The 72,089-nt window shown below is 43.9% G+C and overlaps 2 protein-coding genes across 2 annotated transcripts; both read right to left on the reverse strand.

The window, feature by feature from the left end:
* Positions 1–26,019: 26,019 nt before the first annotated feature.
* On the reverse strand, positions 26,020–31,102 carry RDH14 (retinol dehydrogenase 14). Its single transcript, XM_035110025.3, has 2 exons — positions 30,579–31,102; positions 26,020–28,283 (listed from the first exon to the last, which is right to left on the reverse strand). Exons 1-2 carry the CDS (start codon positions 30,975–30,977, stop codon positions 27,666–27,668), a joined length of 1,017 nt encoding a protein of 338 aa, XP_034965916.1. The 5' UTR covers positions 30,978–31,102; the 3' UTR covers positions 26,020–27,665.
* A 2,452-nt stretch (positions 31,103–33,554) lies between these two features.
* NT5C1B (5'-nucleotidase, cytosolic IB) lies at positions 33,555–41,675 on the reverse strand. The gene is made up of 6 exons (XM_035110024.3): positions 41,360–41,675; positions 40,665–40,832; positions 38,736–38,865; positions 37,376–37,498; positions 36,283–36,467; positions 33,555–34,729 (listed from the first exon to the last, which is right to left on the reverse strand). The coding sequence occupies exons 1-6, from the start codon at positions 41,513–41,515 to the stop codon at positions 34,367–34,369; spliced, it is 1,125 nt and encodes a 374-aa protein (XP_034965915.3). The 5' UTR covers positions 41,516–41,675; the 3' UTR covers positions 33,555–34,366.
* Between the last annotated feature and the right edge of the window lie 30,414 nt (positions 41,676–72,089).

The raw sequence follows: 72,089 nt of genomic DNA on the forward strand, positions 1-72,089 counted from the left end.
ACTGTGAATTGCAGTCGGTGGCTGCTTCTAAGCTGTTGCTATTTTGTGGTGGGATTCACTCAAATACTGGCAAATGGAGGTTGCACAATTGAAGTGATTTTGGTGGTCTTACACAGCAAGAAAAATCTGACTTTTGTGGTAAGGAAACAGCAGGGGATGTGTTTGTTTGTTTGTTTGTTTGTTCATTCATTCATTCATTTTAAAATCACTCATCCTCCAAAAAAAGAAGAAGAAAGTCAGAGTGATGTGCAACAATTTTAAAAAATGGCTCTAAAAGGTATTTTTAAAGCATCAAGTCAATTAAAATGGAAATACTTACATTTCTGGTGAGCAATAAACCTCTCATTTATTACACTGTGAAAATGCAAATGTGGGATAACCATTGCTTGACAAATAAGTAAAAAATGCTGAATAAACAGCCTAGGTCACACACCATCTCTGCAAACTTTGCTTAGGCTTATCAGGATGAGTGCTCAATAAACATTTTTTAAGCATTAGGAAGTGACCACTGTACCTACAACAAAAACAAATGACCAAATGAAACCTGGATCTCGTTATTTAAATTTTTATCCCTTGCAAACTTGCTCAGGGAAGTAAACAAGAAGTGATAGAACAATAAATCTGCCTTTAAAATATCTCATGTGCAGGATAGGAAAGATCTCAGATTAATAGGCTTGTCAGAAGAGGAAGGTATTCAGGAGATACCAAAAAGACAAGAGAGACAGCACCTGTCAACTCTTCAAGGGGAGGGAGTTCTCAAGGATTCGTCCCACAACACACCATATTGTATGGAACAGACGTCCTGATAAGATGTGATCTGCAGGAGGCCCTCATCTGCACAACACAGTGATCAGCTGTGGTCTAAACCACTGAGCCTCTTGGGCTTGCCGATCAGAAGGTCAGCGGTTCGAATCCCCACAACGGGGAGCGTTGCTCTGTCCCAGTTCCTGCCAACCTAGCAGTTCAAAAGCATACCATTCCAAGTAGATAAATAGGTACCGCTGTGGTGGGAAGGTAAATGGCATTTCCGTGTGCTCTGGTTTCCGTCACGGTGCTCTGTTGCGCCAGATGTGGTCTGGTCATGCTGGCCACATGACCCGGAAAGCTGTCTGTGGACAAACGCCGGCTCCCTCGGCCTGAAAGCGAGAACACCATAATCGCCTTTGACTGGACTTAAACGTCCAGGGGTCCTTTACCTTTACCTTTTACCTATAAGGGCTGAGTAATCTTTCAGGTATCTTGGTCCCAAGCTCTGAAGGGCTTCATACCCAAAAAAACAGCACCTTGTACTTAGCCCAGGATCTAACTGGCAGCCAATTGTTGTCAATGTTCCCAATGACCTTGAGACACACATATATTTGCATACACTTAGTTACATTTGTATATGTCCACAATGTTATTAATAGCCCAAAGCTTTCAGAAAGGACTGAAGAGCATTCACCACAATATTAGGGCAGGTGGATATGTACGCACAGCTTGGAGGTGTTTTGAATATTTTCCCTTCATCCATTCACCCAGTGCAGAACTGTAGCCTTTGAATGGAGGCAATAAAGCTGCCCCTTGATTGTGTGTTATGTGTGTGTGTTTATGGAATAGGCAAAGCAGTTTTATACTACTGTTAAAGTGAGAATGCATCTGCTTTTCATATTTCACTTAATTTTTTTAAGCTGCCTTTCAGAGGAAGTGGAACTTAACATGATTAAACTGTTGCAGGGGGAAGGACAGGGGGGAAGGAGTTAAATTCAGCCAATTTACGTTCATTATAAACAATTCTAAATTCCTAAGCTAGTATGGTATAGCTAACATATGTCACACACTACAGTAAGGCTGATGTACCCTTTAACATTTTAACAGTCCATCAGACATTAATGTGACTTAAACATCAAAAACAGGTTCATTTTGCCATTAATATCCTGAAACAAGAACATCTAATATACACATCCTGAGATTTAATCTGTAAACATAACCAAAAATGTCTGGGGCGGAGGGTTTTCTGTTTACATTTCAGTAGTGCTACTTCCATGAAGCATGAGGGGGACCGTCTTTCGGGCTAACTTAAAAGGCTCTCTTTGTGATAGGATACTGATGTCTTCTCCTATAGAAGCCTTCTGCTGACATCCCAGCCCCTTTGTAGAGGCGTCAGAGTTGCAGCTCATGATAAATGTGGCTCATAAAAAGGGCAAGCGCTTCTGGCCGACATCACATGCACACAAAGGCACACTTGCGGGGTCTGTGTCCTGGCCATTTCCTGGTTTGTGAACTGGATGTGAAGCAAGGTAAAATTCAACACAAAAAGGAAGAAGAAGAAGAAGAAGAAGAAGAAGAAGAAGAAGAAGAAGAAGAAGAAGAAGAAGAAGAAGAAGAAGAAGAAGAAGAAGAAGAAGAAGAAGAGAAGCCAATCCGCCAGGATATATTCTATCAGATCAGTAGGGGTGGGGTGGGGGGTGGGGGGGGGAAGAGACAAATAGAGGGAGAAGTACTGTAGGATCAATTTAGTTCTTTGTCTGTTCAAAAGCAAGGTGGCGCTGTGGTTAAACCACTGAGCCTAGGGCTTGCTGATCAGAAGGTCAGCGGTTCGAATCCCTGTGACGGGGTGAGCTCCCGTTGCTTGGTCCCAGCTCCTGCCAACCTAGCAGTTCGAAAGCATGTCAAAGTGCAAGTAGATAAATAGGAACCGCTACAGCGGGAAGGTAAACGGTGTTTCCATGTGCTGCTCTGGTTTGCCAGAAGTGGCTTAGTCATGCTGGCCACATGACCTGGAAGCTATACGCCGGCTCCCTCGGCCAATAATGCGAAATGAGCACGCAACCCCAGAGTCGGTCACGACTGGACCTAATGGTCAGGGGTCCCTTTACCTTTACCTTTACCTGTTCAAAAGTATGGCTACCCTCATGCATGGGTGTAGCCAGGATTTACGTTACAGGAGAGCAGGACACCCACTTGTTACCATCCTCCATCTCTCTCTGTCTAGCAGATTCGGAATGAAATGTCTCAACCACAGTTGTTTTAAATTACTTTCTTTTGACCCCGAGTGCTCAGAAAAACCTGCCAAAAACTCCGCCAGGATGTGCCCACAGTGACCTCAGCGAGCATTTCGATTTCAAATATTCTGATCGCTTCTAATTTTATTTAAGTATTCTTTTTCTTATTTACTTGGTTTGGGGAGGGGGCAGCTGTCCCCCTTCCCACCCCCTGGCTATGCCCAGTGCTATTTTTCTAGAAAAAGAGGTGCCGGAACTCACCATGAACTCCATTCTCATGGCACTCACATGAGAGGTGCTGGAACTGAATTCTGGTGGGTTCTGGCTGGAAAAAAAAAAGACCTGTGTGTATCCATGCCCTGGTGGAAAGCTCTTTGGGGAGAAACCACATTTCAATATTAGGCAGGGCCAGATCCACATGCCATCACACTCTGTTTCTCATGCCAAGCTGTTTCTCATGCCAACAGAAGCATATATTTTATACTTAGTAACTCCACTCAAGTTTCACCTTCCATTTTCTCCATAGACAGCGATATAAATGATTGATAATATTTCCGCTTGTGCTATCAGAATCATATATATCACACAAGCACGAAATCCACGATTCTGAGCAATACGGTTAAAAGAAACCAGTAGGATAGCAGGCGTGTGACAAGTTCCCCTGTAAATATATCAGGGCCTTGATGCTATAAAACAGAGGTGGGGGGGGGAGCCCACTCAACATAACCTTGTCATGATATCTTCACAGTTTTATTTAACTGTTCTCATGTCACAAACCAATTTGCCAGAAAGAGGTTAACCACAGTGCACAGAGACATCATTTCGGAGACAAGTTTTCCAGGCTCGCAAATCCACACTCCAAGCTGTGTCAGATCTAAGCCTCTTGAACCCAGCATTATTATTATTTTTTTAAAAAAAGCCCTCGTGGTTTAAATAAATTGGTGATTCCATCCGATGTCTTGGGATGTTTGGGGCTTTCAGATTCAGCATTGTCAAATTCTCTGTTTGGTGCCAAGAACGCAGGTTAAAGAAAGGTCAGGACTGATATATATAAGCTCACTAGGCTGCATTTAGATTAGCATCTTTCAGGAAACCTATAACGGCTGGGCTGCTACCAGCTCATTTTGGCTAATGATAATGCACTGCACACATGTATCTCTGCTTGCAAGCACACACACACACACACACACACACACACTTTCACACAAAGGAGCTGTTTTTAAGAATACATTTTCCAGTCATTCATAACATTTCTCAAAAGTGTCATATTTACATAGTTGCCTGCCAACAATGCTTCTTCGCTCCCTCCCTCTCTCTGTCTCTCTGTCTTCATTCATTCCAATTGCAACCCTATATCTACTTACATGGGAGTAAGGCCCATTGAAATCAATGGAACTTACTTCTGAGTTTACATGTATGTGAAGAACACAAGAGCCTTGCTGGATCAGGGCAAAGGCCTATCTTGTCCCTTATCTCTCTATAGATAGGTAGGTAGATAGATAGATAGATAGGGGTGTGTGTGTGTGTGAGAGAGAGAGAGAGAGAGAGAGAATTAAATTTTCAGAAACTTTAACAAATTACCTTCAACGTCAATACAGTGGTACCTCTACTTACGAATAACTCTACTTACAAATGTTTCTACTTACGAATGGAGCTCCATCTGCCATCTTGGATGCGGTTTAGATAGGATTTTTTCTACTTACGAATTTTTAGATAGGGTTGCTTCGACTTACGAATTTTTCTCCCAATGCATTCCTATGGGATTTGACTTACATTTTTTTTTCGACTTACAAATGTGCGTTCGGAACACATTAAATTCGTAAGTAGAGGTACTACTGTACTTATTTCCCTTAATGATTTGACTTCCCACCCTTACTTCCACGATGTTTTTGTTCCCACCCTTTTTCTACTGCATTACCTAGCATACAGTACTTTTATCTAATACATGCTTCTTCTGCAGCATTTATAATTATTTCCGTTCAGTGCTCCTAATTCAAATCCTGACCCACTTTTCTCTCTCTTCATATGTGACAATTGAACATGATGTTGCATTTTTGGTAGTCTCCTGGTGTTTTACCCCTCCTCTGCATGTGTTTCATTTTTCTTTCATATTAAATTTTATTTGCCGTACCAATTTTTATTGATTCCTGTATGTATTTACGCCAATAAACTTGTGTGTGTGTGTGTGTGTGTGTGTGTGTGTGTGTGTGTGTGTGTATACACACACATTACCCTAGCATATGGGGAGCTGCATTGCAGAATTCAGAGAAGTGAGAACTTTCAGAATGGCTGCGTTCTGGTTTGCTTATTGTTTCGGAAAGTGTGCAGATGGGGAAGTTCTTCCCTTAAATGAATCAGATTTCTCTCTATGAAGTCTTATGAAATATCTGCCCATGGTGCCTGATCTGTGACTGCCCATTCGCATACGCATGTTGTTGCAGTTCTCACAAGGGAGGTAACTTGTGTGAAGCAGTAGTCTTGAACTCTCCACAGATGTGCCAAATGTCTGACGGTGCTTCTCGCAGTTCCTCCGAGGTAAGGCACGCGGATCTAGCTCCAAGCCGAATGCTGCTGTTTGTGATAAACATCTGCTCCCTGTTCTTCCAGGAACCTCCAGACTCCTAAAAAAGAAGGAAAAGAAAAGATTCGCAGGGGAGGCGTCTTGTAAGAGCAAATCTTTTCATGCTTTGCGTCCTGCCCCAAAGAAGCAGATCATATATTGCCATTATTCTGTTAAGCCCGCTGCCTTTAAAAGTCAAGAAACTGATACAAGCCCGCGCGGTTGTCAAATCACACTCGGCTTCCTCCGCAGTTCCGCCTGTCCTCTGGGGCTACGGTGGAAAATTTGTTTGCACATGAATCTCAGTCGAACTTAGCGAGGCGATGTCAATCTCAAATTTGCCTTCCGGGAATAGCGCAGTTTGCAAGGTTGCTACTTTCTCTGTGACATTGCTTTTTAAAAAAATACAGGGTAGAAGTAGAATATTAAGACGATTGCTTCCAGATGCAAAGGTTGGAGAAGACAAGGAGAAATTGGCACTGGAAAGGTGGACAAACTGGTGGGATAGGACTTTGACATATTGAAGCAATCTAAGCAGAAGATGCAGCATTAGCCAAGGCTGTCAGATGTATGTGTGTTTATGCGTGTTTGTGTGTGTGCATATCTGCAAATACTGGAATGGCTGCAAGGGAGGGCTGCTTGTTTTACTTAAGTTATGTGGGTTGCAATCCTACAGCACTTACCAGGAACTAAGCCCCATTGATGCACAGGGCATTGTATTACACTGTTTAATAAAAAGGTAAAGGTTAAGGACCCCTGGCAGTTAAGTCCAGTCGCGGATGACTCTGGGGTTGTGGCGTTCATCTCGCTTTACAGGCCGAGGGAGCCGGTATTTGTCCACAGACAGTTTTTCCAGGTCATGTGGCCAGCATGACTGAGCTGCTTCTGGAGCAACAGAGCACCAAAAAAAGAGCAGTGCACAGAAACACCGTTTACCTTCCTGCCGGTGTGGTACCTATTTATCTACTTGCACTTTGAGGTGCTTTCGAACTGCTATGTTGGGAGGAGCTGGGACAGAGCAACGGGAGCTCACCCCGTTGTGGGGATTCAAACCGCCGACCTTCCGATCGGCAATCCCAAGGCTCAGTGGTTTAGACCACAGCACCACCCGCGCCCCCACACTTCAATAGCTACATATTATTGTTCCACTTTGCTTGCTTTTGGCTAGTTGTTTGTTCATTATGTTTATATCCTACCTTTCTTCCTTGAAACCCAAGGCTGCCCGGCAGGACATATGGAGTTCTCAGGATGTCCTGAGAAATATACAGAATTCAGCTGATATATGCACATTCTCCATGAGACCTAGGAAATGTGCATGATGGCCAGTTATTATGTACATTAACCACTCAAACTGATGTTACCCCTAGCATATGTACAGTATGCATGGTTGCAGGGATAGTGAGGGTGAAAAACACTGAAGTTAGAAGGAAATGCAAAAGAGTACATGTATGGTGATAATTACCATATTAACAAGAAACAGTAGCAGCAGTAATAATAATAATAATAATAATAATAATAATAATGATATGCTGCCCATCTGATTGCATTGCCCCAATCACTCTGGGCAGCTCCCAACAGAATATTAAAAGCACAATAAGACATCAAACATTAAAAACTTCCCTAAACAGGGCTGCCTTCAGATGTCTTCTAAAAGTCACATAGTTGTTTATTTCCTTGACATATGATGGGAGGGTGTTCCACAGGGCAGGCGCCACTACTGAGAAGGCCCTCTGCCTGGTTCCCTGTAACTTCACTTCTTGCAGTGAGGGAAATGCCAGAAAGTTTTTGGGGCTGATAACAAAGACATCATGAAATTGATAAATCAATTTACACATGTAATGTGATTTTTAAATCAATATGATTCGCTAATTCATTCCGCAAGTAATAGCGTTGGATCTCATGATTTGTTTTTGGGTTTTTTTTTGGTGTGTGTGTGTGTGTGTGTGTGTGTGTGTGTGTGTGTGTGTATACAGTTGTACCTCGGAAGTTGAACAAAATCCATTCTGGAAGTCCGTTCAACAAGGGGCTGCTTCTGATTGGCTGCAGGAAGCTCCTGCAGCCAATCGGAAGCTGTGGAACCCACGTCAGACGTTTGAGTTCCAAAGAACATTTGCAAACTGGAACACTCACTTCTGGGTTTGTGTTGTTCGGAAGCCAAGGCGTTCAACTCGCAAGGTGTTTGACTTCCAAGGTACGACTGTAAATACTCTCCAGAACCAAGAAACAGATGGAGGGATGCAGGAATACTTCATTTCTGCACTGCTTGTTTAAGCCTGGCAGGTTACATCTCTTTTGCCTTGAATTGCAGTCGATCACAGTATTGTTGGAGATTTAATTGGTTTAAGCTGAAGTAGGTCCTATAAAGTTTTTAGATTGCACCCAGGGCTGCCAAGGCAAAGAAGCACACAATGGCTGATCTCCCGTTTTTGAAAACATACAATTCAGCGGCCTCATCTGAAGGCAGGGATCAAATGCAAGCTGCAATCTCAGTTTCCTCCCGGGTTTACTCAACATTCAGTCTGATGAAAAGTTCTGGAGCACTCCAGAAGCTCACTTGCTATTCTGTGACTTTTTTGTTGGTCCTAATAAAGGTTCTTTCTCAATTGTGAGTTTGAAGATTGCGGAATGTCTCTTGACAGAGATGATTCTGGACACAGTTCTTAACATCTACGATGCAGGTCTTTTCCACCAGGGGGCACCTAAAGCCCACAGAAGTAGCTTCCACGTCCTGCATGCCTTAGAGAGGGAGGGTTTATATATACACAAAATGTATATATATTCCAGATGGTTGTGTCAGTGGAAAATGCTCAGGGCTCTCTTAGGTCGAATGCCACCATAACACATGCAGCATGCAAACTACCAGTGTACTGGCTAGGTTAAAGAAATAAAATATAAATGGAAAAAGTTCCCACGCCTGAGCCTATATACAGTACTTAAGTGTTTTATTATAGATGTGTTGCTTTGTTCAACAGTATTCCACACTGCGCTGACTGAATCACTTTATAGAAAACAAGATGTGGGTGGAGTGGGGAGGAAGAAACAACCCAAATTCTTGCTTATGTCCACATTTTTACCAAATGTAGGCTACATTTAGAATTACAGCATTGGGAGGGACCCCAAGGTCCAACACCCTGCAATGCACAAATCTCAACACATGGTATCCCATCCAATTTGAAACCATATCAGGCCCTGCTTAGCTTTTGCAAATGTGCTAGCAGTTTTATTGTTGTGCCACTGGGAGAGTTGCCCATGCACACCTAATTTGAAGCAAACTCCAGTCAACAGGGTGGGCTTTTCTTCCAGATAAGTTTGCATAGGAGCAGGCTGCATGGGATTTCAAAGGACTGCAGCTTAAAATATGCCACTGCATTTCTTTAAGGGGGCAAAACATAGTCCGTGCTTTTTAAACGGCCGGCCCTTAGACTTTTCGCTGATCTTATGTGTACTGCTTTTTGCATTTTTAGTGTTGCTACGATAACTGCTTTTGTTTCTGATGTTTTTGATCTGTTTTGGATTTGCTTTATGGTTCTTTTTTGTAGGTTTTTAATCTTGGCAATCTAGATTAATAAAATCGGGCATCCCCAAATTTCGGCCCTCCAGATGTTTTGGACTACAATTCCCATCTTCCCCGACCACTGGTCCTGTTAGCTAGGGATCATGGGAGTTGTAGGCCAAAACATCTGGAGGGCCGCAGTTTGGGGATGCCTGATAAAATGATGAGTTATTAAAAAGACTTCACTCCACACTGACTAGGCTGACTTTTGCAAGACAGGAATCTAAGATGGTAAAGGGGCTTATGGAGCCATCCGCCGGCCGTAGCCCATAGCATGTAAACACTAGAGAAAGAGGATGTGCTGAGATGATTGCTTCATCATTACTGCATTGAACCTGAGCTGACCACCACTACAACTAAACATGTCATCACACACGGTAAAGAGGCCCAGGAACACTGATAATCCTTTAAATTCATTGGCCCTGATGCAACGCAGGTGCAGCAGCCCATTGCTGCAGCTGCAAAACACAAACCCAACAAACAGCCAAAACTGTACATATATATCACCAGTAGGGATGCTCAGTGATTTTGTATGCTCCACATTTTTAAGCCAGCCAGCCTGAGTCACACTTCCTGGACATGCAAATAGATCGGGACACAATTATTGTTCCGTTTTTCACACTTCCCTGAATTTTGCAGCACAGTTCTTTGCTTTTAAAAAAAATGTACCAAAAAGCATATAAACTGCTTACTTGGGGTTAAAATGCACAAAACACACTTTTTAGGATGAAACACATACAAAAAAACCCCCTATAACAACAGTAAAATAGGCTGTAATTTATTTTAAACTGCTTTTAATGCTGTATTTTTAGATTGAGGCAACCTGGGCTGGAACCTTAAGGTGAGTAAGAAATCGGCGTCTTACAAAAAATGTGAATTTTCATGTATTTAAGGACAGTTCAGTGCAAAAACAGGACAGCATTGATTTATGAATAAACACACGAGAAAGTGGCATGGACCCTGAGCAACAGTGAGAGCGATAATAGACACTTTCAGACACCCAGAGGGTGCCCCACTATGAGGTTTACAATGTGTTTTCCTAAAACGCTTTTTTGATGTGTCTCGATCCAGCTAAGCTCAAAGATGTGATTTGCTACAGTCAAATAGTGCTTTTCTGCTCACTGCTCTGGAGTATTCTGGCCAAATCATTGCAATCATATGATCCATTTCAGTTCAGTAGTATTTGGTAAGTTGTACATGCATGTTTTCAGAATCACTTTTCTCCCCCACGCTAACTGCTCAGTTTATTAGCGATACTCCCCCCCTTAAAAAAAAAATTGCTTCAACTTTCCTATGTTCTCAGGACACATGTTTATAATCATTTTTTTAAAGTTATGAGCAACTCCAAAAGACTCTCATTATCTCCGAAATCAAACTCACCCAGGAGGGCAAGCTTCCAAGAGAATTTAGTCGGGATTAGAAAATGGAATTTGCTAAAGCTTCGGTGCTTTATCTGCCATCGTTTTCTGAGCGCTCTCCGAAATCCATGCCCGTTGTTCTTTTGTGTGCCTTGCTTGATTAGAAGGCGGAGATCGTGGGAGCGTGGTCAACCATACAACAACAGCAAGAGACAGGGAGAAAAAGTCGTCGCCCTGATGCCAAACTCTGTGAAGTTAATGGGGGAATAAAGGTTGCAATCACATCCTAGGATGTCAGGTAAGCAGAGGGCTTCTCACCTCTGTTTCGGAGCTGTAGCGCAGTGTTTCTCAACCAGTGTGCCTCCAGATGTTTTGGGACTACAACTCCCATCATCCCTAGCTAGCAAGACCAGTGGTCAGGAATGATGGGAGTTGTAGTCCCAAAACATCTGGAGGCACACTGGTTGAGAAACACTGCTGTAGCGGCAGGAGCACCGGTACCACTTAGGAGTATAAATGTCAGGGACCTAGGATAACTAAGCCCAGCCCAAGCCATTGTAGCATCTGAAATCTAATTAGCCATTAGGTGAATGAACAAAAATGGACATGAACTGGTCAAGTTTGCAAATGGCATCAATTTATTCAGGATGGTGAAAGCCCTAATGGGATCACTAAGAGCTCCAAAAGGTATCACAAAACTGGAGGAATGGTCGACAAAATGGCAAATGTATTTCAGTGCTAATGAAGTATAAAGTGATGTACCGTTGTGTGTGTGGGGGGGGAACCCTCCCTTCGCATATAAGTGATGAGGTTTGACTGATGGCGATTAACTAGGAAAATGATTGTGCCTAGGAAATCTGATTGTGCCTTCTCGAAAATGATAGTGTACTTACAGAAAATGGCAGTTGAGGTGGTAAGGGGGCTGTAGCATCTTTCTTATGATGAATGACTACATGTCATACTACATATGTGGGTGACTCCCTGGTCCTGAATGGGGTAACAGTGCCCCTGAAGGACCAGGTGCATAGCTTGGGAGTCATTTTGGACTCGCAGCTGTCCATGGAGGCGCAGGTCAATTCTGTGTCCAGGGCAGCTGTCTACCAGCTCCATCTGGTACGCAGGCTGAGACCCTACCTGCCCGCGGACTGTCTCGCCAGAGTGGTGCATACTCCGGCTATCTCCCACTTGGACTACTGAAATGTGCTCTACGTGGGGGTACCTTTGAAGGTGACTCAGAAACTACAACTAATCCAGAATGTGGCAGCTAAACTGGTGACTGGGAGTGGCCACCAAGACCATATAACACCAGTCCTAAAGGATCTTAGCTGGCTCCCAGTACGTTTCCAAGCACAATTCAAAGTGTTGGTGCTGACCTTTAAAGCCCTAAACGGCCTCGGTCCAGTATACCTGAAGGAATGTCTCCACCCCCATCATTCAGCCCAGACACTGAGGTCTAGCTCTAAGGCTCTTCATGCGGTTCACTCACTGCGGGAAGTGAAGTTACAGGGAACCAGGCAGAGGACCTTCTCAGCAGTGAAATACCCTCCCTTCAGATGTCAAGGAGATAAAGAACTACAATGGTACCTCTGGTTACAAACTTAATTCGTTCTGGAGGTCCATTCTTAATCTGAAACCGTTCTTAACCTGAGGTACCACGTTCGTTAATGGGGCCTCCTGCTGATTGGCTGGTGCCATTTGGGTTTCGCCTGCCGCGTAGCAATTCGTCACAACTTGTAAGGTTGTGGATAGGCTCTGGTTCAGTTGATAGGGGTGGCAGAAGGGTCTCGCCGTCCCTATGCGATGGGCATTCTGCAAAAGGAAACCACAGACTCATGATTGGTCTTCCCTGTGAGGGGTTATGCCTGGAGCCTGAGTCCAGGGGACATCTGGGTGGAGGCCTAGCAGGGCTCCTGCTTTCCACTGTCCCAGGTGTTCACCCGAGGCTGACCTATGGTTGGTGCCCAGGGTCAGCAATACCTGCAAGGGTGCAGGGAGCTAGTCGAACCAGATCCTATGCCATAGCTGCCAAGTTATCCCTTTTTTAAAGGTATTTACCCTTATGCTGAATAGGCTTCCTCGCGAGAAAAGGGAAAACTTGGCAGCTATGGCCTATGCAAACCACTCACTTGATTGTAATCAATAAAGTTGTGGCCTAAATTCTGCCAAAAACCAAACCTAAAATTTGAGCCGTGTCTGAATTTATTTCGGGGGGTGGTTAAAAGGTCTCCACACGCAATAGGTGCAATGGCCTATGCAATGGCCTAGTCTCTTGGCCTATGAAAAGCAAAGATTGCAGATGATCTATAGCCCTGAGCCTTCTTTGCTCATCTGCTCATTGGTTTTGCTGAAGGAAGATTTACAACCCCTTGCTATTTTTTCTAGGAAAAGAGGTGCCAGAACTCACCATGAACACCTTTCTTGTTCCCTTGTACTGGCAATGGCGCTCACCTGAGGAGTGCCAGAACTGAGTTCCAGTGATTTCCGGCTGGAAAAAAAAAAGCCCTGGTTTCCCCACTGACTCCTGCTGGGTTCCTCACCAATTTTGCAAGTACGGTTTTATGGGTACAATCCACCCCAACTCCGATTGATTCCAATGAGAATAGTTTAGCAGGTGCTTAAAAGGGTTGAAATGAATGGGACTTCAATTTGCTTCGCTTTGATTGGATTCGTGGGATTTGGAAAAACTGAGAAAGAAAGCAAATTATTTCATATTAAGAACGCAAACTTTCCGTACGATTTAAATAAATGCGTCACATTTTTAACACCTGCCCTGTAAAATGTAAGTGCTAGAAAAGGTATTCCAGGCCCAAGATATCGTATGAATATTTTATGCAGACTCCATGTGGATTTTCCAAATTATCCTTCCTTAGACTTTCACATATAGTGATATACGGCATAGGTATTATGTAGGACAAACCAAGCCTAGCCTGCCTTAGATAATGTGTCTGATGCTATTCCATAGGCACCTTCTTCCTCTATGTTTGCATTCATCACAGTCTTCTGTTGCTGTTTAGTATCCAGTGATCTTCATTGCATTCCTTAATGTCGAAATGTTGGTCTACCAGTTTATCCAATATGACAGTGATTAATATGAGGCAAAATGTCTCTCCATACTTTGCAGTGATTTTGGCACAGATTTTGTCTTCAAACGTTCCCCCTATCTTCTAAGGAAACAGGAATTAGCCTCTGCAGCTGTTTGGCATCTGATATTTTGATCTATTATTAAGTGATTTGCTTTGGGCCGCCAATCAGCTTGCTTTGATTTCTAAACATTGTCTACACTTCCCCCCCCCCTGCGATATATTTAAACTTTCCTCTTCAAACAGAACGGGACGCGGAGATATTGCGATCCAATTTTAATAAAACGAACTTTTAATGTATTATTTCAGTGCCTGATAAATTATAACATATTACGTGTGGGTTCTTCTAAGCTCACCTATTATAAGGTGTTTCATTTGCGCTCCAATTAGGGTGGAACAGTTCCATTTCACTCAGCAGGCTTATGCTCTGGATCCAAATTGCTCACAGGATATGGTGAATTATAAACAGTAGTAATTCTTAGTAATATATACACGTGAGTTTCCAAACTCTTATAGGTGTTTAACTAGCAGAGATTTGGATTTTAGTTTAAGAGGTAGAATATCGCTCTGGAATAAGGGTAGACTTGGCATGATCTCTGCTAACCTACTCCTAGACCACTGTACAGAGAAGGTCCCTTGTAGTTCAGTCCCTTGTGATCAGAAGGTCAGCGGTTCGAATCCCCGCAATGGTGTGAGCTTCCATTGTTCTGTCCCAGCTCCTGCCAACCTAGCAGTTCAAAAGCATGCCAGTGCAAGTAGATAAATAGGTAGGAAGTGGTGGGAAGGTAAACAGCGTTTCTGTGCGCTCTGGTTTCCATCACGGTGTCCCGTTGCACCAGAAGCAATTTAGTCCTCCTGGCCACATGACCCAGAAAGCTGTCTGTCCACAAACGTCAGTTCCCTTGGCCTGAAAGCAAGATGAGCGCTACAACCCCATAGTTGCCTTTGACTGGACTTAACCGTCCAGGGGTCCTTTACCTTACCTTTTTTGCCCACACCTCAAAGGCAAAGATGTCATTGCATGTTTATGGTCATCTCCAGTCCCTCAACAAGTTCACAATAGCACACTTGATGTGAGAAGAATGTGTTTTTTATGTATTTATGCAAAAGATGGGGACTCTATGGCCCTCTGAAAGTCGCTAGACCCTAGCTCCCATCATCCCTGACCACCAACCATGGTAGATGGAGCTCAACGGAGCTGGAACAACATCTGGAGGACCACAAGTGTTTCTTATGTTTTTCATTAGCCTCTTTAAAAAAGCAGAGATAATATCTCCCTTGCACAATGGCTCTTAAGGTGTAGATAAAAATATGCTTGTTCAGATAGGCTTAGCACTTAACTTTGGTTCTCTGCTGTTGTCCTCTTTGGGTTTCTCTATTGGCAACAATATCTGGATGCCTTCCTAGTTCAAAAAAATGAGGGCCTGTAATGGAAGACAAGTGATGCTATTCCCTTTCCATTTCTGCTACCAAGACTCATCATATGATTGCATGCAATATTAATATAATGAGTGCACAGCATGCTGCTTTACATAAAAACAACAGTAACCAAGTGGTGGATGGGAATAAGACTCATGGGGCGATGGAGGCATGGAGGGCCATTTGGATTCTCGAGTTGAAAGCCATGCTTTAGTCCCAAAGAAATCTTTGCTTACCCTGTTAGATCCTGTAGTTTGCAGAAAGCAGCTACTTTGAGATGGGGAGTGGATATGCTGTAATTGTTCTTTAATTGCTTGAACTGTCATCTTTCAATATGGATCACAATTAACATAAACTACTTTACTATCAGATTCATTCAGGTTTACAGAGTTGTTCCTGAAGGCAGGCTTAGGTTACGTAACAGATAAACTACATATGAGATGGTAGTGAGTCATGAGAAGACTGCATCCGAGCAGTTACCAGTTAACACTCCTTGCAGCAACTGACCAACCGAGAAAACTGCCGGCCACATAGAGGCAGTTAGTCCTCTTGGAATGTTGGACTTGACTGACAGCTTTATATCCCACAAGAAGGTGGATATATTAACTGCTATGCAGTGTGATCTTATGCATATCTATGCAAAAAGCAAATCACAATTGAGCTCAGTGGGAGTAAGACTATTAACTCCCAAGTAGACATGCATAGAATGCTTAAATATGTTTATTTGAATGAGTTGATGATAGCCGTAATCTCATGAAACTATTGGTTTCATTGTAAATGACTGGTATAGATATATTTATTTAAAAAGGTTTATGAAGGAACTAGTCTCTGTCTGTTTCTCCCCTACCCCCAGTTCTACAATGATATTGGTTATTGTTCAAGGATTGTGTGTTAAATAATGATCACATTTCTTCCTGCAATTCAGTTGGTAAAAATTACTAAAAATTGTTGTTGTTTTAGAAAGTCTGCAAGTCGAACCAGATGAACTGTACACTAACCAATCATTTAACTATTAACCGATCACGTTAATAGTTTGAAAATCGAAAAGGTACTTTCTGTTTATCTATTCCTTATGCAAATAAAAGGAGTTGAAATAATGTAAAACATATCAAGCTACGTTATCAGTTGCACCAACTTACATAGCTAGAAAAGTATTCTAAGCATTCCAAGTCTTTAATTGGAATGTTTTTATAACCGGGCTTTTAAAAATCTCCTTGCACTCTCAAGCAGATGTTTGTGACTTCAGATCATTCCCTTTCAAAAGAAATCACTGGTCTTATTATATTTGTAATATGTTCCTTTTGATCCCAGTATTGTGACATAACTCAGACGTCTTCCATTGTCCGCATGCTGTTTCTCCAACACCGATGACAGATGATGTCATTCTGACCTTGATCCTCAAGGCTGTGTTGGGGGCACTGGTCTATGTTATGCGGTGCTTGAAACTAGCATGGCTGTTTAGGAGTGGCAGGATTTGAGTGCCAAATTAGTCTGGAAAGCAAATCAGGTTTTTTTTTGGGGGGGGGGAGATAATCAGAGGGAAGCTTCAGCGGTAGTCATCATAGTAGCAGGAGAGATGAGAGCCTTGGAAACAAAGAGTTGGAGAGAAGGCAAAAGAGGAGCTGAAAGTGAGGACAGAACAGAAGGAGGTGAATAACCAAAGACTCCAAGATCAGACGACCATCTTGGATAAGAAGAACTGACATTCGTTTGAAGTCCTGCATGGGCCCATGAGTTTTATGAGTTGAATCGGAAATGTGTTAGCTGCACGTAGGCCCCATAAAAATCAGTATGATGATGGTGATGATTTTATTATTTATATGCTGCCCTTCTGGCTGGGTTTCCCCAGCCACTCTGGGTGGCTTACAGCATATATAAAAGCATAATAAAACAACAAAAAGAAAAAAAACTTCCTGATACAGATGTTGCTTTCAGGTGTCTTCTAAAAGTTGTGTAGTTTTTTTATCTCCTTGACAGCTGAAGGGAGGGAGTTCCACAAGGAGGGCGCCACTACCGAGAAGGCCCTCTACCTGGTTCCCTGTAACCTCACTTCTCGCAGTGAGGGAACCAGCAGAAGACCCTCAGTGGATGGGAGTGGAGACATTCCTTCAGGTACACTCAGGACACATCCCATTGATTTCAACAGGAATTAAGTACAGTAGTATTAAGTACATCTCCGTTGATGAACATTTTGGTTTTCGAACGCCGTAAACCCGGAAGTAAATGCTTCAGTTTTCGAACAAGCCTCAGAAGTCGAACATGCCATCCCTTATTATTATTATTATTATTATTATTATTATTATTATTATTATTATTATTATTATTTATACCCCACCCATCTGGTTGGGTTTCCCCAGCCACTCTGGGCGGCTCCCAACAGAATACTAAAAATACGCTAAAACACCAAACATTAAAAACTTCCCTAAACAGGGCTGCCTTCAGATGTCGTCTAAAAATCAGGTAGTTGTTTATTACCTTGACATCTGATGGGAGGGCGTTTTGCAGGGCGGGCGCCACTACCGAGAAGGCCCTCTGCCTGGTTCCCTGTAGCTTCACTTCTCACAGCGAGGGAACCGCCAGAAGGCCCTCGGAGCTGGACCTCAGTGTCTGGGCTGAATGATGGGGGTGGAGACGCTCCTTCAGACATACTGAAGGACATTAAGCAATCTTAAAACACGGAACATTCTGGCTGCACTGTGCTCCCAATTCACCGTATGTATTACTTGCCCACGTGATGATGAGGTCGCACCGTATCTCGGTGGTGGAGTGGGTGAATCAAAGCACAGACTGGGCAGGCAGGAGAAGGGATCAGAATCCTCCCTTCCGGGGCCAGCCCAACCATGAGGCAAGGTGAGGAAACTGCCTCAGGCGGAAGGATCCACAGGGGTCCAGATCCTGATGTAGATCTTCATTCCCCCCTTGTTCCTGATGTAGATCTTCACTCACAAGAGAAAGGGGAGCCATTTTGAATTTATGGAACTGGCTGAATTGACCGGGGGACTTCGTGATCAGAGAGAAGAGTCAGTGGAAGAAATTCAAAGTTTATTTAAGAAATAATTGCAATATTGGAAATGTTTAATATTTAGATTTGGAAGTACAGGGAGGTTGTAGAGGAGGATTTGTAGAGGTATTGTAGTATATTAAGATTTAGATATAAGTGTTCAATAAGAATTGAAATGTTGTTAAGGAATTAATAAGAGGTGAAATTTGTTAGTTAAGGTAAAAATAAGATGATTGAAGTATGATATAGAAATTACTAAGGATGATATACAATGAAACGCAACCATGAGGAAGTCAACAATGTCAGGAAACATGAATGATAAATATGGTTGTTTTTCCTTTTTGTATTTTGTATTTTATGTGATTTTTTTGTATTGTATTTTCGTGTTTTATATGGTTCCCCCCCCCCCAGTTTTATAAAACCAATAAATGTATTTGAAAAGAAAGAAAGAAAGGGGAGCCATTTTGTGGTTCGCCTCAGGCACCAAAATGCCTTGCTCCCTCATACCAGGACATTCATCCCTCTGATGTTGTTTTTTTTAAGAAAAGCTAAATAATAATAATAATAATAATAATAATAATAATAATAATAATAATAATTTATTTATTTATTTATACCCCGCCCATCTGGCTGGGTTTCCCCAGTCACTCTGGGCGGCTTACAACAGAAAAATGAAATAAAATAATCTATTAAACATTAAAAGCCTCCCTAAACAGGGCTGCCTTCAGATGTCTTCTAAAAATCTGGTAGCTGTTTTTTTCTTTGACATCTGATGGGAGGGCATTCCACAGGGCAGGCGCCACCACAGAGAAGGCCCTCTGCCTGGTTCCCTGCAACTTGGCTTCTCGCAACGAGGGAACCGCCAGAAGGCCCTCGGTACTGGACCTCAGTGTCCGGGCAGAACGATGGGGGTGGAGACGCTCCTTCAGGTATACTGGACCGAGGCCATTTAGGGCTTTAAAGGTCAGCACCAACCCTTTGAACTGTGCTCGGAAACGTACTGGGAGCCAATGTAGATCTTTCAAGACCGGTGTTATGTGGTCTCGGCGGCCGCTCCCAGTCACCAGTCTAGCTGCCGCATTCTGGATTAGTTGTAGTTTCCGGGTCACCTTCAAAGGTAGCCCCACGTAGAGCGCATTGCAGTAGTCCAAGCGGGAGATAACCAGAGCATGCACCACTCTGGCGAAACAGTCTGCAGGCAGGTAGGGTCTCAGCCTGCGTACCAGATGGAGCTGATAGACAGCTGCCCTGGACTTCCAATGGGACTGCTTCTCCTTTCTCACTGGGTGAAACAATATGAGCAAGCCCCCCCCCCATTTACTTACGTTGGCGTTTAAACCAGTCTTCTCCCACCCCAGACATTTTATACAGAATTGGCTGGATCCTCGCTGGGTGCTGTCATATACTTTGCCACATATGCCGGCATGCATTCCAAAGTTGTAGCTTTATTACTGATAGCGTTTCTATTTCTATTTTATTGGTTTATGTGCCAACAGATTCTGCCAGGACTTCCAAAACAGTGCGCTGTATCTGAATACTTGGAACAGCCTGGCTTCCTACGCAGTGAGCCTAGCCAGATGGTCGACTGCACTAATGGGGCACATTTGTAATACTTCAGGCACTGAATTAATAATAGTTAGTTTAGCCCAATGGGAATACAACCTAATAGAGTGTCTCCTTAACATATCTGGTCCCCATCACTTTGATTGCTCTGAGCCGATGAGGTTTTTTCCACAAAGCTTAAAGGTGCTCTCCAAGGATTTTTATTCTTTTTCTGGTTAACTTTGTGTTACATGAGAAGTGCTGGGAAAATAGGATTTCTGGAAATAAATATATAAAAGCGTGCGTTTTATGCTCCTTAAAAAAATAAAAAAAATAAAGGCCAAAGGAATCAAAAGTGTGAAGCCTGATTTTCATTGAATTTATTGGAGAACAGTGTGTTGCTTATTACAGGAACACGAAGCAGAAGGCTGAAAAGCAGAACCACTTGTCTCCCTGCCATTGCCAGTCATAAGAACATAAAAGGAGCAGGGATGCAGGTGGCGCTGTGGTCTACACCACTGAGCTTCTTGGGCTTGCGGATCGGAAGGTTGGCAGTTCGAATCCCGGTGATGGGGCGAGCTCCCGTTACTCTGTCCTGCCAACCTAGCAGTTTGAAAGCATGCCAGTGCAAGTAGATAAATAGGTACCACTGTGGTGGGAAGGTAAATGGCGTTTCTGTGTGCTCTGGTTTCCGTCACGGTGTCCTGTTGTGCCAGAAGCGGTTTAGTCATGCTGGCCACATGACCTGGAAAGCTGTCTGTGGAAAAACGCCGGCTCCCTTGGCCTGAAAAGCGAGATGAGTGCTGCAGCCCATAATCACCTTTGACTGGACTTAACCGTCCAGGGGTCCTTTACCTTTTACTGCACTCATAGTGACCAGCCAGATGGCTGTGAGAAACCCACGAGTAGGATCTGACCACAAAACTATGCTCCCCCTTGTGCTTCCTGGCAACTGGCATTCAGACCCTGTACAGGGTCATAGCATGGGGGATCACAGCATGGGGGGGCACAGGGGTGGTCGCCCCAGGTGCAAAATTGTTAGGGGATGCAAAATTTCAACACCTGGTGCTGAAATGAAGAATGCAATTATGGGTGAAAACGTGCCAAAGTAACACAACAAAACCTCCAACATTACTGGGCATGTTCAAAATGAGCTCTTCCCTCAAAAACAGGGTTTGGAGAGTTGTGGCACCTTTGAACTTGAAAAACAGATGTGTTGAATGTACAGGCCAGGTTTCATTCCAATAGCAAAATGTTCCAGAGACATTCCATTCCATTCCTTTTTCATTTATGTATCTCTCCTCAAATCTAGAACCATGCAATTCCTCTCCTTTAAATCTAGAACCTTGCTGTTCCTCTACGGCCAGATCTTTACAAAAAAACATTAGGCCGCTATTGGACCAGATCAAAGCTGGCTTTGACACCATGTACAACCTTGAGTCTATAGCCAGCAGAACAAGCTAAGTCAGAAAAAGATACAGAAGAACACAGAGCCCAAACCCATTTCCCCCCTTACAAAATGGCCTTTTGAAATGTGTGGGTGGGGGGGGGGACACACTAATTGTCATTGTCCATGTGTTAAACGGACACAAGCAAAATCCTGAGAAAGAAAACAGTTATGATCCTTCCTCAAAAATCAAATGACTGTGGCACAAATGAAAAACCAGGAGATCAGTAAATTGGAAGTTAACAAGAAACAATGTTGTAATCCGTGGATATAAAGCAGAGCTCTCTGTTAAGCCCATGCACAAACACACAACCATGCCCCACTGCAGTTTTAAAACAAACAACATGCTTTGCAGTCAGTTTGCTCACTCGTCCCAGGGAACTGGCAAGCTGTTTTAATCTGACGAAAGGTCCAAACGCACAATGGAAGCGTTGCCTTTCAAGTTAATCGGTTCAATAAAAGCCGGGGGCCCTGCTCTTGTGGATTCAAAATGAACCTGTGATGAAAACTGACGTGAAAGTAAAGTAAAGTAAAGTTTCTCAGATGCAACGAATCTCATTGGCACAAAGGGGCTGGACAATCGAGTTCTCCCTCACCGGCTACTCACTAAAAAACAATCTGCTCCGAAGTACATTCACTTGGAAGAACAGCCCAATGATGTCAGCGTGAAAGACATGTGTCACTTTCTCAACTGGTGGGAAGTTCCAGGGAATGTCAGGGTCCGTTCTCTTTGGAAGGAGAGAGCAGGACGTGATGTACCTGAGCTTGGCCTGTTGCCATTTGAAAAGTACAGCACCGAAAAGGAGACAGGAAGGTTTGCCAACCCTCCAGCCGTTAATTGGTGCTTAATCGTTGATTTCGCATCTCTTAGGCCTTGCTCAGATTCCAGGAAATACAAGCAGCCAAAACCTTTGCCGATCTTCCAGTTAGTAACCGTTGTTAACTGGAAGAAAAACGTGTTGCTACCTTGGGTCACTAAGGCAGAGGTCACCGAGCTTTTTGGGCCAATGGCCACATTTGGAATTTTGAGGAATGGCCGTGGGCACCAGTCACAAAATGGCCGCCATCAGTTGTGCGGCATAACCTTCAATGGCTGCCACATCCAAGAGAGAAAAGAAATGGGAACCAAAAATGACATGAGCATCCCACCCCCAACCCCCGCTGGACATTGTGAATTTTTGAGACGATCTTTACTGGAACCTTTCGCAGGCATCACAGGAAGTAGCGGTGAATGTGCTAGCATTAAGAACGCATAGGGTTCTTGTTGGCCTGTTGAATTATAGAAGTGGATGTTTGATCAGTTTTCTAGGTGAGCGATCTTAAGAGGTAGCACTGTGTGTCAAGAATGCGTTTTCTTTTAAGATTATGGACTGGGTGTGACCCGATGCCTGCATAAAAATGCCATACAAGCTGACAAAAGAGACTGCATAGTTTGCTTTCAGGATATGTTGAAAATGGACACTTGCCTCTTCCAAAGCTTGCACTCATTTCAGGTGTTACAGTTAGCCTGGAGTATCTACGCCAGGAATACGGAACCTGCAGCCCTCCAGATGAGGTTCAGCTCCCATCTGCCCCAGGGATGATGAGAGTTGCAATCCAACGTCTGGAGAACCAAAGGTTCCCCATCACTGACCTGTGCAAAAGTATCGCTAGCTATCAATAACAAGGGCTGATATCAAGCTGTCCTGGCTCTTTTATTAAGACTCCAAACGAGCTGGAATGTTAGTAGAACCCGCATGCTGCAAACTTGTGGCATTTTGTAATATATTATTTGTTCGCAGGTGTACAGCTGCGTAAAGGGATGAAGCAGCAAACACAGCAGACAGCATCACCCCCAAACCTGCTTGTGCAATCTAGAAACCCCTTGGTAATTGTCAGGGGGTTGTTGCGGCTACTCTCAAGTAAGGATGCTCCAGTCCGTGCTGTCTTTAAGAGTTTTATTGTGCATATTTTTTACAGTGCAGAGATAGCAGAAAACATCACCGCCTACTCCAATTCGGAACCCGGCAATGTCTTCCGTCTGCTTTTCAGCCAGCATAAAAGCCTGGGCACCCCAAAACGCCACCCCTTTACCCTACATGTGGGTGCATGCCTCAATTCGGGCACCGGAAGGAGAGGTCTCCCCTCTTGGAGCCTGGGCTCCGACGTCTCGCCGAGTCCCTCATCCGCTGACCCTCGACCAGAGCCAAGGCTCTGATGCGTCTCTGATCCCCTCCTGCACGCTCTGTTCTCCATAGCGTTGCCAGGGCTCAGACGCCTCACTGAGCCCTCTCCCCACTCCGCTCCATTCCTCATTCCCTCCTCCTGACTAGCTGCTCCTGCTGTTGCTGGGCGAAGTGTTGGTCAGGATGACGGGGGGGGGGGGAAGGCTCCCTGTAGGGAGTTCCCCTGACAGTAATCTTTCAGCAAACTGCAAAATTGAAAAAGGGCAACTTGTAGTACCACTTAGCACAGGGGTGCTAAGTGCAGCATGAGACTGAACTAATTAGACTCCTGCTTTTTCTCCCTGCCTCCCTGCACAGGTTTCAAGACTATTCCCAGCATAGCACCTAGTACTTACACACATACAAACCTTTATTAATTACTTGCAAATATTAAGAAGGCGATAATTCCAAAATGGAGCTATTTTCTGAATTTAGGGGGGGGGACGGACAAACACCTACTACCATGCTTACCTTTTGAAGAATGATCAGTAACAGGTTTTTTTTTTTGCTTTTCCTGGATGGTGTTTAGGATACTTGGAATCGAGTCAATACTCATTTAAGTTCTTAGATCTTAGGCCAGTCACAGCAGACATGAAGGTGCTGGTGGTTGCTGGGAGAGGAGATGGAAGGGGGCCATTTTCTGCTACAGAAAAACAACAGCTCCATTCTCAAAAATAATATTCTGTCTAGGTCTCCTGGACTGTTTTACCAGGTGAAGAATGCCTATAAGATTAGGCCGGGGAAGGGGGCCTTAGGTGAAAAGCAAAGAACAAGGTATTTTTTAAAAAATACATTTGCAGTTTAAACCTCCTCCCTTTCCAATCACCTTAAATGGAAAAAGTATCAAGGTTGTTCAACTGGGAAATCAACTCATTTCCCAACACCCCGGTTCTAAGCCTATTATACTTAGAAGCAAATCCCATTATTTCAACACTTATTCCCATGTATACATCATCATGAATGGAAAACGCACATATAAAAGAACCAAGTCTATCTGCCCCTAGAACTAAAACTTCTCCAAATCAGTTATTCAGAAGTCAATGGCATCCCGGCATAAATGACTTCAAAAAAGGTTTATTATAGGGGTTGGCAATCTTCCCTCCTGAAATGCAGACATAATTTCAGAGGGATATGGTTGGGGACTGCATGCCAACAGTGATGCCCCAAATATGCCATACCCTCCCATCCGAGACATGCAAGTTTCTGGTGCCAATGGGGGACCTATTTTTTGGAGCAGGCCATTGCAGGGCATTAATGCTCAGGTCAGCTTTTCCTATTATCGCTGGTGCTTTTTTCTGCCCTTTTTACAATACTGTATTGTGGTTTTAATTCATGGTACTGCACCCCAACCCCAGAATCAGTTGCAATGGAGAGTAGGCTAAAAATCTTAAATGCATAAAAAATAATGCATATGCACTCACTCATACCAGCCCGCTATAAGCCTCATGTAATACACCATTTCAACGGCAAGTTTTCCAGTTGTTCTTAGCTCTCAATTTCATATCTCTGGATTGTCTAGGCCCACCACACAATCACAGCCCTCCTTCTGTCATGGTACTAGGGCCAGCCTCAATGTTTGAATATGGTGGCATCTTGTCTATTATTATTATTTTGATGGAACCCCTCATATGGGATTTTGTATATAATTTTTCCCTTGGCTGATCCCATGTAGGACCAGCATGGATAGTTGGCCCCGGTGAATATTTGACGTTTTCTCCCCTTACGGCTTTGATCTATAGGCTACCAATAAAATGAGGCTGCATTTTAAGCTGTATTCTAACTTATATTTTAATCAACTGTTTGTTTGGTGTGGTTTTTTTAAAAAAAATGTTTTTACTGTATTTATATTCGGTTTTAGCCGCCCTGAGCCCTGTCTTGACCGGGGAGGGCGGGGTATAAATCATCATCATCATCATCATTATGCCACCCTCCAACCATGCTGCAGCAATAACTGCCCAAACTGGGGACTTATTTTGCAGAAGCAATTGTACGGTCTATTGGTGACGGCTTCTTTAAATGGCTTGAATAGTTCCCTGAAAAAAACGTTTTGGAGTGTGATTCATACATACACACACACACACACACACACACTCTTGAGCGTAACCAGTGACCTGTTACAACTGTCACTCAGAGTAAAAATACTCCTTCAAGAAGCATAACACTGGAAGGATTTAATGTGTATACCCAAGCACAGGTATAATTCTACGTATTTAGAATCCAGCATATAAGGATACTTGCAGCACAATACTAAACATCCTTCTTCAAAAACAAATCCCACCGAGTTCGGTGGCCCTTGTAGCAGAATCCTCTGCATACTCCTGAGTAGACAAGCCATAGGATTGCATTGCGAGGGTCCCTGAACTGTGGGGTTTATTTTTGAAGGATATTGTGCTGTTAGGAATACCAACATTGTGCTTAGTAGTAAATCCCATTGTGTTAAATGGGACTTACTCCAAGAAAGCATGGCTAGGATTGCAGCCTCCTCCCTTGTTAAGTGTGCTAAAGACAGTACAATCCTGCACACGCCTCCTCAAACAGAAGTCCCACTAAGCTCATTGAGGTTCGTTCTCATAATAGGTGGTCTAGGGTTTCAGACAGGGCAAATGTCTTTTCTTGCCAATTTAGCCTTTACGGACATTACAGACATGTTCAGAAGTAACATCCCATCACTTTGTACCTTTGTTGGAAAGAGGCTTGGAAAGCTCTTGTCAGTTTTCTAACTTTTGGCTTGTTTCTTAAATACGTCTCCTCTTTTATGCTGGCACTTGCTGCTCTCTCCCTCTTACCCGCCATCCTCACAAACATAGATTAAGCATTTAAAAGCTTCTAATTTAAATAAGGAAACACAACAATGATGCACACAGATAACTTTGCTATGTGTTTAAGATATATCTTTATTTATGTACAACAAAAGGAGGCACATTTAGGTAATTAAACTCAATCCTAAATACTGTGAAAAACGACTCTGCATGGCAGAGAATCTATATGAAAATTTATGGTGGGTGTTAATTCAAGACAAGTTTAGACCGATGGCGAGGGTGGGCGTTCTGTATCCGTGCACATGTATATAAAATTTGAGTCAGTGTTCTTGTATAGTAGTGCTAACTTAGATGGCAGTTTATTAGTCCAATGACTCAGGAAGACATAGGCTGCATCCCGGGACAGAGACCCAGAAACCACTCCAGCCAATTTACACTTCAATCCGAGATACGTTTCCTTCTAAGGAACAAGCTCAGAATCACTGTGTTTGGCCTGTAGTTTGTAAAAGCATTAAATTGTCAAGTGGGCTACAGCAGCTTAGATCACAATTCGCCATTAATGCGAGTACACTAGCATTAATCAATTACAGGTGGGAATCTGGTCGTTTATGGATTGTACTTTATGAACAATGATTTGTGTGTCACTGCCAACTCTTGTGATTTGCTCTGAGATTCTGGTTTGTGATTCTATGCGATGCCCCATTCATATTTTGTTAGTATAAATCACTCAAAATAACTCCAAGGACATAAAATCGATGTACGTGAATCCGTGCAAAACACTGTACACTATTATATTATAATGTTCCATGGATATAAGTGAAACTTTCTTAACACACACCTGCGCTAAGGAGAACAATCTCAGCTAAGAAGTGCAAGAATGCCACGTCATGGCTTCTGGAAGAACCATGTACCTATTTCAGGTGTGCAAATATAACAAACAGAAAGTCTGTTGTGGATCGGGACTTGGTAAGCATATTCAAAGCAGTAAGTTTCACCTGTGCCATACACTAAACTTAAAAGGTTTGACTAAATGTGATCTGTGAGGTGCTGCTAGCCAAAGAACCATACCTGAAGTAAGAGGTTCTAGCTGAGGTGGTGGAGGAGTGCAATAATGCAAGAACTGCTTTGCAAAGTCAGACAACATCAAAGATGCAATCCATTGTTACGCATACATCAATTTTGACTGAAATATGCTATCAGCTGTGTCTGGAATACTGTTCCTAGAGATGTCAATAGAGAACCAGTGTACGATGGTACTATTACATCATGCCAAGCTGTTTTCAGCTGGGTTTCCTCACCAAAGCAGAACAATACTTATCAACTTGAGCGATTCACAGGCAACTTCTCTCTGTCTTATATTCTTGGAATTCCTTTTTGGAGCACAAAAATGGAGCTGTCACATATTTCAAATACAGTACCATGCACAGCTAATTCAGATATAAAGCACTGAACTATCAGTAAACACCTACGAAAGCAGACATCTTTCCGTTTTGTTTGCAGAACAGCAAAAATCTCCCTTCAGCCTGAAATATACAAAAACCTCCTTCACCTCTAATTATTTTCTTTAAATATTAATTTATTCTGATATTTTCTCTTTAAAAACAAACAGAGTCTGCATCGATTGTGATAAATCCCAGCCAGAGACGCAAAATAACTTGGGCTCCATCTGTTGCAATGAGGCAAGAGAACAGAAGCAAGAAACTGTAAATTCTGAAAGACTATCTATTGACACTACTTTGACGCAGTGCTTCTCCTTGACCTTTATTTTAATAGCCCCACCATCACTTCACTGATATCCCATAGTTTCCTTGCAACCAAATCATCCATGGCATTGGGCAAGAGTTGTTCCTCCTTGCAGTTTCCAAAATATTTCCCAGATACACCTTCTACTTCGGGGGAGGAGGCCAGATAAATTGAGGTCTGGGCTCCTTCCAGAGGGGTTTTGAAGAAAGCCCAAGATACCAAATTGAAGAGGGGCTTGGCTAGCAAAGGGATATGTATATGTCTGCCTAGATTTGTTCTGACAATACCGGGATGCAGCACATTGACCGTGACCCCTGTGTTCTCTAAGCGACGGGCTAATTCCCTAGTGAACAGGATGTTGGCCAGTTTACTCCGGCTATAAGCAAAGCTTTTATTGTAATTTAGCTCACTGTTCAAGTCATCAAAGTTGATCTCGCCGTATTTGTAAAGCTTGGAGGAAACCACCACAATCCTGCTGGGCGCAGAGCTTTTCAGAAGTCCAAGGAGGAGGTTTGTGAGCAAGAAGTGCCCCAAGTGGTTGACGCCAAACTGCATCTCAAAGCCGTCCTCTGTCTTCATATAGGGACACTGGAATATCCCTGCGTTGTTGATCAGGACATCCAACCTAGACTCTTCCTTTATACAACAAGGGGGGGGGAGTAGTCAGACATACTAATGTAATAATATTAAAATTATTTTTTTAAAAAAATAAAGATGAAAAAGTCTGATCCCTTAAAAGTGACAGTGAACCTGAAACTCTTTACAGTTGACCACCTCCAATGCTAGCAATACCTTTATTGATTTGGCCACACACCATTTTGATTTTCTGCTCATTCCAACCTGAACCTATTGAGCGTTTCCCCCCCCCCTGTCAATGTTTTTCCTCTTAGGGTTATTTGTTGGGATGGGACATACCATAGTGGTGGGTAGGCCCACGCTCTTTTTCTCCCACTTTCTGCCACTCCTTTCTCTCTTCCCCCTCTCCCTGCCACTTCCTTTTTCTCTCCTTTTTGCCACATGAAAAGTAGGCCAAAGGCTGCTTGAAATTAGGCTGAGGGCAGCATGGTGAGTCTAAGGCTACTAGCTGCCCACCCCCAATGTAGGGTTGGACCATTACTGGGTTCAAATCTCCTCTGTCATTAAACTCTTCTGGGTGACTTTCTATGTTTCAATCATTCTCTCAGCTTAGCCTATGTCACAGGTTTGAGATACAAAAGAGGGCCATTTTGCCCCTCTCAGAAATCTTTGGGGAAAGTGAGGGGGGAAAGAAAAAATGCAATTAAAACACTTTTCACAAGCAGTATCGCATACAAGTTCCACAACTCATCTCACTTTTAATAGCAATTAAATGTTATTGGTGAACACTCCAGTTGGTGAAACAGAAGCCATTTACAGTGCAATGCTATTCATGTCCTAATGAATTCAGTGGGGATTACTCCCAGGTAAGCAGGAACAGGCCTGCAGTCTCGTTCACTAATAATATTTAGCTATACAGCAGCACTGTGCCAGGATTGTCAGGTCCATTGTTTCAAAATATCACACCTCCAAAAACACATGATGAGAGTGCAAGCCCTTAAACTGGCTCATTTGGTGTGACCAGACGCTCTTCTCATATTTAATTGATCACTTATTGATTACTGGATGAAAGGAGACTTCCAGTGACACTCCAAGGAATGCAAAACAAATACAGCTTATTGCTTTGTCTCTGCTAAATAGTCACTGTTTTACTCTCTTCTGATGCTATTAATAGTTGCATGGCAAGATTTGACATTGGAAGGTCAAATGCTCTTTTATGAATGATATTGCTGCATCTGTCCCCTTCAGATGTACTGGATTCCATTTTCCTATATATGTAGCATACTCTTCTCTCGCTTTTGTGATGATAATTCTTAGATTTATTACTGACATGTCATTCTTCTTGGAAAAAGGATACTTGTGTACTTCACAAAACAAGTTTGTATCTGATACAAGCGAGGCCAAAACCAGATCAACCTGCTCCTCTTCTCTCTCCACCCTGCAGTTGTCTGTCTTTAATTCAACAGGATCAGGTTGTAAACGCCCTCATGCTGGCTAGTCTGCATTTCAGATTCAGCAAAGATATATTCTCACTGCTAATGCTTATGGTGCAAAGAGAAAACCATTTTGTGCTGTGCCATTTGAGTAGATTGCTACATTAAATAGCAACAACTACAGGTGAAGGGAGCTACCAATAAAATCTTAGGGATACGTTTGACAGCTCAATTGGTAGAGCATGAGGCTCTTAATCTCAGGGTTGTGGATTTGAGCCCCAAGTTAGGCAAAAGATCCCTGCATTGCAGGGGGTTGGGCTAGATGACCCTTGCAGTCCCTCCCGACTCGACAATTGTTTTGACTCTGTAGTCCCATGGACTCCAAGACATGCACACTTAGAAGAAAGCCCCACTTATTTATTCTGAAATTCTATACCTCTGTCAGTCAGTTGGGATCAAAGATGAAGGGACTTTAGCTGCAGCCCAGCCAGATGGGTGGGAAATACCGTAGTAGTAGTAATAATAATAATAGATCTTTAGCTACAGCCCAGCCAGATGGGCCAGGTATGTATGTATAAATAAATGATAATAATAATAATAATAATAATAACAACAACAACAACAACAACAACAACAATAGCTCTTTAGCTGCAGCCCAGCCAGATGGGCCAGGTATTAATAATAATAATAATAATAATAATAATAATAATAATAATAGCTCTTTAGCTACAGCCCAGACAGACAGGCCGAGTATGTATAAATAAATGAAATTGATATTGATAATAATAATAATCATAGCTCTTTAGCTACAGCCCAGACAGATGGGCCGGGTATGTATGTATACATAAATAAATAAATGATATTATTATTAATAATAATAGCCCTTTAGCTGCAGCCCAGCCAGATGGGCTTGTCTCTTTACCTGCAGCACCTGCTGGCAGAAGCGGCGCACGGAGCCCAGCGAGGCCAAGTCCAGCTCGCGCACCACCAGCTCCCCTCGGCCTCCTCCTCTTTCCCGCGAGCTCAGGCCCATCTCGGCGCGCAGCTCCCGGGCCGCCTCCTCGGCGCGCGCCGGGTCCCGGCAGGCCATGATGACCCTCGCGCGGCGCCTCAGCAGCTCGGCCGCCGCCGCCCGGCCCAGGCCGCTGTTGGCGCCCGTGATGATCACCGTCTTGCCCTCCATCCGGCACAAGGCAAGGGCGGCGGCGGCGGCCGTAGCGCTGCCCTTCCCCGCCGCCGGCCAGAGGCGCCGGGCGAGGAGGAGCAGCCCTCCGCCCAGAGCAGCGGCCACAACCACCGCGGCGGCGGCACTGGCGGCCATCGCCCTCGAAGCCCCACCCCAGAGCGTGAGGGCGGAAGGGCCGATCGACGCGAAACCCTGGAGACGCGAGGCCCAATACACGCCGTTCGCGGGCTCCTCAGCGCCGTGTTGCTGTCGGCCCTTCGCGAGGCATCCTGGGAGGTGTAGTTCCCGGGCGTGAAGGCTGCTCTTAAAGGAACAGCCGTCGCAGCACGTGGTGCGCTAGGAAGTCAGCGCGGCGCGTTTCTCTCTCTCTTTTTGTAGAATTTATTTATTTGGTTATTCAGATTAATGTTTTACAATCTCATACCCAACACACAACCTAAAAACAAGATTCCAAAGAATCTCCTGGACTTCCTTCCTCCCTGTTGACACTGTTAAGTCATTTCCTCCTGCATCTTTTATAACAATCCAAATCTCTTACATCTCAATCATGTGTCCAAAATTCACCATCAACACCACAACAAGTGTTATTCCAATCCTACTAACGATTTTAGCTGTTTACAATGGTTTTAAAGATAAATTATAAATTTCCCCCATTCCTTATTAAAATTTTGGTCTTCCTGATTTCTGGTTCATTTCGGCCATTTCGGCATAATCCATCAATTTGATCTGCCCTTCTAACTTCTCTGGTAGGGACTTTATCTTCTTTACCACAGCTGCACGGATGTTATAGCCCAGTGATGGAAAGAAGTCCAAGACACATTTCTACACCACGTGGGGGAAGCCTCAGCTTAGATTCCCATAAGCCAAACAAACAACTAAAAAAAAGGTGTAGCTCTATGGGTGCAGCTGCTTACAGATGGCTAGATAACCAAATCTAGTTATTGCCATCCCTACCAAAAAGTGAGAAATTTAAACTAAGAAAATGTTCTTAAAAAATTATTATTATTATTTTAAAAACCCAAGTGTAAACCTCCATACTGATCTGTAAGATAGTGGGAGAAATGAGCATTTTAGCAAAGCTTTACATTACTGTTCATCAGCTGCTTTCTTTTAAACTGTAAAAAATCAGCAGACTACTGGTAAGTGTTTTTAAAATACCCATTTATTGCCACAGGAGAAAATTTATGCGCATGGCAAAATCAATGGCAGCACCCCACTTACGGAACTCTCTTCCAGGGGATCAGAAGTCTTGAAGAGCAAATTATGGATCTGTTTGTTTGTTCGGGCAATTTTGGTTTTGAAAGACATATTTTTGGAACCGTGCTGCTGATGGGCACTTCATTTATGTATAATATACAATAATTGTGTGGTTTTAACAATTTGGTTTTGCTTTGAGTTTTACACAGCACAACTGGACGCCTTCATCTGCCCCAGTTGCAACAAAACATGTCTCTCCTGTATTGGTCTCTACAGCCACAGCAGGTGCTATAACCTTCCAAAAGTTTTACTTCACCTCCAAAAGCACAGTCTTCCATTGTCTCCCAAGGCAGATGGATGCCAACAATATTGTTAGCTGCCCTGGGCTCCTCGTGGAAGAAGGGTGTGGTTACAAACCTAATGAATCCATTTTAAACCAAGTGATATGAAAGTAGGAATCTTGTGTTGTTGAGGGTCACAAGTCACATTCCTCCCTAGCTATTTTTATGCAATAGACCAGGAATAGGGTTTTCCAGATACAGTATTTATTCCCCTCTTACAGCACTGCAGTAAAAAAGTAGCATTAGCAACACTGCGCTGTGGTTAAACCACTGAGCCTAGGGCTTGCTGATCAGATGGTCGGCGGTTCGAATCCCTGTGACGGGGTGAGCTCCCGTTGCTTGGTCCCAGCTCCTGCCAACCTAGCAGTTCGAAAGCACATCAAAATGCAAGTAGATAAATAGGAACCGCTACAGCGGGAAGGTAAACGGCGTTTCCGTGTGCTGCTCTGGTTTGCCAGAAGCGGCTTTGTCATGCTGGCCACATGACCTGGAAGCTATACGCCGGCTCCCTCGGCCAATAATGCGAGATGAGCGCGCAACCCCAGAGTCGGTCACGACTGGACCTAATGGTCAGGGGTCCCTTTACCTTTACCTTTACAGTATTTTATATTTGTTATGCAAGCCACTTAGGTTTGTGTAAAGCAGAGAATAAATATTTTACATTAAAAACAAATACAGTGGACGCTCGGGTTGCAATCGTGATCTGTGCGGGAGCCACGTTCGCAACCCGCAGCGCCGCATCTGCGCATGCGCGGGTTGTGATTCGGCGCTTCTGCGCATGTGCAAAGCGCAATCTAATGATTCTACGCATGTGCGAGCACTGAAACTCAGAAGTAACCTGTTCCGGGACTTCCAGGCTCGGTGTGGTGTGCAACCCAAAAACGCGCAACCTGAAGGGTGGTTCTCTTGGAGCAATATGAAAAATTCTTTTGCCATATAGTCCCAGGTGAATGAAACTTGGCAATCTAATTCAGTGACAGTGCAGTGGTTATGCAAGATACATTTAGTGCTTAGAATTATTCGCCTAGAAATACTGTATCTATGCAGGGGTATAATGATTGCTGCATTCATTTCAATAGTGCAACTTAAATCAAGAATGTATAGTTTACTTCTATGGGACAACCGTTCATGAATACACCTTTAAAAGACTCTTGAATAAATAGAAAAATGCTGATTAAGTCTCTAAAACCTGCTTTTATTAAACCAGACAAGTAGTTTTAAAAAGAAGAGGGTACGTGTGTATCCCTATAAATCACAAGACATTTACTAATTGGTTTATACCACTTTCACAAAGCATAAACCATGTGACGCACAAGATAGAAGGCAGGGCCCGATCTACTGACTGCCATTAAGAGTTATATATACCGCCGCTTTGGTGTTTGTAGTAGCAGGTGTCTGTGCGCATGATAACGCAGCACAGCTCAAGTTCTAGATAATGCAGTGGGCCTGTATTCAGAATTACTAAATGAAGGGAGTGCTATTTGTATCCCATTCCAATCAATGGAAACTATTGCTTTCATTCGGATTGCATTCTACTGACTTCGATCCTGCAGTCTAGCTGGTGTGCACATGGGCCAACAGACTGTCGAATAAAGCAGTACAAAACTCCGTATTTTCATAGCTTGTGTGCAAAGTGTGCACTAGGCACTGGTTATTCATCAAGACACAGCAACGAATGCGTGGTCTTCTGCTACGTTCACGGTTCTGTAGAGCAGAGGGAATGATTTAAGTATTACAATGCTAATATTTCCCAATAGCCAAAGAGCCCAAATTAGAAAGGTCGATTAAAACTCAATCGGTTTAAGGAGTGTATATGCAAGTATTTCAACTTTCCCCAAAATATATATTTATAGTAAAAACATATATATCTCCTCTAAAAATAGATCAGGAAACTGGAGGTCACACTTAAATATAAACCTTGATAAACGTCCAAGAATGGAAATTTCAGACTCAACAGCACATTCAAGGCTAAGCTAAAAAAACAACTTAATTTTTGGCAGGGCTGTCTTTCAGCTTAGACTTGTGGTACTTCTGCCCAATGCCATATGGCACGTGTGCAGCAATTGTACCCAGCTGCCGTGCTCCCTCTATGTGAAACATCTGATCATCAAAGAAAATATGAGGTCTGATTTTGGCCAGGACTGGTCCCTTAGGTGCCCCTGCGAGGAAGAGGGCTTCATCAATCTGCACTCCCCAGCTGCGGAGAGTCTTCAGCACTCTGGCCCCAGAACTGGCGGCACTTCTGGCAGTCACCAGATACGTTCTGATTGGCGAATCCAGCCGTTCGTTCTTAGCGTAGAACTTCTTCTGGAGTCGTCCAAGGTCTTCCAGGAAACCTTTCAAAGGACCCTAAAGGCACAAAATATCAGAAACACATTTACCATATGGAGACTGGTGATTCAGAAGAGAACTATGAGGGCTGTAAAAAGCGTAAAGGACGAATAAAAGTTTTAGCTAGAGAAAAGGTGCACAGGACATTGCTTTAGGCGAAGTTTGATCACGGGACCATTTATTATTATTATTATTATTATTATTATTATTATTATTATTATTATTTGTATACCGCCCTATACCTGCAGGTCTCCGGGTGTACAACATAAAATCACAACATAAAAACACAAAATACATAATCAAAACAAAAACAAAAACAACCCAATAAGCCCCCCCCCAGCGTTTTAAAAGGGCATTGGATGTCAATCATCTAGTTCAGCATTGACTAAACCAGGCATCCCCAAACTTCGACCCTCCAGATGTTTTGGACTACAATTCCCATCTTCCCCGACCACTGGTCCTGTTAGTTAGGGATCATGGGAGTTGTAGGCCAAAACATCTGGAGGGCCGCAGTTTGGGGATGCCTGGACTTAACAAAGGTTTTTCCAAACTTGTGGACTAAAACTCACATCATCCCTAGCTATCAGGACCACCGGTCAGGGATGGTGGAAATTGTAGTCCAAAAACAGCTGGAGACTGAAGTTTGGGAAACCCTGGACCTGGGGGCAAGAAGCAGTAGGTTTAAACTACCAGCTGCAGTTTCCATTAAACATAAGAGAATGTTGGCTTCCTTCCTTGTCTTTCTCTTGGAGCCTAAACATTTGGATGGTTCTACCAGGGTACCCAACCATATCAGGACAGGACATTAAAGATTTATTGTTATTCTTTTAAAACAGAATCTGTTTCCAATCTAAGATTCTTCCACAGATCTTTCAATGCTTGTTAAGGCTTCCAATAACTTAGGGGGTAAAGTTTCAGGTAGGTAGCCGTGTTGGTCTGCTGTAGATTAAACAAAATTAATTCCCCCCCCTTCTAGTAGCACCTAAAGACCAACTAAGTTTGTTATTAGTATGAGCTTTCGTGTGCAGTGTGCATGCATATGAAAGCTCATACCAATAACAAACTTAGTTGGTCTCTTCTTAGTTGGAAGATTATTATTATTATTTTGTTTCAATTATGGGGTAAAATTACAGTGGAACCTCGGTTTATGAACACCTCGGTTTATGAATTTTCGGTTTATGAACGCCGCGGACCCATCTGGAACGGATTAATTCACTTTCCATTACTTTTAATGGGAAAGTTCGCTTCAGTTTATGAACACTTCAGTTTATGAACAGACTTCCGGAACCAATTACACCCATGTTTCAGTTTATGAACGCTTCAGTTTAAGTACTTCGCGGACCCGTCTGGAATGGATTAATCCACTTTCCATTACTTTCAATGGGAAAGTTCGCTTCAGTTTATGAACGGTTACTCCGCGGACCGTCTGGAACAGATTAATCCACTTTCCATTACTTTCAATGGGAAAGTTCACTTCAGTTTATGAACGCTTCAGTTTATGAACAGACTTCCGGAACCAATTGTGTTCATAAACCGAGGTACCACTGTATAGCAAACGTTGATCACCATACCTGGGCCAGAGGCTTATTCTCATTTAGTTGCTCGTGCTCAAAAAACCTATCCAGGCCATGTTCTTTCACAATTATTTCAGACTCGTCAGAAAACAGAACGGCGTCTCCATCAAAGGCTACTCGGAGTTGCTTGTCATCGTAAGGGACGTTTTTATTCCCAGTGAACAATGTGGCTGCAGCAATTCCTGTGGAAATATTCCGAAAGTCGTTAGGTCTGTATCTGTATCTCGTGTAAGTTGAAGGCCATTGTTATAATAGCATAATAAAGGATCACACCTTGGTGGTAAACATAGGGGTTCGTGTGCTTGATGTAGTAAACATTTTCTGGCTAAACCACTGCCTTTCTAGAGTAACTACGGCTGCAGTCCTAAACACACTAGGAAATAAGCCCCACTGAATGCAAAAATGCATCCGATTGTGCTGCAAGGCTGCAATCATCGTTTGCACAATTGCTTAGGGAACCAGGCAGAGGGCCTTCTCGGTAGTGGCACCTGCCCTGTGGAACGCCCTCCCACCAGATGTCAAAGAGAAAAACAACTACCAGACTTTTAGAGGACATCTGAAGGCAGCCCTGTTTAGGGAAGCTTTTAATCTTTAAGAAATTAGTGTATTCTAATATTTCTGTGGCTGGGGAAACCCAGCCAGATGGGTGGGGTATAAATAATAAATTATTATTATTATTATTATTATTATTAGCAAGTCCCAGGTTGGACACAAATTCAGACCGCATTCATTTTTATGTCAACTGAGTTTGCTCACTAGGAGGCCATACTTTCATCATTTATAATTAGGACTCATATGTAACTGAAAAACTTCCATTTTCTTAAAACCCCAATGGCATTGGCCCATGAAAGGGGCCGTCTTACTATTATATTTCTTCATTTCTACAGATGTCTGTAGAATACTTTGGATGAAAGCCCAGAAGCACATTCTTGTACTGATATACTTGAAATCTATACAAAGTGTAAGGCAACTGTGTTCTACCACACTGCATGTCCTGGGGCTCAAAATTCAGGCTGGTCCTGCTGGTCCAAAAAGTCTGGTGACCCTTGGGCTAGTATATGATTGAAGCAAGGAAAGTACTTGTCCAAACCTTCTTCTATGGCTTCTTGAACTTTTTCAGAGTCAGCAGAAAGGTACAGATTCGTAAGGTATGCTTTTAGGTACCCGATGGGAGACTTCCCTCCAGTCATACAGAACCTTTCAATTAGCAGGCCTGGAATGGATAAGATTTTTTAAAAGAATCATTTGATGCACAAGATACACAGGTTTTCTTGCAATACAATCACGTGGCGGCTGTGTTCTCCTTTGGGAGGCATGTAGGGAGCTGGTTTAAATGGGAGCGGTGAGAGGTGCTTCCAACCCGACGTTAATTTCTCGTGGTCTCTACATGAGAATCTGAAAGAGACCTGCCGCACCATCATGCAGGAGAGCAGCGTCACAGTTATGGAATCGGCCTCCTGGAAATTTGTTGCAACCTGCTACATACAGTTACTTACAAGTCTTTGATTTGGTCTCAGCCACGGAGGACCTCTGAATACATTTGGCTTCTCCCCAAACGATAAATTTGGGAACAGACGGCTACATCATTATGGTGGTCAGGCAGGGATTGCGGCACCCCCACTTGGCAACACCATGTCCCTTAGCCTGCTCTATTCCACCATCCCCCAAACTTTGGATTAGTGAAAGTCACACATAAGTGAAAATCAGATGCTGCGCACAAGACCCTCAGAAAGGCCAGTCAAAATCCAATTACCTACTCACCCCAGTGCAGGGATAGTCTCCAGCAATCATTGCCAATAAGACAGGGAAGGTGGGACTTGTATTATTCCACCAACATCTTGAAGGGCCACAGGTCCCCCAACGCAGCCCTAGCTAGTTCGTCCCAACTCTGCAGCCGCACCATTGTGGTTTTTATGCCGCTCAATTTCTCCTTGCCATTTTCAATTCCATCTATGTCCTCTGTGCTCCTCCCCTAACTTCACAGTCCTTCCTTCGCAGCTTTCAGTTGCATCGGTCCACATATCCAGCCCATTTTTCAAGGCCAGGGATGGGGACACAGTGACAACATGGGAAAGCACCAAATCATCTTGGCGAGGAGGAGGAGGAGATGTGGAGCGAGGGTGAAACCATGTTGCTTTTCAGCCAGGTTCCCAGATGTCCAACAACCTTAATCTGTGGGACATTCGGAGCCAGTTATGACAGCTTCTTATATCTGGCGAGTAAATCTTGCCAGCCATACCTCAAGTAATTCTTTCAGATATATCTTTAATCGAGGGCTACCCTAGCCTCTGTTGTGTTCCAGAAATCCCACAGGATTCTGCACAGAGGTGCAGGAAGAAGCCCAGCTGAGGAGGCACTCATTGGTGCACAACAGTGAGACACATGACAGCGTGTCGGGGAAGTAGCAGCAGCACAGACAGATAGGCAGGAACTCAGACCTCCAGACTCACCGTAATGGTTAATGCTGTTGATAAGTCTGACCCCGACCTGAGCATGGTTATTAGTCATAAGCACAATATCAAACAGCTCTTCATCGTCTGGATACAGCTCACGGAGTCGGGCGTTCACCAACTCAACTGCCTGTGGATGGGGAAACATAGAGGAGTTCATGCGTTGGCTCAATTTGAGCTGTTTTCATCAGATCTTCTGACCGGGACACGTGGGAAGCCGTCTAGAAAAAGAATGCACTTGCCAGCTGACCTTCCAGAGTGTGTTCTATTAATAAGCGGGCCTGCTAAATTTTGGTGCAAAAGGAACAAACCCAAACCCCACCTTCTAACAGTTACGGAAGAAAGTGCATTTTACAGTTTTCAATTTGGGCACCTACGATTATAGGTTGATTTTTAAGGTTAGTTAGCTATCCTATATACCCAAGGCTGTTCAGCTTGGCATCCGTTTTTCAGGGGTGGGTGGAGAGAAGAGAAAGGAAATCCTTTCCAATTACTGAGCAGAATGTAGTAGAAACTACTGCATGAAAAAATGAAAGCAATGAAGAAAATGGAAGTGTTTACACACTGGAGAGAATGCTATCAGTCTTGCTTTCAAGAGTTAGGAATAATGATGATGATAATAATTTATTACTTATACCCCGTGCATCTGGCTGGATTTTTCCAGCCACTCTGGGTGGCTTCCAACAGAATAATAAAAATAATAAAAAGCAATAAAACATGAAATCTTAAAAAGCTTCCCTATACAGGGCTGCCTTCAGATGTCTTCTAAAGGTTACATAGTTACCCATGTCCTTGACATCTGATGGGAGGGCATTCTACAGGGTGGGCGTCACTACTGAGAAGGTTCCCTGTAACCTCACTCCTTGCAGTGAGGGAACCACCAGAAGGCCCTCAGTGCTGGACCTCAGTGTCTGGGCTGAACAATGGGGGTGGAGAGGCTCCTTCAGGTATACTGGGCCAAGGTCGTTTAGGGCTTTAAAGGTCAGTACCAACACTTTGAATTGTGCTCGGAAACATACTGGGAGCCAATGTAGGTCTTTCAGGACTGGTGTTATATGGTCTTGGTGGCCACTCCCAGTCACCAATAGCTGCCGCATTCTGGATTAGATGTAGTTTCCAGGTCACCTTCAAAGGTAGCCCCACTTAGAGCACATTGCAGTAGTCCAAGCGAGAGATAACAAGAGCATGCACCACTCTGGCAAGACAGGTAGGGTCTCAGAATATAGGAAGTTGCCTGATAATGGTATGAGACCATTTGTCCCTCTAGTTGCATAGTGTCTACACGGGCCATGCAGCAGCTCTTAAGTGTTTCAGATGGGAGACATTTCCAGCTCTGCTGAGAGAGGCTGGAGACAGACATTGGGTACATGCAGAGCCGATGCTCTAGCAGAGCTCCAAATCTCCCATTAACAGCCCCATGTTGCTTTTTCCCATTGTGCGCTAAGCTATTTTAAAAACACAGATCTTTATCCCAGTCTCAACAGAATGAACTATTGTAAACTGGACCGTCTCTACTTTTTACTTGCTCTCCTTTAGGATTATGAGGCACAATGGGAATCAGTTATCTCCCTCAACTTTCACTCTCAGTACAGTATTTGGTGCGCTCATTTAGCACTCCCAGCCCCTCAGTAAAAAGTGGCCTGGAACTCCCAAACATCATTTTTTTGTGTGTGTTTTCAAGGAACCACCACCAGAGAAACCAGGAGGCCATCTTTTCTATTTGCTCTAACTCTGAAAGTCTCTTGGTGAAAGTCTGTGTGTTTATCTGGCAGCAGGATTATGTAACATGCAGCCGGATTATTGCTTTTGGGCAGAGGCAGGGAAAAGAGAGGGAAACCGGGTGGCGGGGAGGGAGAATTGCAGCTCTGGGATGCAGAGAATTATATATATATCTATGGAACTGGACTGCTTGAGAGGAAGCTGGTTTACCTTCACCAAGGCAAAAGCTGGGCCGGGCTTCAGGGTGACGTTCTCGTTCGCCTGCTGATACTCCACATACTTTTCCACGCCTTGCTCTTCATAGATTTTCCTCTCTTCCACCATATCGAAGAGAGCCCGGGAGGAAACAGCGATGGTGATGGCGTTTTGGGGTTTGGGCTGCAGGAGGCAAAATAATAATGATGATGATAACATTACTGAGGAGACAGCCTTATGGGGGAAGAGAGTGTATGTGCCATGGATGCAGCTAGGATTTATGTTAGGAGGGGGGGCAGGCTTTAAATGGGGAGTCAGAACCTCTGTTCGCCCATGGTGTGTGTGTGTGTGTGTGTGTGTGTGTGTGTGTATGTGAGAGATGGGGAGCACAGAAGGGTAGGAGCGCGTGGGGAGGGGGGCGCATGAGAAAGAGAGATGGGGGCAAGTCTGAATTGTTTTACAGAGAGGGGTGTGTAACCACTTGGGGCGAGGAGCAGCGGTACAAAGAAGAAAGGGACAGGCATTCAGGGCTTGAGGGAAGGAAGGACTCGCTTGCGCCATTGCGCAGCCTCCTAGGAAGCAAGTTGAAGCTGCTGCTAACTTTTGCACGCTTCCTTGGACCCTAGAGGTCGGGATCTCTTACTCCCGAGTAAAAAAACACAGCAACAAACCCCGTGGCCTTGCACTGCACTTTTTTTAAAAAAACTCACGGGCCGGGGTCTCTTAGTGGAGGCGAGGCTTTCGTAGGCAGCCTTGGCCGCTTCCCAGTCTTGCTCGGCGACGGCCACTTCCTCCTCGGAGAGAAGCTCCATTTTGCAGCCGGAGGAGCCGCGCTGCTCGTCCTCTTTGTCCGGGTTGCCGCTCATCCTCCGGCCTGGCGCCGATGGCTGGGGTTCGACGGCGCGTAGCCGGCCGAAAGGTCACCCGCAAGGGGAGGGAAGCTTCGCAGAGCGCCAGGCACCCCTCGGACGCCCCCGCAACTGCTCCGGCTAGAGGTGGAAAAAAGGGCATGCCCAGCCCTGCCTCGGGCCCCGTCGTTTCCCGTCTTCTCGGCACGCCCGTCCGCGCCTCTCTCCGCCACACCCTTTGCCCCCAGGCACAGGGCGGGGAAGACGGGAGGAGGAAGCCGGGCTGCGCCTCGGAGCGCCGGTGCCTTTTCGCCCAGGCGAGAGGAGGAAGCGCCGTCGAACCGGTCGGGCGGCGATCGTGCGCGCAAAGAGGCGCGCCTTTCCTGGATTGCAGTGGACGTTTAGGCGCGCTTAACTCCGCAGGGTTGTGTTAAGGGGGACTCGTACCGGTATCCCACGACTAGGATCCGGCTGGAGATCACACGTAAACGCACAATAATAATGATGGTGATATAATAATAATTTATTGCTTATATGCCACCCATCTGAGTGGCTTGTCCCAGCCACCCTGGGCTTCTCACAACAACAACAACAACACCAAAAATAGTAAAAACACATTGCAACATCACACTTCTAAAAACTTCCCTGAACACAGGGCTGCCTTCAGAAGTCTTTTAAAAATCACCTGCTGGGAGGGCGGGACAATATTAGAATCGTAGAATTGTTGAGTTGGAAGGGATCCCCAAGGGCCATATAGTCCAGTCCCATGAAATGCAGGAATTTCAGCTAAAGCATCCATGACAGATGGCCATCCAACATCTGCTTAAAAACCTCCAAGGAAGGCGAGCCCACCACTTCCTGAGGGAGACCATTCCACTGTCAAACGGCTCTTACCGTAAGAGAGTTTTTCCTGACTTTTAGTTGGAATCTCCTTTTTCACTTATATTCATTCATTTATTCATTCATCCCCTGCCTTTTTGCCTGGCAGGGTTCACTGCACCTATCCACATTCCATACTAACCATCCCCACAGCAAAACCTTGCAGAATGCAAGTCCTCCTACTATGCACATAATCATCTGTCATAATTATGGAATTTTTGCTAATGATCAATAAAGAGACTGGCTTATCTGATTTGTGAATTTGAAGAAACCTTTGACTGGACCTAAGAATTGATCCATACTTTTACATGTTTGCTGTGCACACGTCATGAAATGTGAAGTCGTGACAAATCTTTGTAGAAACTGCATTTGTCAGTAAGCCCTGAATGGCTGCAGCTCCTTTGCACAAGCCTACAGTATGTTTGCAATGGTATGTCATCATCATTTTGTTATTTATATGCTGCCATTAAAAACTTTCCTGAACAGGGCTGCCTTCAGGTGTTTCTAAAAGTCAAATAGTTGTTTATCTGAAGAAGTGTGCATGCACATGAAAGCTCATACCAAAATAAAAACTTAGTTGGTCTTTAAGGTGCTGCTGGAAGGATTTTTTTTTATTTTGTTTCGACTACGTCAGACCAACATGGCTACCTGCCTGTAACTAGTTGTTTATCTGTTTGACATCTGATGAGAGGGCGTTCCACAGGGTAGGCGCCACTACCGAGAAGGCCCTCTGCCTGGTTCCCTGTAGTTTCACCTCTCACAGTGAGGAACCGCCAGAAGGCCCTCAGAGCTGGACCTCAGTGTCCAAGCTGGACGATGGAAGTGGAGACTTCCTACACGTCTAAGAAATTAACTCTGGTGAGCACCAGTGTGTAAGTGGCAAAATCTCTTCCCTTTTAAATTTTGAATTTGCATTTTGAGCTTCCAAAAAATCACACCCATGTTTTAGTTTCAATCCCGACACATCCATGGTGAGCAATGTCATGATATATGCTGTAATCATGTGCAGACTTACTATATGGTGGGTCACATTGAATTCAGTGGGACTTACTTCCAAGCAAATATGCTTAGGGGTTGTGCTGTAGGTTTTTGAAAAGTGTGTTGCACTCAGGCTAGGCTTTAATACTTTCTATTCATTTTATTCCCTGTTGGTAGTCTTAGCGCACAGTCTTTTTCAAACTGGGGCAGAATTTCTGCAAGATTAGTACCACCATCTGTGGTGGAAAATTAAGATTTATTTTTTATGTTGGCCTTTCAAACCTTTTCAGACTAATTCATGAGCAGGAGAGGGGCATTTCCTGAGTGTTTTTAACGTGATGTATTCTCTCCAATCCAGCTACCTTCTCTGATTACAAGAGTGGTTCATTTCCCCTCATTATTCTCAGTCTTAATGCAGTTAGTGATTTCAGGCTGGCCACAATAACTGATTTGATAAATCAATCCATCGTTTTAGTTGTATGCAGCCTTTTATTCGCTGCACAGGCCTTTCCAGGTAATTAGTGCAATGAGGCCACAGTTGTTGTTGATTTATTGCAGACAGTCTACACGTCCTCCCTACATATTTGTTGCAGGGATAATGTTCCTGAACATTTAAACCTCAGTGTTTTGTCACTTGCAAACTTCAGTTTCCATGCAGGTGTGACCTGGCCTCCCCATGGCTGTGGGCCTGCGACAGGCCCCATCGGGCATCTCTGTGGCTGTGATGGGCCTCGCAGCCTCCTCCCAGTATGTGACGTCACGTGTGCCGTGCGTGTGTTGTCACATGTGCAATGGGTTGCCCCAAAGTTGGGCGGAAGCCGGAGCCTACGATCCAAAGAAACAAAACAGCTGAGGGCTAGTGAACACAACAACTCATCCTGGTAGATTAGGCAGTTGTGAGAACTGCCTTCTTGCAGCTCCCTCAGCCACCTCTTACCCTGGGTCCATCCCAAGCAATCTGAGACTTCGGCAAAGCGTCTGTCTGGTTCTGCCCTCTTCGTACCTCTTCTGGTTCTGGGAGACCAGTGGAGAGGGGAGCTGGATGCCAACATTATACTATTGGAAAGAAGGAAGGAAGGAAGGAAGGAAGGAAGGAAGGAAGGAAGGAAGGAAGGAAGGAAGGAAGGAAGGAATTTGACTATCCCTTTTGCCCTGTAAAGACCCCTGGATGGTTAAGTCCAGTCAAAGGTGACTATGGGATTGCGGCACTCATCGCGCTTCAGGCTGAGGGAGCCAGCGTTTGCCAACAGACAGCTTTCCGGGTCCTGTGGCCAGCATGAGTAAACCGCTTCTGGTGCAACGGAACACTGATGGAAACGAGAGCACACGGAAACGCTGTTTACCATCCCACTGCAGCGGTACCTATTTATCTACTTGCACTGGTGTGCTTTCGAACTGCTAGATTGGCAGAAGCTGGGACAGAGCAGCGGGAGCTCACCCTGTTGCGGGGGTTCGAACCACCAACCTTCTGATTGGCAAGCCCAAGAGGCTCAGTGGTTTAGATCACAATGCCACCTGTGTCCTGTAACAATCCTACTTAGCATCTGTTCAGGGAAGGAGTACATGGAAATTATCTTTACCCAGTGGTTTGAAACTTGAACTTCACTACTGCTATGTCACCCTTTCTCCCATTTGAGCAATATGACAGTGAGGTGTGGCCAGGTAGCTCAATTCCTCGGTTATCACATTTGCCTGTAGCTGCCATGATGACTCCATGGTAGATTCTATAGGCTGTGGTAGCATTTGAGTTCTTCCTCTCTTCCTGTATATATATATATATATATATATATATATATATATATATATATATGTATATATATATCAAGGCTTCCAGTTTTGTTCCTGCCAAATGAGACTAGGAAGAGAGAAATAGATAGTTGCCATTTTAGTTTAACCATTACTGTTTTTATTCCTAGTATATACTCTCAACTTTTAAAAACTCTCACTTCAGTGGTTTCAAGCACTTACAGTGTGAACTGCATGGTCCAATTTTTCATTGACGCTGAATTATCCACATACCTAAACATCCTTTAAGAAATTAGCGCACACAGATGTGACATTCACTATCCAACATAAACATATATAATTTTAAGTAAGTGACATCAGCCAAATAAAATGGTTATGATTGAGTGCGGGTGATTATTTGTTTTGAAGAGTAAATAGATGACAGAATTAAACCATTACTGGGGGAGGCCAGGTTATATCTGCACTTTATAAAATAGAGGGGGGGGAGCTATGTTAATAAATATAAAAACATGTGTGCATATTTCAGTGCTTTACACAGTGTATAAAACCAGGGGACACTTTTTGCTCGGTACAAAAAAATGTGAATTTATTACAGTTCTAAATGCATTTAATCCATGCTGAAATTCTTTCCTAATGTGTGGGACGTTAATATTCTGAAGGTCAGTTACTACTCACAGACCACTTAATATAGATTAGTTTCCTCATGTCACACTTTGAACAATTCTTTTAGATAACCATTTGCCGACTCTCTTTGGGAGTACACAATTCCTTCCAAGTGTGGAGTTTGGCAGTGTTGTTTCTCTCTCCGACTTAAATTTCTTACGTCTATGCAGGTGTGTAGCCTAGCACTCTGGTAAATGTTGTCCTAATTTGCAAGAGGCTGCTGTGCAGCACAACCCTAGGCATAGTGACTTGGAAGCAAGCCTCGTTGCATTCCCTGGGATTTACTCCTGCATAATTACAAGAGCAGAAGACTGGTCCTACTGGACGGAACCATCAATCAATCCATCTAGATCAGGGATGAGGGATCTGCGGTCCTCCAGGTGGTATTGGACTACAACTCCCATCATCCCTGACCACTGGCCATGCTGCCAGGAGGCTGATGAGAGCTGGGGCTCAACAACATCCGAAGGGTCCACCCCTCATCTAGGTACTATCCTGTTTTTTTTTTTTACAGTTGCCAAGAAGATGCCTGTGAAAAGATCACAAGCAAGCCTTGAAGGCAACAACCCTCTCCCACAATTCCTGGCAGCAAGGAGAGTCTATCAACTGTTCTTAGCCATGACGATAACCATCTTCCGCCATTCATTTGTCTAATCCAGGCACCCCCAAACTTCGGCCCTCCAGATGTTTTGGACTACAGTTCCCATCTTCCCCGACCACTGGTCCTGTTAGCTAGGGATCATGGGAGTTGTAGGCCAAAACATCTGGAGGGCCGCAGTTTGGGGATGCCTGGTCTAATCAGCCTTTAAAACACTACCATTTGGGGGGATGCATGACTGTGGTACCTATTGAAACCCTGTTGGACTGCAATCACTAGAGAAAAAAATCCTATTGTACTGTGGAAACTGCATCTTGCATCACATTTTAATCTGGTGGTATGTGTGTTCCAGCAGGATAATTATGTCTCTGTAAAGATGTTCAAGAACTGCCAAATTGCCAGTGTCTGGCCTGATTCTGATGGTGTGTGCCAACAAATCTCCAATCTCTGGTCCCACTTGGTTGGCCAATGTGTATATCTTCCTTTCTTTTCTAACTGCTCCAAGGCGGCTGTAATGGGATGCAGCAGCTGCATGGAATCTAACAGCTGAGTCCAGTTGACCTTCGAAACTGATAAGCATGGGAAATGTAAGGAGGTGATAGTACTTATATTTTCAGGAAATTCTCTCCAGCCTTGAGCCAAGGAGAAAACTCTTTATCAGAAAGGGGAACCTTCTCGTGAACAATTTGCCAAAGCAAATCTCCTTTGATGAAAACAAATTGCAAAATGCATTCCTTTCCATTTAATTCCTCGACAGCCTGGTACTTCAAATATGTCAAAACCCGCAGTTCAGCTCATATAATATTCCAGACATCTTTATTCGATTCTATGGGTTTCATAGGGTCCATGTCAAACATGAGTCTATATAATATTCCCAGTCCGCAGATGCTGTCACACTCACGTTTTAGGTCATGTAAATAGTTCTGATTTTTAACCTTTTAACACCTTTTGCTTTCGTTTTGCAACTTTCAGAAGGGTGGTTTGCCTCAGAAGGGACACATGGAATCTACCAGCAAATCCCTTGTCTTCTAAGAAAGGCATTCTAGTCCCAGTTGCTCTGCCATTAATAACATCCTACCCTGATCAATCCTTTTATTATTTTATTGGTATGTATGGTACATAGCTGCCAATCGCCCGTATTCCCTGGGAAATCCCCATTTTTCCAGCTGTTCCTAGCTGAAAAAACGGATTTTTTTGTTTTTCCCCAGTTTATTCTGGCGCGGTGGCCATTTTGGAACTGGGCGGAGCATGCTCAGAAGTGACTTTTGATGCATGCTGCTCTGCCCAGTTCCAAAATGGCTGTGGTGTGACATCTGGCACGGCGGCTATTTTGGAACTGGGCAAAGCAGCATCAAAAGTCACTTCTGAGCATGCTCCACCCAGTTCCAAAATGGCGGCAGCGCTACTTCTGGTCTTCTACTTCCGGCCCGGTCCCTTATTTCTCCGACAGCAACTTGGCAGGTATGGTATGGTAACTAGGACTGTAAGAGTTACAGTCCAATGATATGCATTTTTACTTTGGAAAATTCCCACTGAGTTTGATGAGGCAAAGGTTGCAATCCTATACTCATAGCTGCCAAGTTTTGCCTTTTCTCGCGAGGAAGCCTATTCAGCATAAGGGAAAATCCCTGTAAAAAAGGGATAACTTGGCAGCTATGCCTATACTCATTTATCCGAAAATAAGTATTACCTCAACCAATAGGACCTTCCTCTGAGTAGACCAGTCTAGGATGTGCAGGGAGCAGAGGCGGCGGCTTTTCGAGAGGAGGGGGGGCAATGCGACATTGCGCAGTGTCCTGACACCATGTGCATGATGTCAAGAGAAGACAGGGGGTGGAGCCAAGCACCTTATGAAAACTGAGGGGGCTCCTCCAAAAATATATTTGGGGGGGGCAAAACTGCCTCAGCCTCTAGGAGTCAGTGCCTATGGACAGGAGGGAGGAACAGTAGCAGCCTGTGCCGTGGGGCGGTGTTGCCTACTTGACTTCCCAAAGTTGAGGTTGCTGCTCATAACTGAGAGGGGGCTGAGGTTGGTGTGTGGGTGGGCAGGCAGAGTATTTAAATTGTCTTGGTCACTGCACTCTCACTGATCTCCGCAGAGCCTTGTCTAACCCACCAGATACAGTGGTATCTCTACTTACAAATAACTCTACTTACAAATTTTTCTACTTACAAATGGAGCTCCATCCGCCATCTTGGATGCGGTTTAGATAGGATTTTTTCTACTTACAAATTTTTAGATAGGGTTGCTTCAACTTACGAATTTTTTCTCCCAATGCATTCCTATGGGATTCAACTTACAATTTTTTTTTACTTACAAATGTGTGTTCGGAACGCATTAAATTCGTAAGTAGAGGTACCACTGTACTGACATCAACTTATGTTAGCACAGCCAGCTAAGCAACCCTGACCCGGCCCCCTCTGGCTGAGACTGGATGGAAGACCTGTAGCCTACAAAACAAATACAGGCCTCCAGGCTGCTCTGTCTGGGAGTTGTCCCTGGCCGTGTCCCTCACAGACTCCAATTTGCACCCACCTCGAGAACTTTAGCTTGGCTAGAAGGTGTCCTTGAAATGTGGCGATACTTTTCGCTTGCCTGGGTGGAAGATGGAGATGTGTTCGTGTGTGTGGAAACTGCTGGTCCATGCCTTTTGGGGAAATGTTTCTCACCTGACCTCAAAAATCACCAAACAATCTATACCTCCTAATTCAGCACTTGCCTTATTATCACTAGATTTGACCGCAAACTCCGCCCTTAAATCTAAAGAATTAATTTCCTTCCTGTTCACGGCAGCTAGACTAGTTATTGCCCAGCGATGGAAGGAAACCTCTAATATACCAATAGAGACTTGGGATCAAAACATCGGAATGCCTCACATATCACCGGCGACTAATCAAGGGCATCTCCCAAAAGAATACCTTTGGTACAATCTAGTCTCTCCTTTTCTCTTTTATTGAAGAAGTACAGGATATTTTAATGCCATCATCATCGCAGAGGTATCTGTGGAGGGGATCTATTCATTGAAAATGCTGTATTGTAACTTTTGAATAAATGTTTTATTTTGTTTTTTTTTAATCGCTGGCTTTTGTGCGACTGGAATGTATCCTACTTTAGAAAAGTGAGAAACATCCATTGGCTTTGGCCACACCCACTTTTGGCTATGGCCCCACCAACCCATGGCATGTGGTCCTCCCAGAAGGTGGTCCATGAAGAAATTCATCCTTTGGGTTGAAGCGGTTTCCCACCAACCCTCTCTACCAGAAAGTAAGTCCCACTCAACACAATGGGACTTATTTCTGAGTGGCACAGTTACTGCCAAGAAAGCCCTAACGGATTTAACTAATTTATTCATTGTTTAATGGGAGGAAGGCCATTTTAATTTGTGAATGCAAGTTTGCACATTTATTTCTTTAAGCATGCTTTGCTTCTGGTGTGTTACTGTAGCAGGGGATGAAAAAGAAAATATTAAAAACAAAGTTTCCTTCCAATAATGGCTGCTATTGTTTGTTTAGAAAAGCATAAATCACCCAACTCCATTTCAATATGTCAAAAAGGCATCCATGCTGAAGTGTGGGCAACTTATAAATTTGTTTTAGTATACAATGTTAAAAGGAAGAGGTTTAATCCGTTTAAAAAGTCAGGAAACGGAATTTAATGTGCCAAACTAGTACACAGCATACTTTAGTAAATATCTCCTGGCCAGATTCCTCAATGATCAAAAAGTGATTAGTGCTGGGATAGTGGTTGATGTCACTATTTTCCTTTGGAAGTGAGCTTTGCATACTTTGCCATCTTGAACAACTTCATGTTAGTTTATTTGCATTATCAGGATAGTGACAGTGCCGTGGAAGAGCACCTTTGAAAGCCGGACTCTCTGCTTCTATCATATGCATTCTACTGTTCTTTCATTAAACATGTCTTCATCTCCGGAAAGCCAAATTCTTACAATAATAAATCGGAGACACCTAGAGGCTTTGCCAAGTAAAATATCTACAGTTTCTGGCAATTATGTAATTTCCAGATTTGCTACAATGGCTATTGCTGATAAGTCAATCGTCATAAAAAGAAATGTTCCAGACCAATCTTTATTAGTACGTCCTTCACTGATGTATGTAAAACAATCTCTCTGTTCTCCCTTCTTTTGGGGTGGGTGGAAAGAACATAATTGCAGCTTTCTCCCTCTTTTGAGTGACTCTTCATCATAACAGTTTATATCTGGAAAATATCACAGAAAATGTGAAAAGGGGGTAAGTTTAAACCAAGAAATCAGGCCCCGCTGTTATTAATAGAACGGCTCAAAAATATTTCCCATGATGTGTTTGTAATAGTTCTGCCTTGTAATAAAACTCAGCAGTGATATATTTCTCCCATTCGCGAGTTGATTTTGCATTATGAGGCCAGACAAAAGCAATATGTAATAAGGTCCCTGATCCAATGCCTGTACATGCAAAAGGGCTCAAAGGGCTCCGTGCTCATTTAAAAGCTCTTTAAAATGATTAATGGCTAAATGCATTGCAAATTATCAAGTGCTTTACACAGACAAAATGGAGAGCTTTTTTGGAACTTTACAAGAAAATTTCCTCTCTCGGTAACTGAGTGTAAAGTATTGCCCAGAGGAAGCAATTGCAGAATGAGTGGAGCAAAAGAGAGAATTTTTTTTAAAACGAATTCTAACTTTGTTCTATTCATCTTGCTACTGCTTACTTTGGTGATAGCTTAAACTTGGCCACTACAGAGAAGAAAGATACTGAAATGCTATTCTTGTTTGTTGTTTGTTTGTTTGTTTACTTTATTAACCCAGCACAGGTCAGACTCTAGGCAACTTACAGCCTAGTTTGAAAAACATGCATAATTGTTTAAAACAACTGTCCTAACTTATTTACTATATTTTATTGACAAAAAACTCAGCTGTCAGCTGCAGCAGATGAAGAAGAACTGATGATGAAACAGAATGAATGTGGCTTTCTTGCCGACTCAAGTGTACAGTATTGAATCCAGACTAGTTTAGCTGAATTCGAACCTCATTAAAAATCAGAGGAACAAATGTTTCATATTGATTACAGTAAGACCTAAGTGCAAGTAATTTACCCTGAATCAGTTGTAACTATCCCTGCACAGTATTAAGCTAGAAGGGGAAAAAATCTGTGGCAGTGTAGCAAGGCTTTCTTGATTATTTTGTAACTGCTAGGGGAGAAAAGCAATATAAATACAGTTTGCGACAGAGATATGGTAGGCTTTACCTGAAGGAGTATAAAAGGTAAGGGTAAAGGGGCCCCTGACCATCAGGTCCAGTCGTGTCCGACTCTGGGGTTGCAGCACTCATCTCGCTCTATAGGCCGAAGGAGCCGGTGTTTGTCCGCAGACAAAGCTGCCAGCATGACAAAGCTGCTTCTGGCGAACCAGAGCAGTGCACGGAAATGCCGTTTACCTTCCCACCGGAGCGGTTCCTATTTATCTACTTGCACTTGTGCTTTCGAACTGCTAGGTGGGCAGGAGCTGGGACCGAGCAACGGGAGCTCACCCCGTTGCAGGGATTCGAACCGCCGACCTTCTGATCAGCAAGCCCTAGACTCTGTGGTTTAACCCACAGCACCACCTGGGTCCAAACCATAGCTGCCAAGTTATCCCTTTTTTACAGGGATTTTCCCTTATGCTGAATAGGCTTCCTCGCGAGAAAAGGGAAAACTTGGCAGCTATGGTCCAAACCCATCGTTCAACCCGGACACTGAGGTCCACCTCCAAGGGTCTTCTGGAAGTTCACTCACTGCGAGAAGTGAAGTTACAGGGAACCAGGCAGAGGGCTGATATAAGAAAAACTGCTCCCTTTCCCTTTTGCGGTATTCCAGAGCCCGTATAGAGTCCTCCTAAGGTTCCCTATTGGTAGGAGAACGTAAGAGAGGCCAATCAGAGTATATTGAGAAGCAAAGCGGCTAGTAAGCCTGATCTTTATTAAAAGAACTGTTGCAACAGGGTCCCCACTCACCACACGCAGGAGGGAGGAGAACCCTGAACAACGGTGTGCAAGCCCTTATATAGAAATTGCCAGGATTTGCAAGCAAATACAACGGGAAGGCTTTCCCCATTTGCCTCCTTTACTGTAGAGGAATATTTGTAGAGTCAAAATGGCTTCAGGATTGCTCTCCCATACTATTTCAGACACATGGTTCATATATTTAGATATGTGTGCATTTATGAAAGTTTATTCTATATTTGGGACCTTCAAATTCTTATAACAGGGCCTTCTCAGCGGTGGCAGACCCTCCAAGTGTCACTATCTTCCAGGGATGTCCCTGATTTAGAAAAGCCGTCCCGGTTTCTGATTTGATCCCGGAATGTCCCACTCTTCCTTAGGACACCCCTATTTTCCCTGGAGAAATGTTGGAGGGTATGGTGTTATTCGACTCCCAAGCTGTCTGTAGGCAATCCTGTATAGGGAAGTGGTTGGTTTTAAAAAAAAATACGTTTAATGTTTTATTATGTTTTTTATATATTTTGGAAGCTACCCAGAGTGGCTGGGGCAACCCAGTCAGATGTGTGAGGTATAAATAGTAAAATTATCATTATGGAATGTGACACCCCTATTTTCATTGGAGAAATGTTGGAGGGTTTGCAATGGCACCCACCCTGTGGAACACCCTCCCTTCAGATGTAAAGGAGATAAAGAACTACATAACTTTGAGAAGACATCTGAACGTTTAACGTTTGACGTTTTGTTATGTTTTTATATGTGCTTCAAACTGCCCAGAGTGGCTGGGGAAACCCAGCCAGATGGGTATAAATAATAAATTATTGTCTTTTGGGCAGATTTTGATACTTCCCCGTGATCATGTGGAGGATTTGAAATGGGACATCTATGCAAGGAAAACTCCCTTGCTCCCACCGACTTATGCATGCCAAAGGCTTGAAACAAATATGAAGAGAAATTCACAACTTGTGTGTGTGTGTGTGGGGGGGGGGGGGACTTTTCATTAAAAGTTCAGCTTGGAGGTGAGACCAGCAAAAGCTCAGTCAACCCCCCTGCCTGATTTCTTCCCAAAGATCTGGCCCCAGATATGTTAATAGCCAACTAAAATATACATTTATAATTTGACACCAGCAATTTGATTTTGTGTGTGTGCGCGCACAAAGTTGTTAACACCCTCAAAAAAAGAAAATAGGATTTAATCATCTCACTTGTCAGAAACATAATGAGGGTCATCATGTGGAGCCGGCTAATTAATCACGCAGAAGACATGGTCAGCCTGTTAAATATCACTGGACAAAAAAAAGGCCTCAGAATGCCTGCTTGTTCGTTAATGCTATTTTTCTTTTTCCTGTAAAATGCCACTTTCCCTGCATGCTTATTGTTCTTTGATACTGGACATGACCTATGTGCCTTGTCAAGTCACCAATAGTCCTCAGGTCACTTTAAAGAAAGTCACAGTGAGATTTATTATCCTGCAGTCCTTATTTGCCTCGGGAGTTAAGAAAGGTGCATGTCATGGAAATGGAGCAATGTAGCTGTGTACTCATGTTGAATACTAGTTTGGAACTCGGTGTAGAAGCCTGCCATCTTTTTTCCTCCTTTGCATTGTGAAATGAAACTATTATCGTTAATAGTTAGGATTGTCAGTTAGTTTGGTTTATTGTGTTTAGCAAGCAGCCATTACACACCACCACCACCACCAACAGGAATCCTGCTACTAATAATGGCTTAGAATCATTATCTTATTGTTCATTTGTTTCTACAAGTTGTAGTTCCTTTAGTCATGTACCAGGCACAGCTAACAAAGAGTTAACGCCAACTTTGAACACTGTGATTTACTGCTGCCTCGCTCTTTGACAGTCAGGTTCAATAATTGACCCAGGTATATCCATACCTGCCAAGTCCCGGACTGCAGAATCCGGGACCGGCCGCCACGTGACACCGGAAGTTGCGTAGACGCAACTTCCGGTGTTGCTTTGCCCATCTATGGGCACCAAAAATGGCCACCGCCAGCTTCGAAAGTCGTGTCTACGCATGTCCAGAGCTGCGTAGACGCAACTTCCGGTGTCACACTGCCCATCTATGGGCACCAAAATTGGCTGCCGCCGACACCGGAAGTCGTGTCTGCGCACTTCCGGACATGCGTAGACGCGACTTTCGAAGCCGGCCCCGGCCATTTTCAGTGCCCATAGATGGGCAAATCAGAAAAAAGGGCCACTGGCAGGAGAATATAAGGGAGAATAACGGGAGACGAAGTGATACGGGGGACCGCCGGGAAAAGGTAAGAAAAAATGGGGGTTTCCCGGGGAAAACGGGGTACTTGGCAGCTATGGGTATATCTTGAGGGCAACCCCAAAGGATAGTCCCATTCACAGAACTCTAATAGGAAACACAAAACATTTTGCTCTTTCCCTGTCACAAGCAGATGCATTTATTTTTTTTATTTTTTTTGGTGAGGCTTGGCATCACCGTGAAAAGCACATAATAATATAGGGGCTCTGAGGTTAAAATATTCTCATCAGTTTCTTTTCCTATTAGGGATCATGTAGATTCAAGACCTCCTTCATGGATCACTGCCTTGTCGTGGTGAAGGGGCTTGAATAACTCCAAGAAGCTATGAGCTACGCCGTGCAGGGCCACCCAAGACGGACAGGTCATAGCCAAGAGTTTAGACTAAATGTGATCCACCTGGAGAAAGAACTGGCAAGCCACTCCAGTATCTTTGCCATGAAAACTCCATGGACAATAAAAAGAAGAAGCTTTGTGAGATTCCAAGGCATGCTCTGGTCCATGGGATCACGGAGAGTCGGAGACCCACAAAAACGACTAAACAACAACAAGATTCAAGACACGGGGCGATACTGCTTCTTGCCTGATCTCTTTGCACTTGTTGATCATTCTAGTTTTTGGTGTTTTTAAGACTAGCCCGTCTTATAAAGAGGGGAACACAAGCCTTGTACTGAGTTCCACTGTGCCACAGGTGTGCAACATCTGTCTTGAAGCAGGAGGAGCGAGAGAGAAGGCAGAAAGAATGCGGCAGTATCTGAGAATACAGAAGCGGTAAATACCTGAAGGAACATTTTTGTGCCTGTTGTGTATCTGGGCCCTTGATAGCAGAGCAGCTTCAAGTAAGAAAAGATCATACAAGCCAGAAAAAAACCCACATATGTATGGTTTTGTGAGAAGAGAATGTCGAAGAGGAGGGAGAGACCCCCCTCACAATTAGGGCCATAAGGCATGGAAAGAACTGCACGGATGGTCTGCGAGCCTCTCAGATCTCTCACTTGTATGTTTAAGGCATCAAAATTCATATATGGCAGTGTGTCTCAATCTTGGGTCTCCAGCTGTTGTTGGACCACAATTCCCATCATCCCTAGCTAGCGGGACCAGTGGTCAGAGATGAAGGGAATTGGTTAGGAAACACTGATATATGGAATCAAGGTTGTCCAGCTGAGCTCAAGGAGAATCACTCTCAAATAAGTGTGCAATAGGATTACAGCTTAAGAATCATACATCAGGCAAGAGCATTCCTTTTTTATTTGGCCCACTAGTCTTTAAACATTATGAGGATTTACTTTGTTGCCAATTACTCCTCGGCCTGGGGGAAATGTATTATTGAAGCTCAAAGGGCGGCAGTTACTTTAATTTGATATATTTAAATTCAACACTGTATGTTGTTCTGGGGGGTATTTTGTCCCAATGGTCTCTGCTGCTCTATTGCTTTTTACTCCTGCTTTGTCTTTTACTGCTTGTTAGAGGTTTGTAAGACTTTTTAAATGCTAGTGAAAGCTGCCTGGAACACTAGATAATCAATACATGCTTAGGGTTGCCGTATTTCAAAAAGTGAAAAATCTAGACACAAAAGTTGTTAAGCAGTTGTCAGGGGATTGTTGCGGCTACTCTCGTGTAAAGACGCTCCAGTCCGCTCTGTCTTTAAGAGCTTTATTGTGCATATTATTTACAGTGCAGATATATCAGAAAACATGACTGCCTAGTCCAATTCAGAACCCGGCAATGGCTTCTGTCGCGTCTTGGACCAGCATAAAAGCCTGGGCACCCCAAAGCGCCTCCCCATAGCCCTGTGTGTGAGCGCGCGCCTCAATTCAGGCGCTGGAAGGGGCTGTGTTCCTTCTCCCGTCCTTTGGCTGGAGCGTTGCAGAGGCTCTGACACCTCGCTGCGTTGTCCTTCCTCCTCTGGCCAGCTGGGTTGGTGCCTTGGCTCTGACACGTCTGAGAGCCCCCTCTCCACCCCACTCCATTCCTCATTCCCTCCTCCTGACCCGCTGTTAGCGCTGTCACTGGGCGAAGGATGACTGGGGGAGGGTCCCTGTAAGGAGTCCCCCCGACAGCAGTTTTTAAGGAATTTCGCCAAAATCTACACAGGGGTTGCCATACCTCTGAATTTCCCCGGACATTTCATCGATTTTTTGCGTGGACACTGTTTCTGATGTCCGAATACCAGCTACGTCTGGGAAATTCCGGATATATGGCAACCCCATACATGTGTGCATTGGAGGGGAAACGATGGATGGTGCTTGTATTATATCAATATACAGCACGTGTCTTAGGATTTCACATTGTGTCATTAAACCATCAGTTTGGGTGGATGTGTCATTAAACCACCAGAATGCGACATCTAGACTGGTGACTGGGAGCAGCCACCGAGACCATATAACACCACTCCTGAAAGACCTACATTGGCTCCCAGTACGTTTCCAAGCACAATTCAAAGTGATGCTGCTGACCTTTAAAGCCTTAAATGGCCTTGACCCAGTATACCTGAAGGAGCGTCTCCACCCCCATCTTTCAGCCCAGACACTGAGGTCCAGCACTGAGGGCCCTCTGGCAGTTCCCTCACTGCAAGAAGTGAGGTTACAGGGAACCAGGCAGAGGGTCTTCTTGGTAGTGGCTGCCGCCCTGTGGAACGCCCTCCCATCGGATGTCAAGGAAATAAACAAGTATCTGACTTTTAGAAGGCACCTGAAGGCAACCCTGTTTAGGGAACTTTTTACTGTTTGCTGTTTTATCGTGTTTTTAATATTTTGTTGGAAGCCGCCCAGAGTGGCTGGGGAACCCCAGTCAAACGGGCACATAGCTGCCAAGTTTTCCCTTTTCTCGCGAGGAAGCCTATTCAGCATAAGGGGAAATCCCTTTAAAAAAGGGATAACTTGGCAGCTATGAACGGGCAGGGGAATAAATAAATAAATAAATAAATAAATAAATAAATAAATAAATAAATATTGATACAAACTGATCAGTTCTGGATTTGAGGAAATTTCAATACTGGCTGGACCTAAGTCCTAAGTGCTATGCACGTCCCCCAATGTCTGTTTGAGATTATACATATTTTCCCCCAACCATTTGTTGTTGTTGTTTAGTCGTGTCCGACTCTTCGTGACCCCATGGACCATAGCACGCCAGGCACTCCTGTCTTGCACTGCCTCCCGTAGTTTGGTCAAACTCATGTTCGTAGCTTCGAGAACACTGTCCAACCATCTTGTCCTCTGTCGTCCCCTTCTCCTAGTGCCCTCAATCTTTCCCAACATCAGGGTCTTTTCCAAGGATTCTTCTCTTCTCATGAGGTGGCCAAAGTATTGGAGCCTCAGCTTCATGATCTGTCCTTCCAGGGAGCACTCAGGGCTGATTTCCTTAAGAATGGATAGGTTTGATCTTCTTGCAGTCCATGGGACTCTCAAGAGTCTCCTCCAGCACCATAATTCAAAAGCATCAATTCTTCGGCGATCAGCCTTCTTTATGGTCCAGCTCTCACTTCCATACATCACTACTGGGAAAACCATAGCTTTAACTATACGGACCTTTGTCGGCAAGGTGATGTCTCTGCTTTTTAAGATGCTGTCTAGGTTTGTCATTGCTTTTCTCCCAAGAAGCAGGCGTCTTTTAATTTCGTGACTGCTGTCACCATCTGCAGTGATCAAGGAGCCCAAGAAAGTAAAATCTCTCACTGCCTCCATTTCTTCCCCTTCTATTTGCCAGGAGGTGATGGGACCAGTGGCCATGATCTTGGTTTTTTTGATGTTGAGCTTCAGACCATATTTTGCGCTCTCCTCTTTCACCCTCATTAAAAGGTTCTTTAATTCCTCCTCGCTTTCTGCCATCAAGGTTGTGTCATCTGCATATCTGAGGTTGTTGATATTTCTTCCGGCAATCTTAATTCCTGCTTGGGATTCATCTAGTCCAGCCTTTCGCATGATGAATTCTGCATATAAGTTAAATAAGCAGGGAGACAATATACAACCTTGTCGTACTCCTTTCCCAATTTTGAACCAATCAGTTGTTCCATTTCCAGTTCTAACTGTAGCTTCTTGTCCCACATAGAGATTTCCCCAACCATAAAAATCCCTATAGAGAGATGCTCTTTCCCTGAGACCTCTTGCATATACATACAGTATTGAGTGGAATTCAGTGTTGAGCTAAGGAGATCACAGATTTTTGCTTGCCCGATAGAATGTTATCCCTTTTCCTCTCTCTGCACACACTTCTGATGTTTCCCTAACCCACTAGAGCAGATTTGGTGGGGGGGGGGGAGAGGGAGGGATTACAAAAACCCATTGCACTAGCAGGAGTCCTTGTTTGTCTTCTGTAGCACTCAGTAGCCAAACTGCATGGAGAATTTACAGAATGCTGCTAAGACAGGCACATTCCCTAACACATATCAGATATTGACTGAAAATGTACACACCTTGTGTCGTAGTCACTGTAGCACTAAAATGAATGCTCTGTCAGCACAAGGATTTCTTATTGAACAACAGGATGTTCTGCCCCACTCCTTCCCCTGTGTCCCCCCATCTCCTCTGGGTTCCCCCCAACCTTCCAGAACAGATATGTGGGTGGTGCTGGGTGCACACAGTGAAAGTGGAGGGGGAAAATCAGATTGTGATGGCCCTAATCCTTAAACTAGTGCAACAGTTGAATACCACCCAGTATCTCTTTATGGGCTAGATCAGGCATCCCCAAACTGCGGCCCTCCAGATGTTTTGGCCTACAACTCCCATGATCCCTAGCTAAGAGGACTAGTGGTCAGGGATGGTGGGAATTGTAGTCCAAAACTTCTGGAGGGCCGAAGTTTGGGCATGCCTGGGCTAGATCTACACAGTTTTTTTTAATAAAAAGCAACACTCTGAAAACACTGCAAAATTTTTTTGTAACGCTCACAATTGAAAATATCATTGAGTTGCGTTTTCAGCCTTACAGCGCCATCTGGTGTCATGGTGTTAGAACGCATTTATAACACTGTATTTTGACTAATGTAGCTGTCAGGCTTCAGGGAATCTGATCCCTCAATCAGAGCAGATAAACAAATAGTTTTTACCAAGTCATTTATTCAATATTCACAGAGAGAGAGACGAAGGAATGCAGTCTTCTCTAAATAATGGCATTGCTCCAAGTAAAGTCCCACCCCCTCCGTCTCTCTATTCTACTTCATCCCTCTGTTGGCTGATCTGAGCCTTCTGCCTCTGAGCTTTCTGTTCTACTACTCTCAATGCATGCCAGGTCCTGGGACAGACGGGTGGGTCAGGAATGCTTTCAAGAGACACTGAGTCTGTCAGCTGTCTCTCCCCTGGTGCTTCTTCCTGCTGCTCTCTGAATATTTCCCAACTCCCCTCTGCAGCCTCTGAACTATGTCCTTCTGCAAATCATTCTTCTAAATCTATACTGTCCTCCTGTTCTCAGGAAGGTTCAGGAGAAGGGGGGTAGGGTGGTCCCCACCATTCCTCCTCAGTCCAGCCCCTGACAGTAGCTGAGTCCATGGACAGACTGTGTGATATGGGATAGACTGGGAGATATGGTGAATATCCACAAAAACCAGGTGTTGTGCATTCAACTTGTATCCTAACATATAAGCAAAATAGAAATAATTACCACCAGTAGCAGAACCGTCTTAAATATTTGGTGTTTTGTTGATGTCCAGTTTCTGAAAAATACTTGTTAAATAACATAAGATATATAAATACACGTGCCAAAAATGTTCTGGATGAATTCCAGTTCAATGAAAAATCTTGTTCCAGGCAATGTTCATTTTGGGAACTCCTAAAAACCATAATTAGGATATCCCAGGAGGGACTTAACAGTTCTAGAGGATGTGCTTTGTGAGATTCAGTCTGAAAATATTTTCTCAGGAGTTCAATATATTTGGGGCATCGCTTTTGGTAGATAAGACCTAAACCACAATTCTACAGATGGATTTATTAATGTTTAAAATACCCTGAAAGAGACTATTGCACAAAGAATTCATTATTGGCACTCTGATTTAAATGCATTTGTTTCCGTGCGTTGCTTTTGTACTGAACAGCAGAAGAGAGCAGAAGAACATGGGCTGAAGCTTGTCCATATTGTATGAGAATATTTTGTGAAGTATACAATGATAAAGACACTCCGCCAGGGTCCCCAAACTAAGGCCTGGGGGCCGGATGCGGCCCAACCGCCTTCTCAATGTGGCCCGCGGACGGTCCGGGAATCAGCATGTTTTTACATGAGTAGAAGGTGTCCTTTTATTTAAAATGCCTCTCTGGGTTATTTGTGGGGCATAGGAATTCATTCATTTTCCCCCCTTCAAAATATAGTCCGTCCGTCCCCCCCCCAAGGTCTGAGGGACAGTGGACTGGCCCCCTGCTGAAAAAGTTTGCTGACCCCTGCTCTCCGCAAAAAACTGAAATCTTACTCATCTTTTCAACCCAATCTATTTCAACATATGTGTGCCCTTTCTCTTCAGAATTCTAATACATTTAGGGTACAATCTATACCCACTTACCTGGGAGTAAACTCTACTGAATGGGACTCCTTCTCTGTCTCCTCCTCCTCCCAGAAAAATCTACTTCAGGCACCCCCAAACTTCGGCCCTTCAGATGTTTTGGACTACAATTCCCATCTTCCCCAACCATTGGTCCTGTTAGCTAGGGATCATGGGAGTTGTAGGCCAAAACATCTGGAGGGCCACAGTTTGGGGATGCCTGATCTACTCCAATGGTGTGCAGAGGAGTCTGAAGAGGAGAAAAGAGGTGGAGGAACTTTCATTATGCAAGCAGAATTGACAGTGTTGAATACAACCCAATGGGATTTCCTTCTCAGTTCACACGGCTTCCCCACACATTATGCTTTTTAAAAAGTATATGTTACTGATGGATTGTAGCTTGACTGAAAGTGTGCTGGGGCAACAGTAGTCCCACTAAGTTAAAAACAATAAGTGCTGAACCCACAAATGGAGCAACAGCAGAACTCGGGTCTGAAAAGGTTGAAGATTACTGCTCTCAGGGATTTTAAACGCACTCCCTAATTGCATATGCTTAGTGTAACTCCTTTAATATTCCTTCAAATCAAAAGTAAAGCTCCCCCCATCTTCTTTCCTGTTCTTTAGATGTTTTTCAAAATAAGCCCAATGGCAAGAGAACACGTCAGAAAACATCTTGCTCATATCATGTACAACCCAGGGCCGGCCCACCTCAGAGGTGGACTGAGGCAGCCGCCTTGGGTGGCATAATCCCATGGGATGGCCCTTCTGTTGCCAGACAAGTGAGGATAGGTTAATGACTTCTGAGACCTCACCAGGAGCCACTGACCTTGTGTGACCCCCAGGGAGTGAGGCTTCAAAGGCAGTAGGGGAGTGGGGGACGGCAGCTCCTCCTTTCGCCTCAGGCGGTGAAATGGGACAGGCTTCCCCTGGTTACAACTCAAATACCAGGCTGACCCATGGCCAAGTCTTGGATGTGATGCTTCTGTTAATACTGTTTAGGATAACTCATGGTGGCCCTCCGACATAGCTGAATGTTAGAAGATTCAGGACACAGCAAATAGTTAAGCTATGGAATTCACTCCCATGGAAGGTAGTGACAGACACCATCTTGGATGGCTTTAAATGCAGATTAGACAAATTCCTTGAGGAGAAGACAGAAGACAGGGGCTATGTTCTGTATCGCCACTGTCAGAGGTAGTATTGTGAGAAACACAAGGCTGAATACACACACATTTAAACCCCAGATAAAGCATGTTTTCCCTGCCCTCAAGAATCTTGGGAGCTGTAGTTTGTTAAGGAAAACTACATTTCCCAGGATTCTTTGTGTGGGTGGGTGTGCTTTAAACGTATTGTGTGAACACAGTTTGCAGAGCCTCCAAGTGTTCCTATTTTCCAGGGACAGTCCCAGATTTACAGAAGCCGCCCTGATTTTTGGTTTGATCCCTGAATGTACTGCTTTTCTTTAGGATGTCGCTATTTTCTTCAGAGAAATGTTGGAGGGTATGGAGTTATGCGACCCCTCCCCCAAGCCATCTGAAGGCAGTTTTGTTTGTTTGTTTTTTAATGTTCAATGTTTTATTCTGTTTTTATATATGTTGGAAACCGCCTAGAGTGGCTGGGGCAACCCAGTCAGGGGTATAAATAGTAAAAACTATCATTACTATTATTATGGAATAGGATGGGCCTATTTTCAGCAGAGAAATGTCGGAGGGTATGCAGTTGCTGAGAATCACAAAATGGGAGAGTGCTGTTACCCTCTGGTCACAACTTCCCATAGGCATATCCCAACAAGATACTGGAATAGATGGACCTTTGGCCTGATCCAGAAGAACTCTCCTTATGTTCTTCCATGTTGGGCTTCTTTGCCACAGCATCCTGATACTTTATCCCATTTGCTTCATCCCATGTCCCCTTCTCATTTCTCTTCTATTTCTCTAGCGCCTCATAGCCCTTCCCTTTTCTTGGAAGATTAGGGAAGGGTGGGAAAATACTGCTGCTGTTGTGTCTGGGAAAGGTTTTGTTTTGTTTGGGGTCAGCGGGCAGGTGGGGTTCTCAGTTGTGATCCCAGGACTTCTCCCTACAGAGATGGCTATCTGGAGTTTTCAGTTGTGTGGTCTTGGGCCGATGGGCCTCCTTCTCATCTGCCTCACGCCGTTATGACACAGAGAGTTATCTATGCGCTTTAGTTAAACACTGAAGCGATGCGATCCAAGGACACCTCGGCCCAGCAATTTTTTAATATGTCTCAAAAATGAGGAGCGCAGGGGAACCCAGAGGTCCTCTCCATTGCCAACGCTGTGTGAAAATAATAAATATGCCTTTCCTAAAGCTTGCAGGAAGACAGAGATTTTTGTTTTTGTTTTGTGCCAGATCTTAGCATTATCTCTGGCCAAGGAAGAGGGTGATAAATGTGTAAGGATCCTCAGGAGGGAACGGGCTTGATTGCAATCTGGCCTTGCTCTTAAAGAAAACACAGCCCTGTTCTCATCAGGCAACAGGCCTGTGGAAGTCAATGGAGTTTAAATAATAGCACTTCATTACACTCGAAAAAGGTTGCAGGCACGGGGCCTTAAGCCTGAGAAATGACTGCTGGAAATGCAACTGAGACAGAACTCAGTGGGGTCAAAAGTTGCAAAATGCAAAAATACGGCAGCGTTTCGAAACCATCGGCACAGTGGTACTTGATGGCTGCTGCGTGCAGTATTGCAGACTTTTCCCAAGCATCAGGGAAACGGGTGGTTAATGTCGCTAGGATAGCCCAGGTCACGCTGGAAGGTGAAAACAGAGTATCTGGGTCAGACGGAGATCGATGGCACATTTAAAGTGTTTATGAAGCACCCACCCAGACATGTGCATCTCATAAAAATACTGTGGTCACCATTAAAAAGCAAACTCTGGCCAACCATTACGGTTTCAAAGATAACCACAGTTAATTCCTTTACATGGGGCCACACCACAGTGTGGGAACTGCTGACAAGCACTGACTTTGTTGTAAATAATGGTTATAGCTCTTGGCTATAGTTCAACTGAAAGAAAAAAAACAAAACAAAATTGCAGAACATTATCGTTGCTATTCAGTGTTCACAAAACAAATGATGTGACAGTAAAAGGATAACATTGTATCATCACCATATATATATATATATATATATATATATATATATATATATATGGCAGCAATGTTTACCCCTTATTGTTCACTACGATTCAAAGGCAAAGCCCATTATCACACGGATTTCAGCAGCCTTAAAAATATTGCTTTCTGTTATCGTTATGTCAATAGGCAGATGTCGCTGATGTCTAAGGGGCAGGATTAAAATGTAATAAATAAATATATCTATTCGCAGAGTCAAAGTTGGCCTTGGAAAACATCTTTGAATGCTTGCTAGCACTGCAGAGTGATAAATGAGGTATCAAATTAAAACAGTGAATGAACACAGGCGCTTGCAGAAAAACGGTGAATTTGCCAACTCTCTCTCTCTCTCTCTCTTTCTCTCCCCACTCCCACCGGATAAAGCCAACCAAAAAGGGTGGGGGGAACTGAGCTAAAGGCAAGCTTTGACACCTCTTTTGTAGCAAATGGCTGTGAGAGATCAGTTGATTAAAAATGATCCCGCCATGCCCATTGGCTTAGCTGTGGGGACGTTATGGAATGCTCACAAACATTCCAATTTCTCATGCATTTTTAAAAGTGTCAGTACATAAGGCAAGAATGGGACTCTCTGCTGTTGGGTTGAGATGATTCTGAAGAGAAGGAAGTTGCAGCAGAAGTGAACTTAGATTGCATGTGAATATTTGTGCTGTCAGAGCGGAATGCAAATTGCACATGCGATTAGTATGAACGTGGGTTTCCAGTGCTGTTTTTCTAGAAAAAGAGGTGCTGGAACTCGCTGTGAACTTGTTCTCTTATCATGGCAATGGCGCCCATCTGAGAGGTGCTGGAATTGAGTTCTGGCGAGCTCCAGCTGAAAAAGAGCCCTGATCCTATTCATCCAGCCTCTATAATGGATGTTAAAGTCCACCAAGCTCAGCGGGGTTTATTGCCAGGTAAATGGGCATAGGATTGTGGCATAGATTCGTTATAAGCAAACATCACTCGTGAGTTCCTCATGTGCGGCAGTAAGGGCACGACAAATGGAGGAAGAGAACTAAGGACTCAGCTAGATGGGTAAAGAAAAAAGCGTTTTATATGTGTTGTATATGCAATATAACACTGTGACACCAGGTGGCGCTGTGGAGTCCCATCTTTCCCTACCGGATTTCCCTGTGTGAGTTTGCAACGCCTTTAACCGAATCACTTCTTTGACGTGTCTGGATCCAGCCCAAATCCCAGAATCAGGACCTCCGCTAATTTGCTGAATTTGCAGTATGCTGCCCTTAAAAAAAATATTGTGTAATGTTGGAAAGTACCTTACACTTACTTTTGTTTTGTGCTTTTTTTTTTTTAAAAAAAAATGGGCTCGGGGTTTGTAACTCATACTCTGAGATTTGCCACATTGTTTGACATAAGGGGACGTTTCCAGATAGTGAAATTTCAGTTGCCAGGTGCCAGAGGCAATTCATCAGACGCTCATAAAAAGAAAGATCAAAAAGCCTATCAGTCTCTGCCTGCATCTCGGATCCAGGAAGGAACACTTAGGGACTCCTGTCCTTTAAACAGCTCTCACTTAAAGGGATCGCTGTTTATAATAACAAGAGGAGTAGAAAGGGGTCAGGTCAAAACCAGCGGAGCAGCAGGTGGTGTTGTAAAGTTGTTGCTTTTCCTGACTGCAGTTAAAAGCGAGGTGAAACACTAGATGAAATTGCTTCGTATAAGACCGCTCTGTTTCTTCCCTTTTGATTTGAAGGACTTTGCCCCCCCCCCCATATATATATATAGTGGGTGATGAATATATTTGTTGAGGATGCCAAGTTCCACCACTACTCAACCCCCCCCCCCAAAAGGCCACACAAAACACCTCACCATGCTATGAAGGGTTTCCTTCCCAAGAAGTTCCTACGATCTTATTTCTTTATCTTACATTTCAGAGGGCAGACTTGGAAGACACGCTTGGAATTTAGCGATGGCGCGAGCGGAAAATGCAAAATCCACGTCAGCGTGAGGAAAGGTTTCGTGGAAGCGTGAGGAGGAAAGGCTGGCTGGTGTGAATGCTGTCAAAGTACACGAGGCTAGCAATTTGCTCATCGTCAGAAATGGAAACATTCACTATTGTCTTAACACTGACAGCCTGCTTGGCATCATAAAGTAGCTCCGTACATTTGATTCGCATCCACAAGTGGAGGGTCGCCATATGAACCTCAAAATTCCAGTAATATTCAGGGGGTGGGGGCTAAATTGGTGCCTGGGGAGAATGATTAAAAGTATTTTTTAAATAATAATCATAATAATTTTTTATTTATACCCTGCCCATCTGGCTGGATTTCCCCAGCCAGTCTGGGCGGCTTCCAACAGGAGGTTAAAAACACAATAAAACATCAAACATTAAAAACTTCCCTAAACAGGGCTGCCTTTAGATGTCTTCTAAAAGTCAAGTAGTTGTTTTATTTCCTTGACATCTGATGGGAGGGCGTACCACAGGGTGGGCGCCACTACCGAGAAGGCCCTCTGCCTCGTTCCCTGTAACCTCGCTTCTCACAGTGAGGGAACTGCCAGAAGGCCCTTGGCGCTGGAGCTCAGTGTCTGGGCAGAATGATGGGGGTAATTTGGAATGAAAATTCTGGGATTTTTGTCTTTTCCCTAGTGGAAATGCTGTTCCTTGTTGCCTCCTCCTTGTTGCTCGCCACACCACAATCTACCGCTGCCATTTGCCCCCCCCCCAAACCTTCAACAACTTTTGATGATTGCGCAAACCAGTCTGGTTGGCTTGGGGGAAGAGCAGACCTGTTAGGAATGCAAAAAGCTGTTGATGGGCCATAGAAGCATCCTTTGGCCTGGGGAGCCAGATGTCACAAAGGTTGCTAGGGTAACTGTGTGTTTGATGGGATGGGAAAAGGGAGTTTTGAAGCAGGGGCTTCTGGGCAGGAGGAGGAGGAAGTAAGGCTGAGATGCATCTTGGTTGGGCCATGCCGTAAGGTTGGGCCATGCCGTAAGATCTGGACTCCCTCCATGCAGACTGAAGGTGTAAACAAGTGAATAAACCATGGTGGAATTTACACACACATAAAAAACGTTCTGAAAATGCTTTAAAAATACATTGAATTTCACCATTACCATCTAGTGTCACAATGTATATTGCACTTAAAGCACACTTAAAACGTTTTATTTGCAGCTGTGTAGCTGAGTCCCATATTTCTTAAAGCAGGCATCCCCAAACTTCGGCCCTCCAGATGTTTTTGGACTACAATTCCCATCATCCCTGACCACTGGTCCTGTTAGCTAGGGATCATGGGAGTTGTAGGCCAAAACATCTGGAGGGCCACAGTTTGGGGATGCCTGTCTTAAAGCAAGGCAATTTCCACTGTGTCTTCTGTTCTCCAAAGGGACACAGACCCTGTATGTGTGCCTGTGTAATGCGCTCTTGCCACTGCTTGGCAGAGAGAGGGGCAGGCACTAGGCTTTTGTAACAATATTTAAATTCCTCCTCTATGGTCAGTGTAACTCCCATTCCTATATAGATATCCCTGTGGCTCTTATTTTAGTCCTTTTTGTTCTGCGTTTCTCTTTCCCAACCTCGTGCTCAAACATACCATTGGTTAGGGATGTTTTGATTCAGTGAGATAACTTACCTTTTGGATGTGAGAATGTACATTCTTTAAATCCCTGCCTGCCCTGGAAAAAGAAAGTTTTCCCATTAATTGCATTGTCTTTCATATTTGAAGTAGATTTATATATATATATATATATATATATATATATATATATATATATATATAAATTGATTGTGAATTCCATTTATCAATGCACACTTCATAACTTTGCACAGATGTCTTTTACTCAAGAAAATGAAAGAAATATGCAGATGTGTCATTAAATATAAACATTGATAAGCCTACTGCAAAATTAGGGCTTCAAAAGGAGAGTGTGGATTTACTTACAATAGATGCAAGTATGATCTATCTTGCTCAGATAAAAAAGTCCACGTAAATCAGATGAATGGAATTACTTGTATAACAAAATAGAATTAGTCTTTTTTAAGCTGAACTTTTAATCCCTGTTGAACAAAGACGGCACTGTACCATTTTCAACAACTTATTTGGTGGTAATTGGGTTTAAATTACTTAAGTTTTTAACATCCAAAAGCAAAATTTTCCTTTAAGGTTGAGTGACAAATCTATCATCTTGCATATGGCTCAAATATGATGTGCTTTTGTCAGTCACAAGTTTATGTTGATGCCGAAAGTGAAAATACACAACGAGAGATCAGTTGAGAACATGATGAGTAAAAGATGAGTTGGTTTAGGAAATCTGGATAAACTTCAAACTTGTCAACCAATTGCGGTGAAACTCAAGTGGAAAAACATGAAGAAAAAACAGTAGATGGATAACAGTGTAGAAAACTGGGGACAAAGGAAAATATAAGAACCCCAAGATCTAGAAGCTGCCCATATCAAAAATAGCTAACTGCCTTCTACCAAGTCAGACCATGGTCTGTCTAGGAAAGTACTGTCTACACTGACTGACAGAGGATTGCCAGGGTTTTAACTTTGCTGTGAGTTGCCTAGAGACTACCTTGTATAAGGTGACTAACAAACTGAATGAATGAATGATTGCACAACGTCCTCTTCAGGCAGAACAGACAAACTTTGTAATTTTCAAAATACTGTACTTCGTACCCTGCACAGTTCTTCTTACATTAATGGTCCACAGGGCAGTCTCGAGCAGGTCGCACGCCCTGGCGCTGAGGGGCGGAGATGGTCCACATGTCTCAGCAAAAAAAGGCTTTTGGTGAGTGTCAGACGTACTGTTTATGATCATGGAAAGATTAAAGAGTCTTCTGTCAGTGGAAAGGCATGCCTAAAATTTTGCTGCTCCTTGACCCACCTTATACAGCTGGTATGTCAGGCTTCAGGGACTCGGCTCTGCCCCCCCACCCCCCTATGACAGTAGATAAGCAGAACAAAGCAAAAGGAGTCTCTTACCAGTTAGAAATTTTAATGATCATAGCAAGAGAACAAAGAATCCATTCCTAGGAATGAAGGTGCTCCCAATTAAGGATTCCCCCCACTTCCCCCCATTGTCATCCACATCACTTCCATGCCTTGCAACCTGATCTCGCAACCGCTTTGCTTTCTGTGCTGCGACCTTATCTGCTCTCCTTGACCTTGGGCAGAGTGGATGGACACTTTCTTGTGAAAGAGAGTCTGTCAACTCTCTCCCAGTTCTTCTTCTCCTAGCTGTTCACTACCCAGTATTTCCCAGCTTCTGCCTTCTGAACTATGCCCCTCTGCAAACCACTGTTCCAAATCTATACTGTCCTCCTGCTCCTGGGAAGATTCAGGATCAGGATCAGGAGGAGGAGGTGGCTCCCAGCATTCCTCCTCAGTGCAGCCCTCCTCAGCAAGGTCCCTGACATGGTAGGAAACAGCTGAAAACAAGAGCAAAGATGCAAATGGTGAGGGGAGCTTTGGACTTCTGGGCCTCATTCTGAGTGAGGATTGTAGCATAACTCCTGGTCAGTGCCACCTTTTGAATCTCCAGCTTGGCAAAACACAAGAGAACCTCCCTTCCTTTCCTCTCTTATGTTCCTTATTGTGCTCTGATTGCCAAGAAAGGCTCACCACTGGCAACAGGGTGATGCTCTAGGTGAATTAAAAATAGAGCTGGCCGTTTTGATGCGCTGCACATATTAAGCTCCTAGGAGGAGGGAACTTTAACACAAGAGGGTTTTGCCACCCATTCTCCAACCCCTTCCCTTTTCACGGATAAATATTTTGAGCTGTTTCCACATGGCTGCTCTGCGACCACTGGGTTAATGGTGAAATACAAATTTCAGAACTCACCCCCTTAATTTTTTTGCTAACAGTGGCAGCACAAGCGATATATCTGGGTGCCAAGTTCAAGCAAAGTGCAGCGCTATTGTTATTATTATTATTATTATTATTATTATTATTATTATTATTATTTTCCCCCTTTTGGATTCGGTGTTGGTGTGACTTATCATGTATAGCTATGATACATGATAAAAAGGGAGAAATTGCAGCCAAGCTCAACTGTGTTCAAAGCAAGGTGCTAGTGAAAGGAAGGGATGGAAAATAAGCACTAATGGATTAATGGTCCATGATAAATGCTTTATTATAAAAGCTAGTGGGTGATTAGATAATTCTTGCTTCCAAAAGTAGGATTGAAATATTTCTGTCTGGCATGCAACCAGAATACATAAATCACTCGGCTATCTAGTTTATAGGAACACATGTATGTGTATGTATATGAACAGGGTAGAAAGGTCCTCTTCTCCTTTTATACAGTAGGTGTTAGAAAAGCTGACAGCCACTGTATCACAACAACTTGCTGTTGGAAGCTGCTCTGGTGTGCATAAAAGGAGAGAAGTGATTATAACAGTTCTGCTCATCCAGTTGGCCTGACTGATCCTGCCTGCTTTCTCTGCTAAATTGAAACAGGCAGAAACTTCGGAGTATTTAATAATCCCCCCATCTCATATTAGGATTACAAAACTGTTACTTCCATCAAAAGCAGACCGACGACTATACCTATTGCTATACCACCCTAGGCAGATTCCACGATGGCATACCCCGCAAGAGTCCCAGAAATACCAGGACTAAAAGATGGGGGTGGAGACGCTCCTTCAGGTATCCTGGGTCGAGGCCATTTAAGGCTTTAAGGGTCAGCAGCAACACTTTGAATTGTGCTTGGAAATGTACTGGGAGTCAATGTAGGTCTTCAGGACCGGTGTTAACTCTCTCCCAGTTCTTCTTCTCCTAGCTGTTCACCACCCAGTATTTCCCAGCTTCTGCCTTCTGAACTATGCCCCTCTGCAAACCACTGTTCCAAATCTATACTGTCCTCCTGCTCCTGGGAAGATTCAGGATCAGGATCAGGAGGAGGAGGTGGCTCCCAGCATTCCTCCTCAGTGGAAACGTACTGGGAGTCAATGTAGGTCTTCAGGACCGGTGTTAACTCTATCCCAGTTCTTTAACTCTCTCCCATTTAAGGCTTTAAAGGTCAGCAGCACCACTTTGAATTGCGCTTGGAAACGTACTGGGAGTCGATGTAGGTCTTCAGGACCGGTGTTATATGAGTCAACTGAGTGATATTCCTAAACATTAGGAAGAACTTCCTGACAGTAAGAGCTGTTCGACAGTGGAATTTGCTGCCAAGAAGTGTGGTGGAGTCTCCTTCTTTGGAGGTCTTTAAGCAGAGGCCTGACAGCCATATGTCAAGAATGCTTTGATGGTGTTTCCTGCTTGGCAGGGGGTTGGACTGGATGGCCCTTGTGGTCTCTTCCAACTCTTTGATTCTATGAGTCAGACCAAACAGCGATTAAATCTTTTTTCTTTGACCCTTGATTTTGTTTGTGTGTTCTGGAGGAGATGCTGGCTTACTATGAATCTAGTGGCAAAAGGGGAGGCAAATTCTCACGCCTCCCTTAAGAATGTGCCAATGGCAATATTAATGAAAGCTGCAGTTTAGATTCCCATCTTTCTTTTCTTTCGGCTAAACAGAGCGCTGAACCTCTACGCAATGTTGGTACCAAATAAGCTGCTTAGCCAATGCAGGGACGTAAATTACCTTTGCACTTTGTAATAGAGTCAGCACCATGACAGGAAGTCACATATCACTCAGTTGGCGAAGGGTAATAAGAAAGAGGGAAATCAAAAAGGGCATGAGCTCATGCCGCAGCTATGCGCAATCCAGACGCAAGATTTACGACAAAAGCTGACTTATAATATTAAAGGGTATAAACAGCTTCGTACTGTTGTACTTTTCATATAGGTTTGCATTGATCCTGCAGTAAGTGTAGTGTGAAGTTTGGGAAAGGTTGATTGAATCTGAAAAACTCTTTGCTTTCTTAGCAAGTGCCATAAAACCAAACTCATATTTATGTGGCAGAGGAA

Source organism: Zootoca vivipara, chromosome 3, assembly GCF_965207765.1.
Source record: "Zootoca vivipara chromosome 3, rZooViv2.hap1.1, whole genome shotgun sequence".
In the NCBI taxonomy this organism is placed as follows: domain Eukaryota; kingdom Metazoa; phylum Chordata; class Lepidosauria; order Squamata; family Lacertidae; genus Zootoca; species Zootoca vivipara.

Bases quoted from the DNA above. Each gene is read 5' to 3' on its own strand.
- RDH14 (XM_035110025.3), bottom strand. From the start codon at position 30,977: ATGGCCGCCAGTGCCGCCGCCGCGGTGGTTGTGGCCGCTGCTCTGGGC. The intron at 28,284-30,578 runs GTAAAGAGACAA...TGTTGTATAAAG, and splicing joins TCTGCCAGCAGGTGCTGCAG to GAAGAGTCTAGGTTGGATGT.
- NT5C1B (XM_035110024.3), bottom strand. From the start codon at position 41,515: ATGAGCGGCAACCCGGACAAAGAGGACGAGCAGCGCGGCTCCTCCGGC. The intron at 38,866-40,664 runs GTAAACCAGCTT...CCCCATCCACAG, and splicing joins CAGCTTTTGCCTTGGTGAAG to GCAGTTGAGTTGGTGAACGC. The intron at 34,730-36,282 runs GTATGGTGATCA...TTGTGCCTTTAG, and splicing joins AGAATAAGCCTCTGGCCCAG to GGTCCTTTGAAAGGTTTCCT.